The sequence below is a fragment of the Nipponia nippon genome, unplaced genomic scaffold, assembly GCF_047370975.1.
Source record: "Nipponia nippon isolate SJK-2023a ecotype South Korea unplaced genomic scaffold, ASM4737097v1 scaffold_5, whole genome shotgun sequence".
Lineage (NCBI taxonomy): Eukaryota > Metazoa > Chordata > Aves > Pelecaniformes > Threskiornithidae > Nipponia > Nipponia nippon.
Window position 1 is genome coordinate 66,171,148 of NW_028262369.1, and position 72,089 is coordinate 66,243,236.

Here is a 72,089-nt window from a genome sequence, read left to right on the forward strand (position 1 = left end):
GTCTTCAAGTCAAGACTTGAGAACCTTGAAGAGTTGCATTGCACGGGGAACAGGGAGGAAGGAGAGAGACAATTGATTCACATGCCGTGTCTGGACCTTTTTTACAGTACTTCTCGTGAAGGTTAGATGGTCAAAAGTATAGAGTACCCCCCCGTTTTGTTTGTATTAAGATTGTAAGAACAGGTTAGAATGAAAAGGCACGCAATAGCTGATGCGAGGTGAAGTTAACGTTTGCTGCTTTAGAAGTCCGTGTTACTGCTTGTAGTTCAGACTTGAGTTCAACAAAAAGATGGCAAGGCTCTATTTTTGCTGTATCTTGACAAAATTCCACAAAAGTCCAAGTATAGAGCTTTAAGCCAAAATCTGGTTTTATTCATACTGATCATATAAATTACAGATGTTACTAAACTATATACACAATTGCTCTTGTTGTTCTGGAAAATTTATACATGATGCTTTCTCAGAGAAAATGGCTTACTCTCTGCAGCTTGCTTTCAATCACCCAGATTAATGACCAGAGATGCGTTCATGCATTTAAAATCTACTCCCCTGTATCACAGAAGTATCTCATTACTCTCTTTCCATTCACTTGCTTTCAGCTAACATCAGTCGTATGGGAGAAAGGAGTGAGTAAAAAAAGAAGAAATGAAAGTGAAATCCAAGTCTTACTGATTCAAGGAGGTTATGTTTTCATCCCAGATGTCTAATTTGTACCTACTCAAGAAGAGTGTAAGGTGCAAATGCTCAAGTGTTCATATGTATTTTAAGAAGTTTGCGTGCTTTAACCATATATTCTGCAGACGAGAACTGAATGCTGAATGAGCCTGCATACATGAAATGCAATGGCCTTGGAATTGCCTGTTTATTATTCTATTAACAGAGTTTTTAGGGGTAATATTGGGGGGAAAAAAACAAGAACAAAACCAAACAACCCAAACCCAGCACTAAGCAGTGCCTGAAAGAAAAAAAAGGAATATTTTTAAAAGGTAATTTACCACTTATATAAAAGCTAGTTATTCGGCTTATTAAATGAGTCTTTGACAGGCATGTAATATTCTGTCATAGAGCACAAATTGCCCCGTGGTCAGCAAATGCTGCAGCTCTTCAGTAACTTTTTAAAAACTGCGCTTCTCAGGCTGTGTTTACCGGATGGTACCCGAACTCTGTCAGATGAGGGTTTTTTATTTGTAGACTTTCTGATAGTACTCGCTGTAGTATGTTGTGCTCCATGCACAAATGATTCACTTCTGCAACTATTTTGTGAGAGGGGTAAGTTTTACTAACCCTCTCTTCCAGTGGCAAAATGGAGACAGCCTTTTGGACACCACAAGTTTTGTGTCTGTTTCCTTTCTGGAACTCCCTTCTCTTCTCAGCCTTGACTGCCTGCCTGCCTTCCACAACTTGTGCTGTGGTGGCAGATGAACTACCTTCAGCACAGATTTTTATCTTTGGAAAACAAGCAAACCCTGGACACCTATGGCACATTTAAACTCAAGAGGGATGAGAATCTTTGCTTTAAAATAGAAGTTAAACCAATGGTATACAAGATGATGATTAAACAGAAACTTTTAAACATAATGAATCCTAATGTCCCGAAACACATTCATGTCTTCAGTTATCCTTATATGCCGTTCTCAGAAGCAAAACATTTTGTTATACTCTCGTATTTACAGCAATCCCATGGCTGTTAATTCTGCAAGTAAAATTTATCCCTGCTGGACCCCACGGACGTCAAGCCAGAAAGGATTTGGTCTTTTATCAGTGAGGACAGCAATTCTGACTTGCAGGAGGCTATATTTGTAATTCCTAGGGAGAAGATTCCTGGTTTACATGGTATTAATAACAGAAAGAGGCCCAAGAATAGCATCATAATATTTTCCAGGAAATGCTGATTTACAAAGGTGGTGAAAAAAAATTTACTGCATCTTTAAGCCATCTAGTGTTCACATGATTACTGATTTTTCCAGTATGTGAACTTCAGTCAGTTGAGTAAGGAGAACTCAGCTAGAAGAAAAGAAAAGAAGGAAAAGATTAGTCTCACGGCAGTTACTGCTGTTCATTCAGAAATAACTTCTCTGGGTCAAGGTAACTGCAGTGACATTTTGACAATGTAATATAAACTGGTAAGGATCTGAGGATCCTGTTTCTAGTTCTTTACAAAATATAGGAATGCTCATTAGAAAACACTATATTGGGGAACAGTTGCAATAAAAAAATGATACCTATTTTTGTATGAACTTTTGTGGATCTTGCAGCATATGGGTATGTATAGCAGGGTTCTTACTGGAGTCTTTGTTTTCCTGATGGGTAGGGGAATCTGGGGGGGTGTATGGAAATAGAAGGGACTTCCGCTAGATTGCAGAAAGTGTATCTTGCTAAGACTGAGTTACTGAGTTGTAGGATATTTTGTCCTGGTGCAGATCTCACTCTTGTTCTCTGCATCTCACGCGGTGCTTTTTATTGGCATCTCATGGAGGAAGTGTGTTGCTTTAATAATGCAGATTGTCTGCTTACTGTACTTAGCCAGCTCTTCCCCAGAGTAGATTATATTGTGTGAATTTGGGACGATAAAGAAAAAACCTCTGTATTTTCCTCATTCCCATTTAGCAAGATGAATAGAACGGAAAAAGGAAGGAAGGAATTATTTTAAAATCTTCCAGAACTGTTTTCGCCCCTAATTTCTAGCAGAACTTGAAAACATTTCTAGTAAGAGCCCCCAGAAATCCACCTATCATCTAGCAGCACTGAACCACTTCTCTACTACCCTTAAAAACTGCAGCATGATTGTATTTGACCCTCCGAACTCATCACCAAACACATTCTTTTTGTGTTGTTGCGACCCCAAAAGATGGTGACGGTCACAGCTGGTTTGAGAACTACTGTGCATGCTAAAATAAACCAAAAACATCTGGAGCCTGATAAATGAAAGTGAAGCCAACTGTTCTTTTCACTGATGAAACTTTGGGAAATGCAAATGCGTACGTAGTTCACAAATGCAGTTTTAGAAGGTCAGACTATTTTCATATGTATAAACCAAACAGCAAATGAGCGGGGGATGTGTCTCAGATTGGATGTGGTAGGTTTTAACGCAGAATTTTCATTCAGGCTAGTATTTCAGTTTTGGCTGAAGAACTAGTTTATCATGACTGCTATCAGAGAAAAAGGTAAAGAAGCAAAAAAAGATTTTTTGCTCTTGAACAAATCTTCAGCTTGGTGTATATTAAAGAACTGATCTATTTGTATATAACTGTGCTTCCAATCATTGACAGTCAGGATTCTGGTTTAGTTTTGTTCTGTCTGTGGGTGAGGAGGAGTGTTTACAGAGAGGCATTTGAAGGGGAGCTGACAGGCTTTTAAATACACAACCATTTTAAGATCATAAATCATTGAACATACAGAAAACTAAGAGCTAGTATTAAAAAGGAGATTTTCTTTTCAAGCTGTTAAAGCCAAACCACTGCTGGGTTTCCTGATAGAAGTTTGCTGGACAAATCGTCAGTGGGTGTACATCAGTACTCTAAGCCACGATGATTCAGAACACAATTTCTAGTCAGTAAGTAAAAGAGGAAAATATTTTTAATAGGACATTGGTACAGTATTTTCCCAATCTTTCTATAGGCTTAGTGAATATTAGTTTTATTTGCTAAAAATGTTTTAGTTGACTTGTAATTTCTCACTTTGATATCCCATGTAGAAACTTGCAGCACTGAAAAGCTGTGCAAGTTTGCTGAATCGGAAATTTTCATGTTCCTTGTGCGGCTTCCCTGAGCAAGTCAAGTTCTTTGTGCTATCTACAGAACTAGTGTAATTGTTACGTATTTGTCAGCGTAAAGGCTTTGTTTGTGCAAGAACTCTGGTATCTTTCAGTTATGACATTCATGGTTGACTGGCCACATAACACAGTGCTTTTGAGTATGCTTGCAGCATCTTGTCCCGTTTAGAATAACAAATGTCTGCACCATCATTTTGGAATGTAATACAGCAAGTGATGAAAGAGCTCTATTTTTTTCATAATTGTACAAGCAGCTTTTTTATAACCAGCCCGTTTGCTTAGTATTAACTTATGAATGGAAAAGTTTACAACATACAGCAGTTTCGATCACTGTGGGACTCAGGTGTTCTCTCAGCACAGCATAAACGCTTGGAGACATTGGAAGAAGATCTGATGGAGAATGTGGATCTGTAGAATCATTTAAGCTTAAAAAAAAACAAAACAAAAACAAAAAACACAAAAATAATCTTAACAGCAACCTAAATCCCTCTAACTTGGTGCATAGCAGTGGAGTATGGTGAGTGCTAATTAAGTTAGTTAAGCCTGTACTTGGGCTGGCTGGTGGCCCTGTAAGCCCATGCCAACAACCTGGTATATGTTTAAAAATGTAGGAGATAGGACCAAAGGAAAAGAGGATAAACCTCATTCTCTAATATCAGTTGCTGGAGAGAAAAAGGAGACAGTGAAAGATCAGTAGATCAGAGTATCATAAAGTCTGCATTCAATTTTTACAAATATTTTGCCACATGGATGGGAAAAGCACTGTAGAAGTGAAGTTCTTTACTTCCCTGTCTTGTCTTTAGCAGTCCTTGGCCAAATAAAAACACACGATGTGTTGCTATCCCAAACTATTTGAATGGGGGAAGGGAGGCAGGGAAAACTTCGAAACAGTATGTAAATTTAATAAAAATAACATTTGAAGGGTAATACATCTGTAAGGATACTTACATTTTGGAGACTGGGATAAATACAGAAGGAACATAACCTTTGCCTCCTCCATCTGAGGGCTTTGAGACTAAAAATAAATATTAAAGAAATCAAATATTGTCTAGTAATTTTATTCTTTATTTGAAATTGATTATCTGCTTTAAGTGCTTCAGACCATAATATATATTAAAAAAGAAATGGCCCTGTTTATGCCTAAATAAGCAGCCATAAAAACGAGGGGAATTCCCGAGATTATTCTTTGAGTTCTGGTCTTAGTCACATAATTGACTGTGCTCCCTTGATATGAACCGCCATCTCAGAATATAATACAGTAGCTGATGAAAGAGATCTCGTTAGGGCTTCAAAAGCAAATATACTGTAACTCTACAAGCTTGGTACTTCTCAGCCTCTAGATTTCAGTTCTGCAAATGCTTGCTTGGATTTCTGTCTGTACAGATACAGCTTCAGCAATGTCTTTTGCATGAAATTAAGCATATACATAAGCTTTTAGAGGATTGGAGCATTAGGCAAAGTCCACTGAATTAAAATGAAGAGGAAAAATATTTGTAGCCTCCAAATATTTTTGACTAGTGTAGGAATTTGAATTCAAATGGAATTGTAACCTTTTATACTGAAAGTCCAGAAGAATGTGTATTATCTATTAAAAAAAAAATCAAGGCTTTGAGGGCTTTTTTGAGAGAGAGCAAGTTTTATCTAAAAATGGCCTGACTTGTAACTTGGACAAGAAAGAGAATGGGCCTGAACGTATCTGGAGACATTCTCGTCTATTCTTTTTGTATTTTCCAGTGCAGTTGCCAGGGGTTGTACTGCTGGAATAAAGCAGGTCTTCCAATCTGTTTGGAAAATACAGAATTGCTTGAAATTAAAGAGACAGCATGCTACAGTGTTACACAATTATGAAGCTGATAAGCAGGATGACTTTTCAATTTCATCTCCTTTGAACACCCGAGCGCTGAATTTTGTAATGCATTGGTCAGGAAAAAAATCCTATTTTTTGACTCTTTTTACCCTAAGATCTATTTTGTAGCTGCTTTTAAATATTGTTGTTGCCGCCTCTAACGTGACCTCTAAGACCAGGGATATATTTGCAAAATGAAGCTGTCTAAATGACGGACACACATTAACACGGTTCTCTTAAAGATGCCAATTAAAGGAGCCATCTTAATTTGTTCCCTTCCTCCCGCCCCCCCCCCCCCCCCCCCTTTCCTCAAATTGTCTCTTGACCTTGCAGCTGCTTTGCAGAAAGAGTAAATACGGAAATGGAGCCCAACCTTCATTTGGCTGACAGCTGTAGTGTTTGCCAAAGGCCTTATCTTTGGGAATGTCTGGATACAGATACTTCAGAGGGTTTTCAGGAACGTTGTCTGCCATAATAACTTTGTAATCACGTAGTATGTCGGCAAAAGGCAGTGCAGATAAGCGACCTTTGTTATAGGGTTCCACTGAATGAAATGTTACGTCTCCTGTAAAAATACAAAGGCACTGTACCCGCTGATAACTGGTAGGTCAGTATCTGCAGTTGGAACGTATTTTTGCCGTTCTTTTGCAGTTTACACTGGCGTGGGTTTTACCTGTTCGTACTGATGTTAGTATCTTTCAGGTTATACTTTCTGCATACGTGGAAACAAATTTAAAGCCTACAGTAAGCAGGTACACCTCCTAATGAACTTATATAGTTAATATAAAGAACTGAGAGGTAAACTTTCAGAGTTTTGGTTTGTGTTTCAGTAAATACAATACTTGTATCTTGCCCAAAACCATACTAAGACATGATACACATGAATTTTACTTTCAAACCAAAGAAACCGTGGCTCCTGTGTTACAGGTGTATTGCAGAGTTTGAGGTTTATGTTATTTTTTTTTAAATTATACTTACCATTTTCTAACTGATCCACCCAAGTAAAGGTAATTCCACCCAGATTGCTTTCACTAAACCTTAATAAAAATGTTCCTGGTGTCTTGTCTTTGAGCAAAATTCGTTCCTTCTCTTTGCTTACAAATCCCATTATGTACCTGAAGTGTAACAGGAAATCATGGGTTTGCTTTCAGAAAAAAATACAGACTTCAATCTGTGCAATGCATCTAGCCAAACTTTATATAGGTGTTCAAAGCCTGGTTACAAAAGCTTTATAAGGTCTTGAAACGGTGACAAAAGCTTCACGTGATTTACATGTGGAATATGGCATTGAGTTCATAGTACTATGAAGCATGATGAAATTTATCCCAGTACTTGACTGTACACTGACAGAACTGATAAACAGATCTAAACCTGCATTTCTGAGAGATGCAATGGTGTTCCTTTTTGGCAAAAATTTCAAAAAGTTATAAATGGGAAGAGGGAGACAGAAGTATTAAACCTTTTGCAAATTCTCTTCTGCATAGCTAAAACTGAGATTAGTAAAGAAAAAAGGCAAAGCAGAGAGAGATCAATATACAGTTGTTTCCTTGTTGCTCACCCGTCAATCCAAAGAGGAAGAATGTGTTTTTTAATTAAGTCCAGGATGGCTTCAAGCCAAACCCAAAAGGTAAAAGACTTTCCAGGCAAATGTTCCTAATGGTTTAAAACAAACAAACAAACAAACAAACAAACCAAACACGAACAACACACACAAGAAGAGAGTTGTGAGATTGTTGTTACCCAACATCCACATGACATGGCTATGTCAGTTTCTTAAGAATAATTTAGTTTGTTCAAGCAAGAATGACAAATTTGAACAGCTATTTTGAGTAACATCTCTCTTTCAGCCTGACATAAAAACAATTGATTTTTAAGATATGCATTGGAAGCGCCTCATTTTTCAAGAAAAAAAAAAATCACATTTGTTGTTTCTTCCTGGTTATGAAATTACATTTTGAGAGAAATAATGATGAGAAAGTTGAACTTCCTTCCAAGGTTCTATACTTGTTTAAATAATGTAGTTAATATGAATAAAATGGGTTTACCCTTCTTTCTCAATAACTTTTCCATTCCTCATCAAAGTTACTGAATGTATCAACCAACTTGAAATAATTTAGGTCACAACTGAGCATATGAAAAAAATGACCGTATGCTTTATGAAACATGTATTGTATGCTTCGATAGCACATCTATTGATCATTTACAGAAATATAGAGGGCACACTATAATGACAGTTTCTGATCTCTGTAGCAATGCAACTAAGTAGATCTCTTAGCCCAAGCCTTAAACTTCTGGAAATATTATTCTCCTAGTTAAATTTTTACAATGAATGTGATTGTGCTGGGCTACAAGTCCCACATACGGCAAGTGGGAATCTTATCAGTAGCATCAGAGAGACAGAGTTAGGCACAAATATGGGCGCGAAGAGAAAGAAGAGTCTAGTTTTACTTTCAGAACTGTACCTTGCAGAACTTTGCCCAGGATAGTTGATAATCATTGTAACTGACTTGTTGCCCTGAGAGAAAAAAAAAAAAAAGGTGAGTCTATTTTTCTGAAGTTTTTAAATAGATATAACTTGATATCTGTATAGTAGGGGGCGGGGGGAGAAGCACAGTACATCCAGACTTGGAGAGGGATTAAGAGGGGCATGCTAAGGGACTGTAGGTCAGTTTTTCTGTGTCCTTTTGAAGCAGCTGATAATGGTAGTTTTGGGAATATTTGCCTAAAGTAGTCTGGGACTTTGTTTCTGCAACACTTTATGCTCAGTTTCAGTTTTTAGCCTAAGTGTTACTTCTCTTGGCCTTCACTCTATCTTGAGCTTCCATAGTTTAAGACAATTTATTTTTTCTTATGATTGTTGCTGATTTACAATGGCACTACTCAACTCCATGACCTCCACTAAGCAAGAAATCTCCAAGAAACCATCAGAAAAAGTGACTGTTACCCAGGGACACCAGTCTTCGCTTCCCAGCTTTGAAGCAATAGAAGTAAAGGTTCCCCCCCCGTCTTTGATAAATGCTTCTGTTCTTGCCTGACAGTAGGGGTATTGTTACACCCTCAGCTTGGAGTTTCTTACAATTCACAATATATTTTATAATTGTCTCTTCTCCAGAAACAGATAAAACTTTATTTTCTTCTGCCAGCTTTCCCTAAGGCTTCTCCCTTCTGGGGGACAGTCAGATCAGTGTTCAATGGTTCATCTTGCTGAAGTTACAGGGCGTCTTTGCTATGCTGTCACCAGTGGAGGATGGGTCTCAGAACTAAACAGACCCGCAACGATGGGTACTTAAAATGAAACAAAACCAAACCAAACCCCATAAGCAAGCAAAAAGACTTCCTTTTGATTTCAGATGCATGAGATAATTACTTGCTAAGGAAACAAAATAACATCACAGTTCAGTGTGACTCTGATGCCCTCTTTCTTCAGTTTAGCAGCCTGGAAGTTCAGAAGTTGAATCACTTTGTGGTAAGAATAAGCTGACGTGTGCTTTTCTTTAAAGAAAAAAATTTCATTGTGGTATTTTTGAAGTCAGCTCTGAAAGTGGAGGTTATGCTTAAAGTCATTACCCATAATTATCAAATATAAGAGCCCAGAAGCAAATAAAACCTGTATATTTCTACAATCTTACCCATCAGTTTCTCTGCCAGCATGTTGAGCTGCTCAGAGTTGAGTCCACGACCGACATACGATGAAAATTGCCAGCTCAGTACTTCTAGCAGCTGACTTAAAGTGGCAGCAGGGGGATTGTTGAAGAAAGACAAATTCTGCAACAGAATTAGCGCTTTGTTTAGACAGTTAGCAACCATGAAATACACTACAGGCTATAAAAGAAGGCTGCAAGTACTCAAGCAGAATGCAGAAGTTTTAAAAACAAGGTGTGCGGGGGGTAAATACGTGCTGGCCCTCCCACCTGCAGGCACGCAGCAAGGCCCACTTGGGTGCCTGAGCAGAGTTGTAGGGGGAGACTCCTAGAGAGAGAGAGAGTCCGTGTCTGCATCTTGGATGATAAAATACCTTGCTATGCTTCTGATAGTATCGTATGTTAAGACAGTAAAAATATGCTTAAATCCTGTCCAATAAATGCAGATACTCTCGCTATACTTCAATGTGTGTGGTGCATGGAAATCTTAAACAGTTACATACTCGTATAGAAATATGTTGTTGAATTGTTTGGCTCATCTTAGTTTTTCATCTGGTTTCTGGACTGTACATGTAATGAACATACTGAAGACTGTGCAAAAGCCCTTTGGGGTATCACCGAGTGATGATGAAGTCCAGGCTGCTGGTCCGCTGGCCTGCCATTGTTCTTAGGGGCACTCTGCGGTAACCTGTCTTACCCTTTCTCTCCTCCGAACATCTATGTGACCGCCACCAATCCCCGACTGAAAGCCTGAGAGCTGTTCTACAATCTGCAAACACAGTGACTGAATCTAAAATATGTGCTGGGCCAGCAGGAGCCTGAGGAAGTGATTCTGCTTTTGTGCACCGTTGGAGCCACTAGAAGGAGCTACCTGACACTTATGATCTTCTCCATAGAAAGCACTAGCTCCTATAAAATGCATGAGGGAAAGCAGCACTTAAGTACATTACAGACCCACCTATACACCTACTTTGACAGTTTTGAACTGTACTAGTAGAATTATTTTGTACCATGTGCAGTTTTGGTCAACCACATCCAAAAAAGACAAATTCAAACTAGAAAAGTTGTGGAGAAGTGCTACCACCTTTGCTTAGTTTAAGAACCACTACTTTAGCCTACAAAAAGGAAGGCTAAGCGTGCATATGGTTTTATATCTGGGCAGGGAACAAAAGGTAAAGTGAACAACATTGAAGTATCATGCTGATAGCAGTGTATGGGAAGAAAATAAGGGCAGTTTAAGAGGGAAACGCAGCCTTTTTGTAACAAATATATTTGGTAACCAAATAATAGAAATGTAAAAATGCAGAAAGTCAGTACTTGCATACTGAAGACCTACCTGAGGATCGTTGGTTGACAGATTGTACCAAATAATGGAAGCCCATGCATTGGGTAGTTGGCTGACATTGGAAATCATCACCACAGGCAAAGAGCTGGTCTGGTGGAAAGAATGAATGCGGTATGTAAATGCTGCCGAGGAAAGTGTTAGCGCTGTGTTATGCTTTGGTTTTTTTAGCCCCCTCTTCCTTCCCAAAGCATACGCTTCTGTCCAGAAGTTCTGGAAATCTTGCGTCTGCTTATGGTTACTGCTGAAGATGGCATCTAGGATAGACAGACCTGTGGTCTGGCCTAACACGGTTGTACTTCTATAAGCTGATGGAAAATGCCTTTTATCCTTGTCCCAGAAAATCTGGCTAGAATACTCACTTCCAGATTTATAGTCAATCCATACAGGCAGACCTGCGTTTCAAAGCTGATGGAGTGCAGTTCCTCGGTCACCATGTGAGGGCCCTGAGGGAGTAAGTAGGTTATAAAACTGTGAATGCACAGTTGGCATTTAACGCTGTTTTAGTGATCTGATTGCTGAGATTACACAACTTTGAAGGAAAACACATATAAATTATATAAGTAGAACAGGAAAAGAAGAAAGTGAAGGAAATCTGTTTGTTAAACTCTGACATTAAATTAGTCCAGAAGTCTGGCGTTTTTTTCTGATTAATCTAAAAAACCCCCCTGTGACATTGTTAAAGCAGTACTTTTAAACTTTTAACTTTTGCTTTTAACTTTTTCTAAAATGGTGCTTTTAAACACAGATTTGCACACAAAAAGTTAACAGATTATTTTTTGTGTCTGATAAAGATTGTCTCCAACTTTTCTTTTCCAAAAATTTCTTTACTGATTGACAACTCTAATTTAAACGAACATGTTAAACTTCACAGAGAAACAAACTAGAAACAAAACAAAAAGCCACAGCTTTAACGACAAGTAGGCCCTCATCTGGCAACACAGGTTTGTTGTAAGTATACTTAGATGGTACTAGCTGAAGGAGTAGAGGCCTAAATCATTAATCCAAAGTAAATCTGGTATTAAAAAAACAAGCTTTTCTTGGATGGAAAAAAAAAAAAAAGAAAATCTGTTTGTCATAGTTGATTAAAGTTTGTAGTACAACTGTTTTGTTTTGATTACAAACCAGCATAGCTCTGTAAAGATCCGAATCTCTGGCCCTTGGGAAACAGATCTTTCAAAATACATTTCCATCCTCAGAAGTCGAAGTATAAAAATCTATTTGTCCTTTTCCTCTTTTTGTTGCTGTTTTTGCCCTCCCCATCACATATTTGTTTTGTCAGATACTTAAAAAAAAGAAACAAAGTCAAAAATCCCAAATCAAAATGCTTCCATTTACTGAAGTACGCAGCTTTCAGTCAATGTAAAATAAAACTGTTCCTTGGGAAAGTGCCTCGGGGCCTTATCTTTCCCATGGAGCACCTCCTCCAGGATATGTACAGGCCACTGCAACAAAAGATACTGCATAAATGAGGGATTGAGACCACAGGAGATCCTCAGGCATCTGAATAATAAAGCTGCCTTGCAAAGGAAAAATCCAGCTTAGAGCTGAAGGCTTTTACATGAAATACTCATCCAGCAAATGAATTCAAATGTTTTAATACAGGTACAATCAATCCAGCTCAACCTGTATTTCTGACACAAAGTTGAAAAGGGTTGGTGTAACTCCCCTTCTCCCTCCTCCCTGTTATGATTTTGTAAAAATTTGAACTTTTCTCATGGAAAAATCATCTAGGCAAAAAAGGCATATCTACATGAAAGGACAAATCTCAAATACAGAGAGCTTCCACTTTTTTTTTACGTGGCAAGTCATACTTAACAACTACACTCTCAGCTTACTAAACATCCTATAACAAACCAAGTTTTTAAATTATTATAGTTGCTGGTAATAAAAAACCCCCACAAACTTGTTTATGCTAATAATGGCTTCACAGACTGTGATTTGACCAAGGAGAAGCTCTGTTTGAGGAAATCAGTTAGCAGTGAACCATGTCACAGCTCAGCTGTCCCAATTCTCCACAGCCCTATGTTCTATATAGTTATAAAGGCACAATGTGTGAAAGTGGGATTAAAATGCTACCAGAATTAGAGCGCCAACATTTTTACGCCTACATTTTTGCATTTGCTTGTCTTGATGCAAATGACTTTGTAAGTAGCAAAGTAATTGGGAGGTGAGCCTTGAGTTTCAGTCTTGCTAATCAGGTTGCAAGTTATTCCGTTCAGAAACACAGTGTAAAGTGTGCACGAGTATCTTCTGCTTTACGTTTTTGGTTAAAATTCTCCATGCTGATCACACATTTGCTTTGTACTTAAAGATTACCTGTAATAACTTTTGTGCTTGTATAACTACATCTATTTGGGCTGTGATGTGAGTGATTTTTTTTTTTTGAGACTTGCCAGTACAACTTTACCCTCAGCGCTTCATACAGTGCAAAAAAGTTACACTGGTGTAGAGATACCTTAAACCAGTATAGGCTCTTTCACTTCCTAGGTAAGTAGGTGGCATTCATAGAAGCATCTTATGACTTCAGTTACCTTGGGAGGCACTACTTGTTCTGGTAGCATTGGCAGAGGCGATACCGTTGGCTGCAAACTTCTGACTCTTGCTTCAGTCAGAGATTTATCTGCCGATTTTTGCTGTTAAACAGCAATGCTAAATTTACGGTGACGGTCCGTGGCCACCCTAGGGTTTGTGTGTCCGCGTGCCTTCCCCCTCCCTGCCTACTGCCTCCAGCTGCTGGATGAGGACATCCTGCCTTCTCCCCTGCCGGGGCGGTTCTCCCTTCCCCTCCTGCCAGTGACGCAGAAGGTGCGCGAATCAAGGCAGGAACTTTCTTGCCTGTGATTCTGATTTTGTCCGTGACACCCAGGGCACTCGGGGGAATCACGGTTTGTATGGAAGTCAGAGTTGAGAAGAAGGATGTAGGGTAGAGCTGTGCGGATGGTGAGGAGCTGGGCAGGGGAAGAAGCACGGGTGGTCTGGATGTGAGGGGTGCTGGAGGGTAACACAGGAATGCAAGAAGCGCCCTACGATACAGGTGAACGCAGGGGCACGGTGTTCTGGCTGTGAGTTAGTGCGGATATTAATACTTCTCATTTCTGTTCTCCACAAAGCGAGAATGTACATTTAAGCTCCTCTGCCTAGGAAGCAAGCACTTGCAATACCTTTTCACCTTACATGCCAAGGGGTATGTGCGTGTCTCTGAAAGCTGGGTACTGCAAAGTACCTGCGGGTTTGTTAGGGATAACAAGTCATAGTACAGTGTCACCACAAGAGGGGAACCTACGACCGGATTCGGTAAACTAAACGCACTTTTGGTCCGGGCTGAGGCAAGCAAACTTCTTTGATGCAAATATAATTACACCCCTACTTCAGCTGTAAACTTGGCCAACAGAATATATATGTAAAGAACCATTCCTATAGGAAAAAAATGTTTTCGCAAAAAAATCAAAAAGCTTATTTTTTTTCAAAATGTAAATGACCAAAAAGGTCGCCTTAAAGAGGAATGCATACATTCAGATTACTACTTCCTACCTTCTATTGTAACTTTTTTATACACAAATTTGAGGCATGTAATTAAAATTTCCGAGTACTTCTGAAAAGTTCTCATTATACTTATACTACCATGTGATAATTGGTCCTATACTTAATATAAGGATAATATATTTAAAAATGTAACAGCATATGGTTGCTCTTTGATTTAAATAAAATCTAATCTGAAATACTTGTGACAGTAATCAAAAATAACATGTAAAATAAATGCACAAACCTCATTTCCTTTGCTTCCAGCACTTGATTTCATTTCTTTGGGTTGCTGTGTAAAGCAAAACAGTATTTATGTGGCAAAGAAACTACAGATAGAAGTACATATAAAGCCCGTCACTTGTAACCATGATGTTCTTAGTATAATAAGGTTTTGTTTACAATATACAAATACGCTGTAATGAAGGCTCTGACACTATGCCTCGAAAAGTCTTTTCAGTGAATAGTCTTTTGATATTTTTTAAAGAAACTAAATTAATGTAACAAAGCGTTAATTAGAGTGCTTGCAAAGCGTATAATGCAAAAAAGCACTAAACACCGTCCCATCTCCTTTTGCAAAACTACACTGATGCACTGCATCTGTGGTTAAGCCAAAAAAAAAAAAAAAACCATAGGTGAGGGAGTCTAGTCAGAAAGCACGATTAACTGGGATATTAGAGAAGTTACAGAAGCATTAACCGTAGTCTCTCAAAAGACAGTTATCGCAGGCATTAATTTCAACCAGATCTAAAGCATTCAGTGATGTATTTCCCCTAGACTATGGTGGTGTGGTTTGGTTTTGGTTTTTTGTTTGGCTTGTTTTTTTTTTTTTTAACAAAGCTCAGTTTCTGAGAAGCTGTGTAATTCAGCATGATTAGTCTTTTCCTTTTCTGGCATTACTAGGATTCGCTTTGTCATTTCTGTGAAAATATATAGTCTTATTTTTTGGAATAGATAAAGTATGGAATGGGATAAAGAGGTTCTAGGATTAAACTTTCTGCATAAGGTAAAAGAAAATGAGTGTAGACTTGACAGTAATATAGTTCTTCCTGCATAGTTTTTAAAGACTCTCTTATTTCTTTACCAGAGGTGCACAACAGGAAAAAAGCAGTCAAACTTACCAAATGTCGAAATTCTACTGACAGGCTTCCATTTGCAGATTCATCCATGTTCATTGCTTTCACGTGTGTTCCACACAGAACGAATCTACGATTACTATGGAGGACATTACACTTACGTATTCAAATAATATCGTATTGGATAAATTAAGAAATCCAGTATTTTATTTTCTTACCTTACAGTTGAAACATTCCTAAAATAGAAGAGGGGCAGGGGGAGGAAACAGATTGTGGATCAGTACATGTGTAAGCCATGCTTGCACTGAGAAACTTGTCTTGAGGTGGTAGATTTTTGCCTTGTTAAAGTTAATTCGTATTACCAATACAACTGCAATTTTTAAAATAAAGAACTGAAATTTGTACTGTCCAGTTAGACTTTTGCATCTGGCCAGATGCAAGTAGTATATTTTATCTAGCTTTTTTTCTGCTATTGGAACGATATGTGGGTATCAAAGTACCAAACCCCTTAGAAAGAAGGAGTTTATGTAGCAGTCTTAATTTCAGGCAGGGGTAAAACTCTCTAAGCTCCGTAGTTACTAATTACAGCACGAGCTTTTCAAGCGCAAGCTTCATGTACTACTTGCAGCAACTGCATTGAAGGTACTGGGCCTATTAATGCGAGCAGAGGCAACTGCTATTTCAAAGCTAACTATCCCATAAATGCAATACACTTTGATTTAAAGTTTTTGTGTGATGCTACTATTTCAGACTGATGAATTTTATCTAAGTCTTGAAACAAATCTTAAATGGACTTCTTTCCTCCAATTTGAAAATATCAATTAGAAATAGCAGCTTTTTTTAAAAAAAGACAAAGAAGTCTTCCACGTTAAAAAAAAAAGAAAAGCATTACCCTGATGTTTTAACTGGGTTTTTTTGTTGTTGTTTTTGGCTTTTTTTTTCCCCTTTTTAGAGCAACTTCTAAATCAGATAGGGTAGTAATTGAAAAACCTGTGTTGTCTCTGTAAGGAGAGAGAGAATATCTTCACTTTAAAGTTTCTTACTTGTCAATAGTTGCTTTCACTCTGATCTGGTAGTTTAGCTCTGGCAATTTAATTAGCAACCTTCAAAACAGAAAAGGTAAAAGTGAACATTAGCAGAATAAATTTCTCACCAGAAAAATATTAGAGACCAGTAGCTCCACACCAAAGTATCTGAAATGATTATAATCTGAAAACAGATTAGGCATCTAGGATTATATCATGATTTACAGGGTTGTATACTCAGAAAGAGGGGCTAAGCTGTTCCCGTGGCAGCTGTTCTACCCTCCCTGCAAGTATGTGGAAAAGTTAGTATGCGTTTGAGGGAATGGCTAGAGAGGCAACAAAGAGGCAATAATTAAGAGATGGATATGTACAATCTGTGACTGCACCGTACATGTATGTGTACTTTCCTTCACGTACCCTTTCCATCCCCCAGCCCTCCATACATTCTTTTTGCTGCAAGGTGGAAGCGAGATGCGAGTTCCTCTCCCATCTTTGCTCTTTTCACAAAGTCAGGCAAGGAGCTAGTGGGAGAGAGATAGCTTGTCATTGATTCACCAGAGCCTGCCAAAATGCAGAAGTTTCTCTTTTCTACGTGCAAAAGTGGCTTGGAGTATTCTGATGTTGGCTGGTATGATGTGGATCACTATTTACTCACTTTGCAAAGTCATTAAAACAAGAATTCGGTGCATACAGAATCCTGAAGGTGCTGACTTTTGGCCACAATCTGCCTTTCCTCCTCACACTGATTTACTCTTTATTGCCACTTATTATGAGTGACAGATTCTGTGGCCTTTATATCCCCATTCCGGAAAACTCTCCCTGGAGTCAAAAGGATCTCTACCACAAGTTGGTCTGCTTTGGTTTCTACACTCTGGAACATTCTCCTAGGATAAAATGCAGTATGCAAATGAAGGAATTTATATCAGATTTCCTTTCCTTACCTTAATTTAACAGTGAACTGTATTAATGTTTTAAGAACCATTGGCCTCTGGGGATGTGTTGGCATGCAGGGCTGCCTTTCAACCACGAATGAACTGTGTGAAAAGAAGTGAAACAAATAGATTTTTAGTAATATGCATAAACAAACAGCTGTATTAGGGGCAAAAAAAGTGCTGTTATCTCTTAGAGATCTATTTCTCTACAGATGCTGAAGTGGGAGGTATGTATTCCAACACTCAGTTCTCAAAATGAGCCAGTGGTCTAACTTACAGTTGAATTGTTCCCAATAGAAATAGATATTTGGAATACATTAAAAATCAAAACAAAACAAATTCCACAGTCCTAAAATACTAGGCTGATAAAAGTCTGGAAGACCAAGACTTTTATCAGAACCGTAAAACAGAGTATGAAAATACACTGAGCCTAGCTCCAGCGAAATTAAACAATCATTTAATCTTTTTTCATTTTTTATAAAAAAACAATCGACCGTATTTTGCTTTCAGATAGTCACTTGTGGTATCTCTCTCGTGTAGCCAGTACAAAAGGCAAGAGGAATGATGATAATATTTTATATATTAATAGAATGTCTTGGTGGGGAAGAGGAAAGACAAAGAACAAATTAGTACCTGCCACTTTAAAACAAACAAACCAACCAACCAACCCCCAAACCCCCAACCTTTTCTCAGGAGTATGTACATGGCTCCTACCGAAATAAGTGCATTTTGTGTGTTCACCTAGAGTCAGAACTTGACCACAAACCCTTAACTACTACACATGAGAAGCTGCCTGGCACTTTCGGTTTCTAGGAATTTTGGTGACAGCTCTATGTACTTTTTATATTAGAAACTTGGTCTGTAAGATCCTCAGAGACTCGACTTTTTTTTTTTTTTTTCCTTCTTCTTAACAATATGGTCTCATCGTTGCCAATAAATTTGTGTCAGTTCAGGTAAAGTTATGTACATTCACAATGGCTTACGCACTTCCGGAAAAGATTGTAGAGCAGAAAGTTGACTTTTTCCAGCAGCTGAGGTCTTTGCACTGGGATAGGGTCCCCATCGTAAGTCAGTCTGGTCAACAGTTCGTCCAGTTTTTCTAGTTGCCTTCTAACTTGAAAAAGACTCTCTGCCAACAGCGTAAAACTACAGCACGACAAAAGATTAGGTTGCAATCTTTCATGTAAACAGCTGCTTAGAACATAATGGCTACTGAAGTTCTTGCTTAGGGAAATCAGAATCAGTACCGATAGGTGCTTTCTACCTTTATCCAAACTCATGTCCATTCATCTTTTGTTTACAGGAGTATATAAATACATCAGGCAAAATTTTGTACTTTATTTTCAAAGATAAATATTTTCGCAACAGGCCTCATCAACAGGAGCACAATACTGCCTGTGATAATTTAGAAGAAATATATACACAGTTCTGATGTTTTACATGCAGGACACTTGTGCCAATTTTCTCTCTTTCCTACAGCTTAGTGGTTTTGCAATACGTAGTCTTTAAAAGGATAATATTTACATAAAACGAAAAAGTTATGAAGACTGAGGAAGTGCATTTCTCAGAAATGTAAAAACAATAAGGAAAATCAAATCCAAACGCACTTGCTAACAGTTTAATAGGGTACGTGCATATAAAATCACATCTTTTAGCTATCTTTAACATCTTCATTGGAAAAAAAACACTTCAGTGGAAAAAAAAACACACAGAAAAAAATACTTTTTCTTCAAATCTAACAAGGTTCTTGGTTGTTTTCCTTCCTGTTTTCTTTTTACTTTTTACTTCACCTTCTCCAGAAGAGACGTTTGGTGGGAGAGAAATGACCAGGACATTGACATTCTTTGGCTGCATTATCTTTTTAAATATAATGCTTTCTTTTTTTATTTGCAATTACTTTTACAGTTGCCACCACAAGAGACTACTGCCATTCAATTTCTGTGTAGTTTGAAGTCTGGAGGAGTGATGTACCTAGTGAGTCAAAGCATAAAGTGGCTACCCAGCTCCTGCCTAGACAAAACTCCCACTGTCCTCAGTGACAAACTCGGTCAGCACAGTTCTTACTCAGGAAAAACTCCCGAGAGGGTATGTATCATGTCTCTGGAACAACGGTCAAACCTAAAAATGACTGACTGCCATGCTCAGGCCCAGCAGTTCACTGTAATGTTATTAATTCCGAATAGCAAACGTTGTCCACCAAAACAAATTGTGTTTTTGTTATTTACTTGCTTAGCTGCTAATGAATTTGCTGCTGTTGCAAGGTAACTGATCTAAAGAAAAGATCATTTCATGTGCAGCAGACTTCCTGTGGTTTTCAGTGGAAACACAAGCTCAAGGCAAGTTTACCAGTTCTGGAGCTGATCAAGCCCACCATGGAGAGGACCCCCAATGCAGGCAATCTGCTGCCGTCTCTTCCAGTCTAGTAGCTCTTCAGTCAGCATGTTGCTCATAAGCATATCGATTTCATGAATCACACGCCCTATTTTACTGAGCACTTCCTGTAAAATAGGAAAGGTGTCACAAACTGACCACAGGGAACAGCCACAAAATTCAGCAATTATCATAGAAGTGCTGATTACATTTCTTTCAATTACTTTGAAAGTAACCGTATTTAGCCCCTATGGCTTTAATCTCTCTAATTCAGAGGTGACTGGATTCATCACCCATTGTACTTGAAATTAATCCTGAATCTCTATGAACTCTTCCTCAGTAAAACTTCTCTTTTCGGGTGTGGGAAGGATTGTTGCATTCTTTGTGGGCATAACACCTCCAAGAATTTGACATTTACAAGTACTGTCAAGGTCAAAAAGTCCTCCTTTTGTTTTGTATCATATCCAGTGCACTGTTTTTTTTGCGTGCTTGCTTTTTTCTGTAAAAAGCACATGGACTCAAACAGATTGCCTAAATGTACTGTTTTCTCTGCCAGGAAAGAGGTGGTAGGGGAATATTTGTCATATTTGCGAGTCTCGGTTGCTGAACAGAGCAAGGTACCATTGCTTGTTTGGGATTCTTTGTTTGTTTTATTTTCTTTGCAATTATTAGATTACATTTATTTTGAATACTTTTTATTTACTTTAAAAGCTACAGATTACCAGCTAAGTTATCCATTTAGCACAGCACATAAGAGGTCCTGAGAAGTGATGCCCTCGCCTCACTTCTAAGATGTGCAGAACAATATCCTTGATTGAGCCATTACTTAATTGCCAGTTTCTTAACTGCTAGTCAAAATCACCTATGCCTACCCCAAGCCTTTTGTGAATTTTTAACTCCTGTGTTATTTGTCTGTTCTCCTGAGAGGAGAATTTAAAAAGGCACACGTATGCATTTGAGTATTTGGTGTGGGAATAAGGGGAGAAAGAAAATGAACCACGAATGACAAAATATGTCACTAACCTTTCTCTTGTAGTCTAAAGTATTGAGCATCGCCTGCAACGCCAACATTTCCTGTTTAATGAGGGCGCTGTTTTTGTCGCTCTGCTCTGCAGGGGATGAAAAAAATCCGTATAAATGCGTGTGGGTGCGTGTGCGTGTTTATAAGGGGAGGAGGGGAAAAAACCATGACCAGACTGCAGCATGAACTAGTGAAAAAATAAACTGCAGACACCAGCAGATTATGTAACAGTGCATTTCATTTGAATGGACTAGCTTTAGTACAAGTTTAAGATAAGGTTTTATGACTCTGCTCTTTAGATGTGTATGTGGAACAGGAAAAGGTAGAAAACATACAGATGATACCTAGAAATCTATAAATTTCTTATTCTTGTGCATACTCATGTGTATTATGTACATCTGGCTTGGATCAATGATAGATCTGTGCACTACTGAAATATTCGTGTGGTGTCAGCAGTTAGACTAAGGCTCTTTGGACTTGATGTGAATTACATGTCTGGCTGAGAGACTGGAGGTTAGGTATTTGAAACAGAGATAAAGTGTTCATCACCGTGGGGATTTCAGCAGCCAGGAGTACTGATCACTGGGTATTTCTCCCTCTCCGTAACTTTTTTCCTTCTCTGGATCATGCATTAGTTTCAGGCTTCACCAAGCTTGCCCCATGCTCTTTCATATGCAGCTCGTCCCCACCCTCACCTTCCCCCTCCTTTTGCTCTGCTTGCATCTTTCATGCTACCTTCAAAAAAGAAATTGGTGCCAACTGTGTCTCTGCTAAGCTCTGGATTGACATCTTCCCATTATGTTAGAGCAGATGTTTCAACAGAGGCAGACAAGTAGCTGATTGTCAGCTCAGCCACAGCAATTGCTCACACACATTGTAAGGTACTGCAAGCTGGCTGTGCTGGTGTGGAGTATTTGTTGACACAGTGAAATTTTAAGCCCTGAAAGTCATTTATGTAAGCATGTTTTATTTTGCAAGTGGGGCAGGCTTCAGTCATCTGTGTGGCCAATAATTATGATTAGCCTGGTGACTAACAACTCATTAAACCATGGCAACTCGATCTCTTCTGATTGCCTGGCCATATCCAGCCTTAAACATATAGGACTGACATGTTTAAGAACTCAGACATTTCAAGCCCAATGTCTTTGCATGTTCAAAGGGAGGTAATATGTACACATCTGAGCAGACACGAGTGGACCTCAGTTTCTTTTCTGAAAGAGATCATGCAAGGACTATTGCCATGTGCAGATCTCAACCATCATACGCTGGTCAAACATGCATTCAGAGTGCTTACCAGCTGGTTATCACCACTGTGGTCAAAAAAGAACAGAAAGCCAAGTTAGAGGCTAAAAAATCAGTTTTGCACAACTCTACTCTGGGAAATAAGAGGCTCTTCCACATCCTGCCAAGGAAGGGCCATGTCAAAGGCGAGGAAACTGAAAAATAGGTTCTTTAAATTAAGAAAATTACTACTTTTAATGCCATTATGCAGCTTATCTATAGAAAATAACTATACTTGCTCAATGAGATCCTGTTTACCCTCTTAACCCCAAAAGAGTCATTATGTTCCAAGACTATAACTTTCTAGAAACTAAAAATCCATTTCTATATTTACATGTATTATCTGCATAATGCACAAAAAACCCCCCCAAAAACCTGATACTGGGGTCTACCTGCGGAATCAGACACTTCCTAGAGAATCTAAAAATTATTACAAAAACTCTTACCTAAGCTTTGTATTGTTTTATACCTGAAGTCAAATTCCTCTTGCAAGTCTTCCAAGTATTTGACATCTTGGTCAGTCATCTTTCCCAGGGAAAAGAAAGTGAAATTATTTGGGTGTTCACAGTGACATAAAAAGGAATTTGGTTTGGAATGGACAAATGCATAATGTAGTATTTTCTTTTCCTACCATTCGAAAATCCTTCAGCAGTTCAGGGAACTCTGGTTTACTGTCTTGTAAACTTTACAAAAGACGATTGAATTATAAATGCACATTTATAACTACGGATTTATTTTACTTGTTCAGAAAGCCAACTATTGTCCTCCCTCCCACAGTCAAACTGTAGTTGATACAGCTTAACCACTTCTTGTTTACTAGTTCAGTGACGTAGTAGAAAGTAGGAATGATTACATTTAGCCTGAGCCAAATTGAAATTATTATGCCAATAATGTATTCTCTTCTTGGAACTTCAAAGCAGGGCAAGTGGATAATTTTGCATTGACTTCAATGGAAATTGGAATGGGGTATGCAAAGCCCAGAAAGGTGGAGCTAGAGACAGGAGCAGAGCTCAGAGACTTTATTTAGAGAATTACTTAAGAATTTGGGTAAAGAAATGAAACGTTTTTGCTGCTTTAGCTTTTTGCAAGGGTTTGTTTTTGTATGTACTGCAAAAAGTTTAGAAGGTGTTTTCTAGTAACCAAACAATGATAATTTAAAAAAAGACACATCAAAAGAATAAAAATAGAACTGTAGGAAATCATCTGTTTTACTTCGAAGGTCTGTTTCTGTGCTGTTCATAGGAAGGCTTGATTCTGCCAACACCTCACAAACAATCCTTTTTAGTTCCCTGAGATATGCATGTTAAGTGTCTGTGAAAATACAAAAACTCGTTTGCTAAATTAGGACACACAGAATTAGCCATTTTGGTTTCCTCTTTATTTTGGACGCTAAACTTTTAAATTATATGTTTAAGGTATGAAATTACATACACAAGGAGCTGGCTGATTTCTGTGTTCAACTTAATTACTTACTAAAAAAAAACCTTGTATCTAGAAATCATCCTCATTTTCACTGGTCTTTCAGGGAAGGCTGCGCTTCCCCACATGGGCAGAAGGAGCAGCCTGGCAGGCTGCTGGGTTGCAGCTTTGTCTGCTTTTGCTCTGCAACTCTTATCTTAGAACTTTATGCATAGATAGAGATCTAGTATCACATTCTTCTAAAGCCAGCTTTATCCTTTTAAGGGTTTCATCTCTAACCCTTCTTCCCCACGTAGGGAGACACTGATGAAAGAATGCTACTAGGACCTCTTTCTAGTATACCAAAAGTGTTGCTCTTGAACAGCATATGGATAGGTATTTCAAATATAACTTCTACATTGCAAAGCTGAAAAGTGCGGCTGGGATATCAAAAAGACCGTAGGCAATCCTGACTTGAACTGAATGGGCAGGTATTCTCTGACCGAGCTTTCAAGGTCTCTATGGGACATAGCTACAGGTCTGGCTCAGCCCAGGTCTGCACTGCAATGGCATGGGAAACTCCTGGAGAATTGTTACCATCAGCTCCCAATGTTCTTCTCCCCTCACATCTCCAAAACATGTAGTTATGTCATGTAGCCTTCAGCTTTACAAAGATCTTGGTACATGACTCAGAGGTCACGAAGGCTAGCTACTGCTGACCCAACTAAAAGAGGGGAAGTTGCAGAAATACATTTACTGAACCTCACATCTTTGAGACAGTAGGTATGTTCTTACTGCACTCAGTGGTCTGCTTGCAACTCGCATAGGGCTGAGTGTGATAGCTTTAAAATAGGTAGCTCTCACACTGAACCCAGAGCAGCCGTAAAAACCTGAGGATCCAGGTATGTCCTGTGTAGTTAGACTGGGCTGAGGTCCTCAGAACAATGGAAAATGGTTGGCGCAGCTTGTTAGCAAAAGTATTTGTGCTACCCAGCTTCAAGATAGTTCAGGTATGTCTGTATGCCGTTTATGCAGTCATGATTTTCAAACAGGACAAAAAAATACCTGAGCGCTGTTCTTGATGGCTGACACTTTGTGTTCTACATTTCGTTGTCGTTCCGAAACCACAGAGTTCTGCAAAGACTTTTCCAGCGGCCCCTGGAACACATTGAACAGATAATGGGTGGATGAGTAATAAAAACAAGTGATGGTAACTGTACTGCAAGTTCTAGCACAGAGAGGGAATTCAGAAGCTGGTCTTCAATCAGCTGGAGACTGGTGTAAACAGACAAATCTGTTTAGTTCCACAGATTTGAAAAATATGCTGCTTTAACTTTTGAAGTCCAAAAGGTGAAAGGGTGTGGGTATACTGCAAATATTAAATATCTAGTAAATTAAAGAAACTGAAACATAGATTATTAGACTTCTGAAAAAGACCCATGTCACAATACTCATATAAGAATATGTATTACATCCACAGGTGATTAAAAAGAACACATTTGACTTAAAAATTCTCTGGGTTTTAACCATGTAACAATTTCCCCAAAATAGGTTTTATATCTAATGTTAAAGTTTCTTTCTTCAAACAACATAAAAACTATCAATGCCTTTGCAACATATCAGATGGAATGTCCTTTGCATTGCATAATTAATATGAATTAATGCATTGCATAATTTAGAATATACACATCCATTTTGCAAAGAATAATCTCTTTAAAGCCTTTCCCACAGATTAAAGTCTTTGAAGATTAGCTGTGACATGGAAGTCACTTATAGCAATATTTGCAGCAGTAGAGACACTAATGAAGTACAAACATGAGTTTAAAGGGCAACATTTGGCAACCCTTAGTGCACACAAATCACTCTAGTGCAATGAGAGGACAGGATTTGGTCCTAAAAGCATGTGAGCAGATTAACATGGAGCAGATTAATGAAATGTAATTCATTACCTGTACAGGCATGCTAGCTGCGGCCAATATTCTTCTTTCTTCTCTTAAACAGTTTGAGATGATTACTGCTATATGCATGGGATTACCATGATATTTGCCCTGCAAGCACAAGTAAATACAACTTTTAAAAATTCAGAATTCAGGGTATCCCTCTGGAAATCAGAAACAATGTGCTTCAGTGTCTACATGCTACAGCTTGGTGCGGGTGGAAAAGACTCGCCTACTGTTCTCGACCTTTGTTAGTGCTGGTTCAGCCTTGCAGTGCAGCATTGCTTAGTGCCATTGTCATAAAATATTCTTAACAATGTTCTGCAGAGATTATAAAGATATAACTCCGACATGTACATCATTTGAAGATCAAATTGCTCCACTGCTAACACAGCTGTTTTGAAAGGGCTTTCCTGTCAGCCTATTCTGTGCACGATTTTATCGTGCCTTCCGTTTTCAGTAGGATGTTGCTGTTAGCATGTAGCATTTCTGCCAGCAAAAAATCGTAAGCATATCAATATGGTAACGATGGAAGTAGAAAAGCCTCCTCAGCATAAAGCAGAAGACTTACATTTTAATGTCTAGGAACAATTTTTCTCCTTCCACAAATAATGTGCCTAAGATGAAGGAAGAAGCAACTCTTGTCCCAAGCCAAAAAACCAAAAAATGTCTCTATTTTGACACCACCATAAATAAGGTGCAGAATTGCTGATGTGTGACTGAGGACTGGGCACAATTTGAACAAATACTGGCTTGTACTGTATTTATCAAATTGGAATGATTGAGTACTCTCAAGCAGCATCTTTCATGGTGATGCATTTGTTCAATGTTTCTCAATATCCTTCACGCCTTTTATTCAGTATTCATGTATCATTCATTCAGATGCCCTTTATTCAGTGCTCATACAGTTTTCAGCCATTCATTAGAATTAATTCAGTTCACTTCTTTTCCTGTACAGTTTCCACTTTTGGATTTGTTCTATTTTCCCTTCTTTCTGATTAGTTTTTATTCTCATCATATTTTGCTGCCAGTCAGAACTTCATTTATTCTCGCTTTCTCTGAATGTGGCAAAAGAAGTTAATGCAAACTTAAATTGGTGCTGTATTTTCCTTTGATATCTCATACCGATTGTTGTATTAGAAACAAGGGTGTGAACACATCTGATAGAAATGTGAACATACTGCTTCTGTATTCCAACTATTACTATGACAGTGAACATGTATTTCTAACACTTTTTACTCGACGGACAAAACCTGATCGCTTCCTGGGTGCTTTTGCATGAAATCTAAGTAATCTGAAAGATTTTTTCATAATATGTTTTGACTTCAATTACAAGGTAAAGAAATATTATATTAAAAATGGTAATTTTAATCGTTTGAGCTGCTTGGTATTAAATACCATGCTGTTGGTTATACTCTGGTTCCAGGTAGAGACTAAGGTGAAAGACATAGGACTCTCAAAACTAAATGATCGATGTACAAAACGTTCCCTTCTAGAGACGCTTTGACTGCCATGGTATTGCTGGCAATGAAGCTAAGCTTTCTAACGTTTCTAGGGTTTCTGAAGTCTTCTCAGGACAAATAAAGTACATGCCCCACAGTGCAACCAGTGCACACCCAAAGTAGGCCCAGTGCTGTGCCTCCTTTGATCTCTTTGAAAGTGGTTCAGGGTGGTGCTTTACTCCAGCCACCACCTGTATCAATTACCCTGAGGAATGGGAGTTATGGACTAGACTGTGGTTTTAGGAGTTTCTCCGGAAAAAAGAAGTGGTGAATTAATACTACCCCAGGACGCACTATGTCTCAGATGAAACACTACACACTTCCTCCCTGCCTGTTCCATGCTGGGCAGTGAAGGGGGATTTAACATTAAGGATATACTACCGGTTTCTGTGTCAAACGACAATGCCAAAGATCTGCCCTTACTCGTTTCTCCCTGCCAGCTTCTTGGCTATAAGGGTAGTAACTATGTTCTCGCTGCACACTTCTTTCAGCGCAATTGAACTTCAGGTCCAGGAATATATCCGTAGTCCCCTTTATTGAGCACACTCCCAAGCTGTCTCTGCATAGTGTCAGGACGTAATTTTGGGAAGGAATACAGGAACGTGGGAAATAGCTATGATATTCCTGCAAAAGATTAAGAGTGGAGCTTCATGTGGAAGTAAGGTGAAGGTAGGATCCAACAGCAACAGGCGGAGCAAATTAATTGCTGCAAAGGATGGTCGTGCCCCTGGCTGTGCAGTGCCAGCCCTTGTCTCGCGCCAGTCCAGTGCCTGGGTTACTCCTTAGTGAGCCAATCCAGATTGCTAACTGGGATGAAAACCACTCGCGCTTGTTTGCTGAAGGGGGTTTCTACTCCCCAGTGGACTAAACTGCTCAGCAAAGGATGAGTTTATTGTTAAGGACTAGCGCACGTGAAGTCAGGAGAGGTTGGCTGGGAGAGGGGAGAACAGGCCCGCCTTGTTTCAGCTGCAGGCAGTTGTATTGCTAAGCCTGTCTCATCTATCTGCACCTTGCTTAGAGGGAAAAAAAGTCCTGTTTTTAATAAGGCTTGGGATGAAATCTGTGGTAAGAGATCTGTGACTGGTGTAAATCCACTGATGTGCTTATTAGTTCCTCAGTTAATGTCTGTTGGTTTCTGCTTGTTGCTGTTATTTTTTTGCTGGTAAAACAGGGTCCCACCTTCCACATAGATGGCTAGTACATGAGGACCTATACCACACGTTGGTATCTGCAGGCCATCTGAAGCTACGAAGCCTGACGAGTGTTTAGTCCTGGCTTACCACTGCCCAACAGAATTCGAGCACTCTAAGGGTTGATGGTTGCCTTTTGTCTTTGCCCTGTGACAAAAAGGAGTCAAACAAAAGCTATTTAACGAAGTCAAGAAGAAATAAATTCCTTTCTTGGAGCTGGAAAATGCAGTTATCTAGAAGAAGCACTTAAAAAAAAAAAAATCTTCTGACAGTGGGATGTTTTAAAATCCCCCACAAAAAATGCCAGGTATTAGGGACTTTCCTAGCATTTCTAGATACCATGCATATGCAAAACTTAAAAAACTCTCTCTCTCTCTTTATATCTTTTTTTTTTGTTTCATTAAGAGAAAACCATCTGAATCAAGAGATAAAGTGGAAATTCACTTTTTTTTTTTTTTTTTCTTTCTTCTCTAACTCATAAAGGTCTAGTAATAAGCTGTGCCTGTAGTGATTCTCATACTTGTGCCTGTCTGGTGCTTGTTCGACTCCACTTGATTCAGTTTGAGCAGGCACCAAGAGGTGGACAGAGAACTGCCACCTGCCGTCCCGGAGCAGCAGCCCCTCAGACAAAAGACGGAATAACGGTGGATCTGCAGTACAAACGCTTACGATCAAAGGCTAGGAACAGGCCTTGCCTTTGCGACAGACCGATGCTCTGAACGCCGGACAGCTGGCACAGAGCTGAGCTGTGTGCCACAGCCTGAGAGGGCATCCCCTTCTGTCGGTCTCGAGCTCTCTCCCCTAGAACGGCTGTATTTGTACAATATACGCTGTATCGATAGCCTCCTTTGCAGAAATCTAGCAGATGGATTGCAACTCAACAATAATAAATTGATAAATAATAAGTTGTAACATTAAATATCTCAATAATTGTAACTTATTGAATAACAGTAATTACTAAAAGTTACAATAACCAATGTGTTTGACTGCGTCAAAATAACACTGAATTTTTTCTCCCCATGTTTTATACTTCTCAGAGGTAATTACACTTCAGTATTCCCTTATTATCCGTCTACTGCCAACTCTTGCTGTTCTGCACTTCCATTTTGTCGTTGGTTGAGGGCAGAACTTGCTCAAGATGACCTTGGCTTCTGAATGACTAATTGAAAATTATTTCCTATCGTTGAAAGAGTAGTTTAAGTTGGAAAATAAAGGACATTTAACCAAAAAAAGGCTTGAGATGGGGGAATCCTAACTTAGTGTGACATGAGCGTTGGCAGCCAGGAAAGGAGGAAGGGTGTGGATTCTGTAGTTATGCAAAATTGTATTATTAAGTTTAGATATTTATAGAGAAAACTTATCTTTTGATAAATACCAACAAAGAGAAAGCGAGGATTCACTTTTCATCTGAAGTTTCAAATGGAAACACGAGTCTTATCTGCTAATATTACTGTAATTCTGTTGTTCTTAGAAATTTTCTTTCCCCTCTCTTCCATTTCGATGAGGTCTTCCGTATCATGATTCACAACAAACAACAAATGATCTTATTTGAACTGGCTTCTTCTCAATAACCACCAGCGTGATGCTAAGTTTAAGCAAATGGGGGAAATTAAACTTTCATTCTGAACAGGTGAAAATTTTCTCTGAATGCTGATGACATTTCCTCAGGAGAAAACTGTCCTACCACTGCCCAGCATGCACTCTCTCTACTCCAGAGACATCTGTTGCGATAGTGTCTTACCAGATCATGAAGAAAAACAGAGAGGCATTTCTCCAAAAACAATTTATACGTTATAGCGTGCAGAGTTTAGACCCTTTAGCCAAACTTTAAAACACCTTGAACTATTTGGGATATGTTAAGATGCATGAAACAGTGGCTGGGGAAATGCCAGATTTGATTCTGTAAGTTGTGAGATCACGGAGAAACTTTAAAATACATATTATGATATTTTAAAAATACATGTGCTTTTAAAAAGAACACCAAACAACTGTCAACTTTAGTATCTGAAATTTACTGTTTTTTCTGAGATGAATGAAGAAATCTAGACCAGAGATTCATTCTCTTACTCTTCTTCCCATTTTTTAAATTCTCCTGAAATTTAGCTTATTTTCCTGTGGGCAGCTCCATCACAAAGTGGATCACTCCCAACCACAGTAATATTGGCCAGCTTTCTTTTCATGTGTCAAAGGTCTCTATATACTGCGCTCATCTATAAATGAATACTATATATGCACTACTTGAGCATCCTGAGCCTGTTTTCAGTGATTGAAGTAGAGGAGTAGGTATTAATGACTGTTGGTCTCTACTTGTAATGTAGAAGGATGTGCTGTGCAACCTTTAGAAAGTCAGTCAGGGGTTCACCTGGTTATCTCCTGGTTTTCAAGGTCACCTAAAAAGGCCTTGAGTAGGTTTTAGTGCTTTCTAATTCTGAAAAAGCACTTCAGAATTTGGTTGGGTTTTCCCTGCTTTTCCATTTGGTGTTTTGTTTTTTTTTTAAACTATCAAAAACATCAGCTGTATTTTTTTCTTGGTTCTGCTAGAAAACCCCTGCTTGAGCCTTTTAATTGTATACAATAAGAGCTTTACTGGAGGCATGGAACCGTTAACTAGTATGACTTGATATATTTGTTGAAGTTGAATGAATATTTAAAGAAGCTGATGGAAGGGAGGTGGGACATGGAGAGATAGGAAACAGGATTACAAAGTCAAGCAAAAATACATTTCTTTCCCTGTTGCTCACTTCTGATATGCTTGTTTTACTAAGTCTGATACCCAGCATCTTTCTAGATAAGCAGATATCTCATCTTTCATGTAATTAAAAAACAGGGAGAAAAAACCTTCTGTCTATCATTTTATTTTTGAAAGAAAAAACCTTTGGTATCTCAAAGAAATGTGTGGGTGGGAAGGCATAACCATACACACTTACTTCCCGTTTTCACCTTCAAATATGACAAACAACATTTTGCCTTGATTTGTTTTCTACCGTTGTTTATGCATCCCGGCAGAAAGTCTAATGAACACAGTACTAGAATACAAAGAAAGAGTTGCTCCTTGCGGTACCCTGATATAGGTAAAGTGCTTGGGAGTTTTTTGAAAGCCTGTATTTAAACAGACGGTATTCTGACTAAAAAATCTTTTTGTAATAGAAAGATATCTCTGTTTTATCTAGGTCTTTAAGAGGAAGTACCTGTGACACTATCTATTTACGCTGCTCTTGTTAGACTTTTATTTTTAGATTTCCCCTTCCCCCTCTCAAAATACATGAGAGAACTTAAAGGCAACCTCATTGTTTTAGACAACTCCTATGATGTGTGGGAAGTCATAATACATAAGCCTGCAATGTTGTAGTTCTGCTTTTCTCGTATTGTATAATGCATAACTTCCAAAAGATTGTACATTTTTTAGGGCATGTGCAACCAAATTGTAATAGGCAAAGCTATAAAAGGACAGTGAATAAGCTGTGAAGACAGAGATCTCTTCTTCCATCCCCCAGTTTGCCCCCAAATTCCACTGCTGAGTCCCTTCCAATAGACACTAAAACTAGTCAAGGTACGGTCTATAGAAGCAGCAGATTTCTAAGCAGGGTAGGGTGAGATACAGCTACAGAAAATATATGGCTGTAGATCTCATCATCAGGCAGTAGAGCTGTGCTGCTATGGGAGATGAATAATGTAGCAATGCTTCTTATTTAAATGAGATTTATTTCAGAATAAATAAAAGTACAGTGTTCCCTATGAAAAAAGGTAAACCAGCAGAGGAGAGAGAGGACTGATTTTTTTTTTTTTTTCTTTTTTTTCCCTCCATCTTCTGGGCACAAAGACCTGAGTTTTATTAACTAATCTCTCAGCCAGATGTTTGACTGCAACTGGGCCCATAATACTCTAGAATGAACAAAGCCCACAAGAGGTTGTTTAGTTTGTTTACTTGGTTTTTTACTTCTTTTTGTAAGCTGACTCTTTTATTCCTTACAAAACAAAACAAAACTGAAATGTTTATAAATTGTTAGTTGCATTCTTCAAATAATAACTAGGAACTCAAAAATATTTTACATCTAATAAGTAACCTTTATTCGGTCTTGTGTCAAGCATTTTTAAAAATCTTTATTAGCTGATGTGCAGTCACCAGCCAGTGATCACTAACAGCAGACAGCTAGCTGCTTTAGCATACAGACTTCTATGTGGGGTTCCCCATTTGTAAGCCAAATTTTTTTTGTAAACAGCCTTAATGGTTGAGCTGGAAAACTCACTGGGGGCAAGATGCTAATATGAGAAACCAATCTGACTTGTATTACACAGCAGGACACATTGGTTTGAAACACATTTCCTACTATAATTTGTTGCTTTGTTGATCTGGCAGGTTACATGAGCGCAAAATACATGTAAATAACATTTTAAAATGGATCGTCTGTGGTGTATTAGAAACTTTCTCTATTTTGTTCCATTCTCACCCTGTTGTAAGTTTTAACAGGAAACTGCAACTCGAACATCAATGGCTATGTTTCCATTCTTTGCAACTGTTTCTCAGCACAGTGCTTATTAGAAATATTTGTTAAGTACCAACTGGAATGTCCTATTTGAGATCTAATGCTATTTTCTCCATTTTCTTTCATGTGCTGAAATAAATAATCTTAGGATCCCTCATGCATGTATCTTTCTGGTGCAGTGACTCGCGTAAACAGTCACCTGAACTAAAATAAAAACCTTTATATGTTCACTTTATTTCTATTTGGAGAAGCACAAAGATGTTTGGTTCTCATTACAGATGGAAACAGGCTGTACAGTATAACTGAAAACCTGAAACAGAATCAGGAACACACTACTATGTTACCGTTGTAAGTAGCAGCATGTAAAGTAAGGTGCTACTTGTTGGCACTACTTACAAACAGAGTGAATTTTATATGGAATGAAGTGCCGTAACGTTAATGTATGTTGATTAGGCTGACAGAAGATACTTTCAGATGCTATTCCCGATCTTTCCATACAAAAGTAGGGCTGTGTAGGAGGAAGAAATATAAGTAAAGTATTATTTCCCAACTTCATAGCATAACCATAGTGCTTCCAAAAGCTTGTTTTGATGTAACTGGTTGGTGTGAATTGGCAAATCTGATGATTCTGCCTGGCCTCTCCCTTTGTAAGCACACCCCAAGATGTTCGTGGTGTGCACAAAGACCTGCTTGTTCAGGCAGAATCTCCACTGCCTGCCCTCCCCTCATCTTAGGCTCTAGCAGGGCTGGCGAGTGGGTAAAGTTCACCGATACCTGAGAATCTGCCCTGAGTATTAAAGGAATATCATGAATATACATCATTTACGGCAAAATGTTCCCCAGAGCACACAGTATACTCATTAACTCAGCCTTCAATGGTAAATGAGCAGAGTAGCCTTTCTTCCTATTCCTGAAATCTGTTATTTCACTTTTATAAAGGAAGATTTACGTAATCAGATTTTCCCCTGAATACTGTAAACAGTGATGTGACACAGATGCATGTTGCCATTAACAAGAAGGGATTGCTTTCAAAAGTTATCTTGAGACTAGAGCATAAGTGAGAGCTTCAATTATGAGTAGGATGATTATGGGAATTTCTGCTTTTTCCTGATATAGTTGTCATGCACCCATCGCAGCGTGCAGCACAGCCAGTGGCTCTTCAGCTCCTGGGAGCTCACCTGAGCCCATGCACGGGCCAGGCTGCATCCCACGGAGCTACACCTTGTCTAGCAAGTACCTGCCGAGTGCTCCGAATTTCCAGCTTGGAGTTGGGGGGAAGAACATCCCTGAGGTGAACATCACTGCATTACTCAGAGACCCACAGGCAATCGCCCGCCAGTACCATTCCTAAATGGAGCGGTGGGACACTGGGGTATGGTGGCCATCTCTGATTCCCAGGCTACTCTGAGACTCCCCTGCCTTGGCTTCCCTGGTGCACTGCAGCCTGGCTGCTCTCCCAAAGATTTTGGCGCGTTAGTCGGGAACACGGACAGTGCCTGTCTTACATGAGAGTCTCTATATTTCACCAGTCATCTTTGTGTACTAAATCTGCTCGTGTATTGCACAGGAGCTTACATCAGGGACAGGTACGCTGTCATTGAAAAGCATTCCTTCTGAAAACTAAGATGTAATTGTTCACGGGCTAAGGTCATGTCGACTGTTGCATCTGCAATTTGCTTCCTAGAAGTGCTAGGCAGCTCTTCTGAGCTTAACATCTGCCCTTTACGTTTTGTTGTCATGGCAACAGCACAAATCATCTCCTTGTGACTAATCTGCTTTGCTTTTCTCCATCTAGGTTTACGCAGGAGAAAGAACCATAGACGTGGTTTCCCTCCTCTTTCCCCCACTGCCTCCAAACATTTTCTCTCCTTGTCCCTTTCCAGAACCGCTGCTGGGGGGAGCAGGAGTTCTGTAGGAAGATGGACAGAGAATTTAACCTTAGCAAGTGACTGTGCTGTACTGTCTCCCACCGAAGAGCACAGCAACAAAGGGCTGCTCTGCTATAAAAGTGAATCCAATTTACTGACTAGAGAAGGTAATAATAACGTAAGAAGTAAACATGAAGGATTTTAACCTAAAATGCTGACCCTGATTTTCATGTAATATGTGCATTTATACCAGATTAGTGTCAAGAAGTGATGTTTCAATGAAAGCATGAAATAGAGAAGCAAATTGCTGAGAGCTAGCAGTAACCTCAGCTGCTTAGCTAAGTTTCTCAGCACATTTTCCAAGTGCTTATAATTCTGTCAAATTGCACATTTCCTGGTCAGTGTTTCTTTTTGCCTCAAGATAATTTTGGAAATGTCAGCAGTCTGAGCAGAAATGCCATGTTGCATAGTTATTTCTCTAACAGTGAGAGAATAGGGATGGTCCCTGTGGCCTAAAAGCAAGGGTGCCAGGCAGACCTGTCTTCCTGCTAAGACTTCTACTCTTTGCCTTTCACAATGCCTAAGATTGCCCAAAGATTTGTATTGCAAGTATGAGGCAGGCAAGTTCTCACTTCTTCCACTACTTCCATTGTTATTTTCACGGAGCAACTAAGACGTTTACGTAAAGATGTTTCAGGTGAAGCTCAGAACAGAACATTTTCTCCATTTTATAACAAAAATGAATCCCAGGGAGATCTTTCAGATGGGGTGTGCTTGGCTGTGGTGCTGGTAACTTGTAGGCATAATTCTCTCTAGATTCAGTAACAGCACCAGGAATCCTGATCCTAACGAGTCCTTTGGTGTCTAACAAACAGCTGTACAAGCCATTTTTAAAGTGTGGATTGCTTCCTCTTCTAAGGCTGCTCTTCATTAACAATCTAGTTGTATTTCTAATTAAACATTAGTTCCTCATTTTGCCTTTTGTCATTTACTACAGATTGCTTTTGAATGGCTTTTATGTCTTCTCTTATTTTAATTATTTTATCATTGCTATTGTCATAGTATTTAGGAACCTACGCCATAGCTCAATATACTACCCTGCATACTTAGTGATAAATGCTGATTTCCAGCATTGTCTATTTTGACAAGCATTACTTAATACTGTAACACAATTTGGCTCAAAACAATGAACAAACATTGCACTCGGATCACGTACTGAAGTTGAAAAGCTTTGTGTGTGTGTGCACACACCGTACATGTGTCTGTACGTCTGTGTGTGTGGTATAGAGGGGAAGGAAGAGGAGTGAACTGTGAAATTTCAAAGTACTTGTGCTAGAGAGCAAAGTAGAGATAAATGTGGGCTCACGGTAACTAACCTTCAGAGAAAATCAAACCAACACTGTTCGCAGAGTCACCAGAAATGAAAAGATGTTTACAAATGCAGCTTCCTCTCCTATTTAGGAACCCTTTCTTTCCTCCATCAAAGTTGGTGAAAAATCTCAAGTTTTACAATGTACCCTTCCAGTCTTCGTTTCTCTAGGTGGTATGTTGGGACAAAAGGGACCATGGCACTGTACTGTGTACATCAGCCACCTTTTTCTGGTTTCATGAAACTGTCACAAACTAGCTCAAATTGCAAGAGTTAGGTATCTGCAAGTGCATCCAGCTGTGGTTGGGGAGCCAAATGCCCAGTTCCAAACTTCTCATATATTCAGCAATAAAATACAATCAGTGATACATTAAAAAAATTAGACCTGTAATTACATAATTTGTATACTGAAATTTAAGGACGTTACAGCGGATACTGTTCAAAGTATGTGTCATGTACAGTTCAAAGTCCATTAATAATACTTGACAATTAATAACAAGGATAGGATGTCAACCGATTCCAACTACTATAGTGTTTTTTTCCTGATGTACTTACCTAACCAACAAAGAAATAATTTTAACAGCTGAAGCTCAGGAGACTGCCTGTGCAGCTCTATAGAACATGCAGCCCACACTTTGGCTGAAAATGTATTTATTGCCTATGTTCTAAAAATTAAAAGTTGTAACATAATATTTTACACAAAAATCCAAAATACCCATGTCACAGATTTCTTAAGACATAGTTTAAGTTATTTGCCTTATCCAAAATAATAAAAATAATTTTAAAAACCCTATTGCAAGAGTCTGGTCCTACTCCCGCCTATAGAAATTATTTTGGAAATCAGAATAGACTGTGGGTGATAGTGCTAAAGGTCATAAGAAATCAGACAAAGCTCTAATAGTGAAAGTGCCATTCAGTTTCTGGGTGGTTAGCATGTGTATTTTGAAACTGAATGAGTAGCTTTTTGTCTAAATACAGGTTATCTGCTGTCTTGATATAATGAAGAAAGGCCAACATTATTAGTGAGGGAGAGAACTGTTGTATTTTTTTGCTCAGCTGGAAACATTTCACTGTAAAGCTCAAGACCGAGATCCTTTTAATAAGCAATATAATTCCAGCATCACACATGTCCTCTCAAGAAGTCCATAATGCTTTAGACTGCAAACCTACAGACTTTTGCAACCCAAGGGAGAAGAGAGACCTTGCTGCTTGAGAAAGCTTGCTAAGTCAGGGCCTTACAGGGTGACAGAGAAAACAAGTTGGTGCATGTTGCAACTTGCGTGGCATTTCTTTTCAGAGCCGGCGATCAAGTGAAATGATGGGTTTGGCTACTCCACATGGACCTTTACTGTTGCTTTATCTAGAGAAGGAAAAGACCGGCTCTGGTGCTGGCTCTGCTGCTGCTGAAACTAGTATGGGGTGACTGTAACGTAGCTGTACATTTGTAATGGGAATGCCCGAGTGTTTTGGCTTGTTCTGGAATTGTGATTCAGATCCTTGCCACCTGAGAAACCACTTAATCAGAAATCAGTTGAAACTTCCCTTTTCTTGCTTTTCTGGAATGAGCCTCCTTTGCTTTGTGCTCTTCGGGAAGCACATTGTAATGTAATTTCCAAACACGCCAGGACTTAAAGAAAATGGTTTTCATTCTGGCCATTTTCACACTGGCTATTACGTAAACTGATGTGTGTGCACCCAAGGCCTGATTACTTGTCTTGGTATGCCAAATTTCACAGAGCATGCAGAGCTGCCACTTCAAGTTTTGCTAAAAGTTTTAGAATAAAATAAATGGTGTGAAGTGAAGAAGGAACAGTGAGAGGCTTTAATTTTGTAGAGCCTGTATGTAAATATACACCAGTCCCTCTGCATGTGCACATTGTGATGGTACAATCATAAATGCACAATCTTTTAAGCCAGGAATACACCAGTGCAACTGCTGGTTTCAGTGCCCTGAAATGCTCTTTCCACATGCACGCTACTGTGGGAGAATACCTTTACTAAGGTGATATAGCTCTGTCTCAGCCCTGCTGTGGTAAAGTGTGCCAGGCCATGACAGAAATAACCGGATTAACCTTTCTGCAATGAACTCCAAAAGCGGTTAAGTACATTTGGTGTTTGAGCAGTACTGAAATTATGGATAGTGCTGCTACACAAACCAGAAAAGAAGTAAAAAGCAACTTTAGTTTCAAGTTAACTGAGACTGCTTGCATAACACCGGAAGAAAAAGTGGTAGCAATGGAAATATTGTCACATTTTTAAGACGCCACCGTTAGGGATAAAGAATAGAAAGACACCCAGCCACAAAGAGAACAAAATAATTGGCAAGGTCATGCTAAGATTTTCCAGACCGGTGTATATATATATATATCTATATATGTATGTATGTGTATATATATGAAATAAAGAAAATCTTTTGCAAGCAATATAATTGCCATTTAAGTACTTATGGAAAACACCATCAAAGAAGAGAAAAAACCCCAAACTTTCATTAAACTCAGATGCATATCTGTTTTATGCAGAAGACAGATAGATGTCAGGAATTAAGTGACTAATGAAGTGGAACTCTGAGAATCCTTGCCTTAGATAAACAATTATTAGAGAAACATTCAATCAAAATACATATCGTTTTGCAGAAGCCTAACGGAAAATCCTTTAAGCCATTCGTAACAAATAATCCCAGCTAAGCATAAAATAGCAAACACACTAATGGTTTACAGGGGTTCCTTTTTCAGGGTGCTGCTTTAAGCCCCAAATATACATTTTTATTCCTGAGATAAACACAGCTAATCATAGTTAAATATCTGTATGTGTCTGAAAGGGGGTAATTACATTTGTAACGAACACGAACATCCATAAGCACTATACAGTCTTATTTTTAAGAGCTGAGTGAGACACAGATAGACACAGAGCTAAGAAGTCACAGCATTGCTGTATCTGAGCAGAGTGCATTAAATATGAATTATTGTTCCACAAAGTAACAGACAGTGGAATTAGTATTTTGAATTATCTTGTTGAAGGCTTGGTCTTCCCATAGCTGCTTGGAGTCTATAGCGATAAGGACAGCCCTGAGCTGTGCGCAGGAACAAACTGCGTTCAAAGAGGTTGGGCACTACCTTTAGAAACCAGTAAGAGCATGCAGTTTGTCACCTGAAGGAATGACCTACCTGCAGCAGCTTCCTGATTCTTTTCAGGTTGTGTATCAAGAGAAGATTCTTCTCCTGTGAAACCCGGTCCAGCTGCTCATCCACTTGTATTAGCAAATTCTGTAAAAGGATCGTTGCCATTGCTTCGTTGTTGGACGCAGCCTCCCTAAAGAATCAGTGAATGAGAACCACACGTTTAAAATGTTGTAAGAAGTGTCAGTCTGTCTGTACAGAAAATGATAAACCATTCACAAATTTAGGCAGCAAAAAAAGGCTTTGAATATATGGTGACTTGCATATGGTTAGATGTTTGTGAATAATTAATTTTATGATCCTTTTATTTATAATCATGCAGATATGCAGCTATAAAGGCAGGGTGAGGATGCTTTTAGCACAGGCTACGGAGTCAGCCAGAGGGGAGACAACCAGGGTTTTCTAGCCTCTGGTCCAGTGAATATTTAACTATTTTTAGCCCACTTCCCAGAGGGAACGAGGCTTATGCACACTGTCCCTCTCACTCTGTCAGTCACACAGATATAATTTCTGAATCTGCTGCCCAGTTTCATACAAAGTTGACAGTGGGCTTGAAGTCCAAAAGATAGTATGTTCTTACAAATTTCACAGAAAACTGGCAAGTTGGTAGAAGAGAGAAATCCAAATTAGCACCTCCACTGAGGAAAATGGCAGTAATAACCTGCTCCAGGAGGCAACAGCCAGATGGCCAGTCAGCAGATATATATCTTCACACCAGGCACCAGATGAGCCTTTGTCCGGCCAAACTATTTGGGGATACAGGAAGACTCTGAAGCTACTGGTGAAGGGTATGTAGGGGACAAAGGACACAAACACACACAAAACAGGCTTTACTGGTTCTGCTGTTTATGGAACAGCTTGGTACATGAAGGGCAATAACATTAGCGAGCAAAATAGAGGAAGACAGACTTTGGACTGTATGGTATCCTTGTCCTTGGGATATTCTCTTTCTTTGTTCCCCAAATGGCAGATGCCTGTTTGAGATATGCCTGCTAAATCTGGCAAAAAGGAGATTTTAATGTTTCCCATGTTCCTACAGCCCCATAAACACTGAGCTATAAACTGTAAGTAAAAATTATATTCCTTAGCAGATTTTTTTTTTTTTTTTTTTTTGCAATAGTCCTCCAATAGCCCTGTGGATTTAGCTTGAAAAATTGAGATATCTCTTTCTGGTACGACTAATATAAACCTTTTCTTGGCATTTAGTTCTGAATTTTCTTAAGATAACTATCCAGTGAATTCGATCCAAATTTGTGCATAAATTCACCTTCTAGAGAACAGTTCCTGCAAATAGCTGGCTTGTTCCCCAAAATTATATATCCATCTTTAAGTGCAGTTTTAGACAAGTGAATAATTTTATGCTGCAAGAGGTAAATGTATAACATATTTGAATATATGGTGACTTGTATATGGTTAGAGGTTTGTGAATAATTAATTTTATGATCCTTTTATTTATAATCATGTAGATATGCAGCTATAAAGGCAGGGTGAGGATGTTTTTAGCACAGGCTATGGAGTCAGCCAGAGGGGAGACAACCAGGGTTTTCTAGCCTCTGGTCCAGTGAATATTTAACTATTTTTAGCCCACAGTTCACAAATGACACCCCAAAATCTGCCAGATAAGTAAAAAAATTTTCATGACTGAAATCATGAGGGAGGGAATAAATTTAATCCTACCAATCTTGGCTTTCTATCCATTGTGCTAGTAGATGTCGGATTTCCATGGGGAAGTTATCATCATAGAACTGGTCTACCTGCTCCAAAAACTTTATTTCCAGTTGTTGAACTTGACTCCATTGGGACATACTGCAAAAGAAAAGAGTAAACACGTTTGCCATTGAAAGGTGAATACGAATTAATAATCCAAAGTGTATAAATCACTTATTTTCACTGTAGTTCTTATTATGTACTTAATGTTCCTGTTCATTCTGTCTTTCAAAACAGGCGGTACTTGACTAAAGTTAGTCAGTTAAAGGGAAGGGGGAGAAAAGTGAGGAAGACCGTTAAAAGAAGTTCTAGCTCTTACACCTGAATGGGCACCTCAGCCAATTTCCTTCCTTAAGGCAAATGTTCGGGAGCGCTGTATGATGCTTATAAAGCAGGAAGATTTACACAGCATCTCTTCCACGAGAAGTAGCTTAGGATTGTACTCTCCAACACCAGGTAGAACTATTCTTATGAAAGAGTGGTAGAAAGCAACAAATTTGCTCTCTTCTTAGTGAATTCATACCACTCAGTTTTTTCCTAAAGCCATAACGGTTATATGTTACTGTGCTGCTCCTGGAGCCCCACGTCTTCTGTTTGGAGAGTACTGTTTGTTTTACAAGCTAAATTGTTTATCTAGTACATCTTTTCCATTTTTAATTGCCACAGAATTCTGAGATTTGACATTACAGAAAGAAAATAAAACATTTGGGAAGCGTAAAGTCATATGAATGATGAGCAAGAGCAGCATCACCCCATGACAGGCTCTGAAATTCTTACTGAAATAACTTTCCCAAGTAAGTTTTGGCTGTTTACTGAGATACTGGAGTTAGAAGCTTGGTTGTTCCAGATTTTAGGTGGGCTGAATTAATACCTGCTACTCTCCATGGACTAAAGAGATTGTTTCGGGTGAGCAGGCTCTCCATGTAGACACCTCAGCCTGAGCGACTCTCCACTTGGGAGAACATGACCTTTCTGATACCTGCACTCGAGGCTTGCACCACATCATCATTACTCCCACTGGTGAAAACACCATTTTCATTGTGATTTTTTTTAGTGCAGGGAAGACTAAAGATAAAACATTGCCTCAGGGCAGGCTACACCAGGCTGCAATTCTAGATGTGGCACGTGGATAAAAAGTCAGCGGTCGGGTTGCAAACAGGCCATGGTGGACGAGCAGAGAAGAGGAAAGCCCTAGGGCCTCTGCCCTGGGATCTCGGTCCTGAGTGGGCTCTGCCCACACCCTGACCCCATACTAGAGGTCGTCTTCCCTTTCGTTAGGATGTTTGTTCGTGTTAACAAACTACACAAAACCCAGCCGTGGACTAAAGATTGTGCTGCAGTAGGTCAACATATTACATCTGTTTGAACATTTTTGATAGAATTTTTTCCTGAAAAAAAGATGAGATTTCATCAAAATTGACATTTTTATGGAAATCTGACCTTTTTATAAACAGCTTTTTTATTTCCAATTCTGAATCATAGTTTCACAATATCAACAGTTTGAAGTAGAGAATACATCATATTTTTAATGCTGTGGTCTTTCATTTTGCGTTTTCTTAAGTCGGGGGGGGGGGGGAAGATGTTACACCTTGAGATACTTCAGAGTCCTGAGCGCTTACTCATGCAAAAGTAAAAGTGACAGGTTTTAGTTTCTCCGTAACAAAGGCTGGATGGGATGATTCTGTGTGTGGTATGAAGGACACCGTATAACGTCAGTGGAAACGTGCCCAGTGACATTTCCCTTCTCTTTAGTACTTCTATTCAGCAGAGGAAAAAATATTGCCCGAAAGTTTACCTTGTTTCTTTAAATTGCCCAGAAGGAGTAATGTATAGTATGTTTCACTGTCTTTGGTGCTCTACTGATAGTTAGAGAGAATCACAGACCTTATTTCTTGAGATACATAGAAGGAACCAAATAATGACACATTAACAACTCACATTCAGGAAAAAAAAAATAATTAAGATTTGTAAGCCTGTTTGCTTTCAGCGGGACTTTTAATTGCAATTTCTGGTGAATTCTGACGATTATGATATCCTAAAAAGATTAGTAAGAAAACTTAACATTATTATCTAAAGAAAAAAAAAAAAAAAAAAGAGGCAAGATTTTGCCCGGGCTGCGAGCCCCTTAGGCCTCCTACGTCGCGCGGAGACGCTGACGCGCAGAAGGGCTCGCGAGGCACATGGGTAGGGTTGGTCACTGGGATTTTTGTAACGCGTCCTGGCACCCGTTTTCCCTTCGCGCAAAAGGAGCCGCAGAACAAGTTAAAACCTCGGGTGGCTGTAGCTTGTTCTGGATGGCCCCCGACGGCAGCTGGCAGAAGCGGGCGACGCGTAAGAGCCAGCATTAAGATGCAGTCGATTGCAATACTGGTAGCGCAGCTGCTTCGCCTCCCGCCTTCTGCGTGGCCAAGCGCTCGCGTAAAGGCGGCCGCTTTGGCCCGCCAGCCTCTCTCTCCCCAGCGGTACCGGCTGCGCCACCCGTGACGGGAATTCCCTCCCGTCCCTCCGGCGCAGAACCGCTTCGCCTTTCTCAGCGCCCCTCCTCGGCCGGCCGCTCCCGCCCGGTCCGGCCCCGGCCCCCCGCGGCTCCCCACTTGCCTGCGCCCGCGGGTCCCGGCCGAGCCCTGCTGCCGGCGGCGGCGGCTCCCTCCTGCCCGCCCGTTCCCGGGCCGCGCCGCGCTTTATGCCGCGCCCGCCCCCGGCCCCGCCGGCAGCGGCCTTCCTGTGCGTCAGCCGGGGCCTGGGCCTCGCCGCCCGCCTGCGGGCCCGGCGGGGGGCGCCGGCCTGGCACCGGGCGCTGAAAGTGCCACCCGCAAGGACCGGCCGCCGCCCGCTGCCTCGGTGCGGGTGTGCTGCAGGTGGAGCGTGCGGGGCGCTATCGGAGAGACAGAGGTCGTGGCGATGACCTAGGACAGGTTCAGAGGAGGGAGGAGGTTGGTTGTCTTCAGGAGACTTAAAAAACATTAAAGTCTTTCCAGTTCCTGCTGCGGGGCCAAGCCTGGGCAGGGGGCTGGGGCCCGCCGGGCTGGGGGCCATGGCGCCTCTGGGGAGCCAGGCTGCTGCTGCTCCCCTGAGAGGCGCGGAGCCGCCATCCGACCTCTGCCGTGATGCTCGCCAGCGAAAAGGCGAAGGGCAGGCCTTCGGGGAGTTGGGCAGTGGAGCGTGGAAGCGACACGTGCTGTGGCTTCCTACCCCATTCCTCGTTGCGGGTGGCACCTGGGATGCAGGAGCTTCTCTCCAAGATAAAAGATTTGGTCCCCGTCCTAAGGAGTTAACGATCCAACATCGTATCTGTAAATAATATCCTTATAGCAAGTGTTATGACAACAGAGACATGCGCAAGTACTTTTTTCCCTAAAGAAGTATATTATGGGAAAGAGGAGTTCTATAATAGCAGGTGTAACGCTGCTAAAACCAAAGTGAGTGGAAAATGCTGAATTCTGACCGTTTCACATCCATCTTACCTCAGCACAGAGCTTGAGCCGTGCGGTTGTGGCTCTGGTGTGATGCGAAACAGCTGCAGTCTGCCCTGAAGAGGATCCTTTTGAGTGACTATTGTTTTATTTGTTGTATTTTGTCTTACCAGAAACCCCAGCCACGAGCAAGGCTTTTCTGTGCCAGGCTGTGCAAACCTGGGGTAAGAGGCATGCTCGCAGAACCTGCCAGGGAGCCGACCGAGTGGCATTACACTCTCTGTGCGCTGGGAGGAACATGAAACCTTGTTCAAGTGAAAAAGCCAGGTGCTGGAGATCCCGTTAAGAGGAAGTTGCATGTCCCTGTTGATGTGTAATTATATTTTCCAGGTAGAGCAGAGGGAGAATTGAAAGTGAGGTGAGAAACTTTGATACATAGGCAACTTCTAGAAGATCATATACAGGTGTCAGTGGCTGACCCATGTCTGAATACCAGCTGGGTAGACATCATATTTGCTGTACATGTGCTTGAAATGAGATTTGGCATTATCTTTAATAGCATTTAGTAATTTTTCAGGTGCATTTTTATACAGAGAGCCAGGATCATAACAGAAGTCTGCAAAATTCTGATTTATAGAATTGTGTGGTCCAGTGCATATTTCAGTAGATTCTCTATTTATTTCTGTTACTCTTCTATGTTGTATCATTGTATATTTGTTTATTACCTTTTTCAAGTGAGATAAGGATATAATGTACTAGAGGATTTTCTTCAGCGTCTTATTTTTTTGCTAAATTACCAGAGTGCAAAATCATGTTAGCTTTACAACCCAGAAATGAAAGCTAGGCCTATAAGGCCAGAGGAATGCTTTTGTTGCTGTTCACGACCAGACACACATCTAGTCCCAAATTGCATTTTGACTTTCTGTAAGTGGCTGGTTTTGGTTCTGATTTAACTCAGCTGCCACTGGCTCAAAAGAGCTGGCGCTAGAGCAGAATGACAATATTTTCACTGCCTTTTGTTGGGAACCGGGGACCAGACTGAATATCAGACTTGCTCTTTGTCTAAAGAGGTCCGTCCCCAAATACAGCCAGCATTGGGCAAGTCTCTGCTCAGACCTGCCATCTGTCCTTTAGATTTCAGCAAGCATAGGAAGCTGTACAGCTGCACTTTACTTACGTTTCTGTTTTTGTTGATGGATATCCTGGTATTTCATTCAGAATACATACACTCACACACATTGTATAATCTTTCCACAGGACTGCATACTGTCCTTTTGTATATGTGATAAATAGCCTTAGGGATCAACCGGAGTTTTGTCAAATTTTGTTCTCTGCCATTTGGTGACTCTTCATTGTTTTCTAAGGCAGCCAATTTTTACATGGTTTACTGTGCACCAGTAAGCTTATGTAGGTACCACATTGGGACGTTGAATTAGTAATTTGAGGACCACCCAGGAAATAACATCGATTAGTAATTTGATTTCGTGCTGTCAGTAGGGGGAACTATTGCACTATACTTTTTTCTTTAGCCTTTAAATAAATTTTGGTAACTATTTATTTTTCTTTTTAGATTAAGTACTCATTCTCTGAGCATCCTTATGTAACTGCTGTCCATAAAGATAAGAAGACAGGTAGTTCATACCATCCCAATAAAATGAGACAGTAACAGGTTTCCAATCCCCTTTTTGCTTGCTGCTTCTGTGCTTAACCTAGAAAAGAAGCTATATGGTGGAGTGGTTGCTATTAAGACGCTTCCTGTTGTCTGATGCAAATATCTATTCAGGCTGGCTTCAAGTGGCCATGAGAAAAAAGTTCAGTTAGGTGTCATTCCCAAAACCTAGGGTACTCAGAGGTCGTTCTTCAGCTGAGGTTCAGAGACCGATTTCTGGGAAGATGGTTCCTATTCCCCTCTTCCCTCCTTCCTCCCCCAACTTTCTGGCAGGTATGGCAGTGAAGGCAGGTCAATTGCTGGGATGGAGAGCAGGTGTGGAACCAGCTGTTGGGGTGCAGGAGGCTGGATACAAGCCATGGCTGTGGAGGCAGGAGAACAGGGGTGTAATCCTCACAGCAAGGGGTGCAGGAAAATGAGTGGAGTCGCTTGTGACATTACAGTGAGTCAGGGGGAACCCTGGGGCTTTACAGAAGCTCACTGGAGACTGTGGAAGGGAAGTGCGCTTTATTTGGAGGAGGGGAATAAAGAGGCTTGTGGTCCTATGGCGTTAGAGTTGGATGGTCAAAGGGGTTGAGGTATGGCTGAGCCTGAAAAGGCCTGAGATGTGCATGGGAAGATAAGGCAGCCTGAGTGTGTGGGAGCTGTTTGAGGAGCACAGGTGGGAGAGAGGAGGGTGTCGAGCAGCAAAGCATGCTGTCAGGGTGGTGAGGGCTAAGAGGTTCCCTTCTGAGGCTGAGGGATGGCTCAGCTCCATGCTCTTGGAAGAAGGGTCAGTGGAGTGTGTTAGCACACCATGAAGGATGGGATGATGCTTGGAGATGTGAGGGAAACTGCTGTGGAGCAGGACTGAGATGAGAAGAAAGAGATGGTTTAGGTCAGTTCAAGGAAGCTCTGGAGGAGAGCTGTATGGATAGGATCCTGGAGGAGATGGCGCGAGGCATGCAGTGATTACTGCTGAGCTAACACATGAGGAGGGTGTGAAGGAGGCAGCTGCGTGGGCTGAAAGGAGAAGTTCAGGGGCAAGGAGCTGTGGCTCACGCTCAGTGGAGGAGTTCAGGGAGGCACACTGGCAAGGCAGGATAGGCTGAAACGATGCTTGCAAAGTGGGGGCAAGGAAGTAAAGAGCCTAGGGCAGCCCATGGAGGGGAAGGAGTTTCTTCAGCTGCACTGAGCCACAGTAGTACAGTGAGTGTGCAGGTTGCAGCCCTGGAGAGTACGGATAGGCACAGGCCAGGAAAGGTTCAAGCCACTGCTGAGTTTGGCAGGTCAAGGTTAATCTTCACTGTGTAACATTTGATTCCACTTCACCGGCGTTTCAGCACCAGTCAAAGCAGGAGAATAAGGAGCGAGTGTCTAAATTGTGTGGGCTATTTAAAGGGAAGAAAAAGTCTCAAGTGATGAAGAAGGAATTCAGAACGTGGTAATCTTCTCATCAAAAGTTCACAAAGTTGTTTCTAGGAACGCTGAGCCAATTTATTATTTCGATCTGTCTGACCAACCTGTAATCAAGATTATAATCTCTTATGTTTGGCCTCTAGTCATTATACTCCTTGACTAACCTTTAATTAGAGTACGGGTCATCTAGCTTTTACATAAAGGAGACACATAGCTTGTACATGCTATACATGCATTATGTCTTGTATCTGAACCGTTCATAGCTTTTCTTCTTACATTCAGAACGTGGACTTCTGGTCTCAGTGAGACTAGTAAACACTGTAATCATGAGAAACTGTCTTGCTGACACTGTAGTTCCTTCTAGTCAGCACAGCATAAATGAGCAGTTGTGTGTGCAAGTCACATCCCTTACTGTCCTCTATTTGGAGAAAAAGACAGGAACAGCAATGTTGTCCTGAAGTTACATGTTGTAACAAGCTGTTTATGAATCCTGGAAAGAACTCTTAGCTCTGTGTTTGTGTGTAGCTAAAAGAATGATTGTTATGCTTAGAAAAGATGGGGATTTTTGGCTGTTTGGTTGTTCTCAGTTGCTGAAAAACTTACTGTTTTCCCCCTTCCAGTAATGAGTGAACTGTATGTGCAGCTGTATAAATTCATATGAAGTAAAGATACATATCTCACCCAAATTCACGATGATATTGGCTAGGAAAAAGTAATTAACTTGCCATGTAGAGAATAACGAGAAATCAGGAATTATAGAAAATGAAGCTTTCTCCCACTGAGTTGGGCTCAGGTCTCTGCTTTCGTGGCAGTATGGCCTTTCGATACTGCAGTCTCTAGCTTTGCTTTTTTGGCAGGTGCAGGTAGAGCGACCGCTCAGCAATGCAGGAGCAGGTCAGAACGAGTGCCCTGCAGGCAGAGGACCTCCCTCCTGAGGATTTTTCCTGCACCTTGTGCCTGTGCCCAGACCTCTTCGGCCCTAATGGAGGGTCCGTGCCCGTCCCTACTGCTGAGGAGAGGATCTTCTGCACCGGTTCACAGCAAGATGGAAGTGGGAAGTTCTTCTGTCAAGCTGGGACATCAGGAATTCTCTTCTTTTATTGTTATCTTTGAACAACAGGTATATTGCTTTGATGCATGCCTTATTTATCGTTTTACCTCTTGGTGTCTTATTTGCAATTTTGCACTGGGTTGTTTAATGTGTATCCTGGGAAAACTCAGAAGTATTGGCTCTCAAGAGGAAAGATTTGGATATTCTGGTGATTTTTTTCTGGGAAGGAGATACTTCTCTAAGGAGAAAGAAGCCTGTGCGTATCTCTTGTAGAAATTAAGGTCAATGCCACTTGGGGTCCTACAGTCACCATGCAAACTTATACAGTGACAAAATTAAGGTAGGAAGAAATTATCTGAAAAGCCTCAATTCCACCTAAATGCCAGTCTGTCATTGTTTATGGAAAGGGCATGGGTGGAGAAATGGAGGAAGCATGGAAAGAAGTGAGGGCAAAGAAAGTAGTTTAGAAGAGCAAGGAGAAGGAAAAGAACTCTGGGGGCCTTGTATTAATTACCTTGTAGCGTAAATGAAACTTCCTGTTGATAATGAAAAATTGCATATGTGGAATATCATGGTAAATATGCTTTGCCTTGTATCCCTCCTCTGGTAACTATTTTTTCAGCAATTTTCATCACTTGTTATATATGATTGCTTTAACCCTTCCACTTCCTAAATGATATCATGCAAATTTAAGTTTCACTTTTCCTGAATAGAGTCAGGTTTCCTTTTTTGTTTGTAGTTATGCAGATTGTTAGGAAAGCTAGTAGTGCTATTTTAATAGGCTTTTTCACTCAGAGTAGTCTGTCGGTGCTCAAGAAGCTTTTTTCTTATTTTATACAACAGCTTCCCTGACAATTGATAATGATCACTTTTTGTTTGCACAGAAGCTGAAGACTTTGCGATTAGTGGTTTCCAAAGGAGAGTGTGAGAAAGGACTACAAAGTCAGTGTGATTTGGGGAATGCTGTGGTTTCATATATATGTTCCTGCGAGGTACAGCTCGGAGGGCAAAATGGAGACCCTTGGTGATGCAGCTCGATTAGTATGTAAGTCAATGTTGGCTGGACAAGAGAAAAGAGAATTTTTTCATAGTAAGCTCACCTGGGATTTGTGCTGTCAATAGTTACTTAAGTTCTTACTGCCTTGCTTGCCTGGGATCAAGATGACTATGCATAATGGTAATTTCTGAGCATACTTAGGAATATTTTCATTTTGCAGTCTCTTAGGTCCTTAGAGGAGTCCTTGAGTTTTATTAAGCTTGCTAGTATATGCTAATTGCAAAAAACAGTTTGATGCTGAACAATGACTTCCAAATGAAAAGATCAATAATTTTAGAATTAGTAATGGATCGTGCTCTGAGAAGATAACTTGGTTAATTAATTTAATAAAGTCTTTTCACAAAGGGAGCAATTAACCCAAAGTCTGATTATCTCTGCTTGATAATACTTGAAATATTCTGTATTAAAGTTACAGGTTTTAACTCTGATGGTACCAAAAGAACCTCTTGATTTATGTTACTCTCTGAAACTCCTTATCTTTTTATATTAGTCGTATAACAAAGCACACATCTTCAGAAATAATGTCAGCTTTTTCCTTGGCTAGGCAGTAAGATATCAACAAATCTGAAGCAGTTGTGCAGTTGTACAGTTGACTGTAATTGTATTGTTGGATATCACAAGGAGGATGGCAATCCCATGCCCGTTATAGACTCATTGTCTTCCTTCTAGGATGTACGAAAGTGGTATTTGCCTGGATCCTTCTATTCCTCTCCAGCCTCCTACAACAAATCCTAGTCAGATGGGATTTTATTTTTCCTCTGTAAACCTGCTTTGTCCTGGATCTCAGCCCCTCAGCATGCTGTAGGTAAGGGTCCTTGTGATGGGAAGTTTAGCTGCAAACTGGCACGTCCCTCAGTCAGTGCAATTCTCATGGCAGCAGGGAAGGAGGAGCAGTATAGATTAGTATAATGATCCTATATTTATTTTGAAAATCATAGTTTCTGAATTTTCCAAGTGGCTTTTTATAGTATGTTTCAAAATTTTCAGTATGAATCAATTTTTAGTATGATCAGTTCATACCAGAAATTAAAACGAGCTTGTTTTCACTGGGAGACAATTGGAGTGTCTGTGGGTGTTGGATGACACAAAGAACTAAGACGGTATGTGAAAATTTAGTATTGGAAGTTGTTCTAATGGTGTGAACAAAACTCGTGTTGTTTTCTTGTCTTCACAAGGAGAAGAAAATGATTTCTAGAGCTAGCTAACATGAGGTGAAATGCCAGTAGGGAAGAAAGCAGCTTGTGGCCACAAAAGGGCATAGGTAAAACCAAAGCTCAATTCTTTTGTCAGTCTGTGATCATTCAAGCTCACATCTTACACTGTCCCTGAAACTGCTCTGGTCATGAGGCTTCTGTAGGGTGGGAATGGGTGTTCTCCTATTTCTGCTGGAGAAAGAGATTTGAGATACAAGGAGAGAGCTTGGTGATTCACTGTAGCCTGGTCATTCAGGCAGTCCAGCACCAGAGTCCAAGGACTTTGTGCTTCGTATGAAGAAGTTATGATGTCTGCCGTACATGCAGCGGGAATCAAAGCCCAGCCTTCTTCCCAGTAAGAGCCGAGGGCCTTTGTGGTTGGGCATAATGATGCTTTCATTCCTGGTCTGGATGAAGCGGCACAGCTTCAGCTGTGGGAGAAAGTACTCCTCATCCTCTCTCTGTAATACTTTGAAGCAACCTGCAGTTTCAGGATGGCAGGAGTCTGCTGGGAGAGGAAAAGAGAGAGTACATCTGGGTTCCCTCAGTCTGGTAAGGAAATTACACCGGGTCTTTGAGTCCTGGTGAATGCTTTAAATACTGACTGACTTGATTTATTTGCAAAACAGTGCATGGATTTGAAGGGGAGGGCGATGTTTGCAGCAGGAATTCCTCCCTGAGACTGGTGCGTGTCGTGTGTTGTTTGAGCTTGTGCTCTGGGTTGGAGCGTGCTGAGGCTCTTGCCAAATTGTAGTCTCCTGAATCAGAACAGGGTTAGGGCTGAAGTGGGCAGCAAGCTGTTGAACAAACCTGGGTACGGGCGGCACAACTTCAATGGCATCACTCAGACACCCATAAATTCTAGGTGTGTAAAAGACTGGGCAGCAATTCTGAGGATTGTGTTCCTCAGCTCGGCTCCTAAATGCCACCCGGATTTCATTTTAAGTGCATTTAGGATCTTGTCTTTAATTAAAAATGAGGCTAAAGTTTGCTTTGATATGCTGCCTTGTGTTAGACAACAAACTGCTGTGTTGGTGCTGTTCTGTGCACGTGGCCAAGTTGGGTGGACGGGTCACAGTAAAGAACTACTTGGGTATTTCTGCATCTGTCCTCGTCAGGTCTTTGTGTGCTGGGGGACCATCCCAGCGAGCAGTCTTGTGTTAGACTCATGCTGGTTAACAGGAATTAAACGAGGGCTTTTTCTCTTCTGTCCTAAGTGTCTAGTAATGTAAATGTTGCCAAAATATGAAAATGGTAGGTACTATGAAGGTACTTTTAAAAAATATAAGCCATAAATAACTTTTTTCCCAATGTTCTTTGACTCATTTATTGTTTCTAATATTTAATGATATGTATTTTTCACATTTCTCAATACTTTGAACACAGAATAGAGAGTTCCTCTTTGTAGAGTTTGTATCATTGATCCTAAAACCAACATGAGTGGAAATCTATGATCTCGATTTTCCTCTTCTTTCCTCTAGTTCAGGATCCCCAGCATCTGCCTGGTGAGAATCCGCAACTCTTAGGTTTTTCAGACAGGGAACCCTGATGGTGAGGCCATCTAAACCAGTGTTTTTCAAGTTTTTGTTAATTCATACGGCCTCCTAAACTTACTGGAAAAAATCTGAGAATTGCCTAACTTCTTTGTGGGGAAAAAAAGAATCACAAATGCATTGTGGAGCGCTGCCACAGTAGTTATCATTTGCAATCAAAAAATGAGGCAAAGCTTTTGCATTATTATCATTTTTTCAGTGCTGATTTTGTTTAGTTCTTTCCACACCTAGGAATGTATGCATATCTTTCAAAAAAATCTTACTTTGTGTATAGTTGTTTTGCAAACTGCTGCATGAAGGTTTATGACCTACTTGTGACCCAGAGACTGAGAAGTGCTGCTCCATTAGCTATGGTGGTGCAGATAACCCACACCACTAACATTATCTTTTGTCAAAAAAGAAACCACTGAGTTCTCTGAACTCCTGAGAACTGAGCAAGAGGTTCTCAGTTAAACTGATTTTAATATCTCTTGTGGTTTGTTTTTTTTTTTAACTTTGTTTTACAAGCGATGTGTTGTTGTTTTTTAAAGTGCTTTTACTGGGAAGGAAAAAACATAACACTGTATTTGAACACACAGAGTGGCCACAGCACTGGGAGGTGCAGGGCACTGAGCGACGCCAAAGCGTGTGATATTACTGAAGGTTGTAGTATTTTGTAGAATATGGCCCAGTTTGTAACTGCTTTCCTTGAAGCCCTAGAAAGAAAACGGACAGCTGAGGGGTTTTGCCCAACCTGCTTGTCATGCCTCCCTTTGCTGGGAGAGGCGGCTGTGCTTGATGACTGGGACAGGCCTGGGGGGCTGAGCCCCGGGGGCAGCTCGGAAGGGACCTGCACAAACCCTTGAGGGAAGGAGGTACAGCTGGAGTCTGCATGCTGTATAGTTTGATGACTACGTCTTGTAAAGTGCCGTTCCCTTGTACACAAACTTCTTTTTTTTTCCTTGAGATTGTTGGAGCCAGGAGCGTAAGTGCACATCTGGAAGGAGAGGACTGCCCTGTCTGTGGAAGCAAGTGATCTCCGCCCCGTGGTGGCTCCTATGTCATCAGCTACAACTGCAAGCCATACATACGAAAATATAAAAATACATTTCTTAGTATTAAAAGAATATTTAGCAGTAGGAATTAGCTATATATGCAAACTTAAATGGCCATACTCAGCTGATGAGAAGAACGATCTTGATGCATGGTGTTAAAATTTTGCATACTTCTGCAGCTAGATTTAAATCTGTCTTGAGCTCACTACCAGTGTTGTGTAAACCATACCATATGTTAGGCATCTTCAAAAGAGAACTGAGCAAACCACACAGTAATTAAAGTGGCTTTTTTGAAAAATCAGACTTTTTTGCTTACTTGAAGATTTATTGTTTTGCAGTTCTGCTGAGAACAAGTATCTTTACATTGCTTTGTGAACTGCATATTTTTTTCTCAAACAGAGGATCCTAATTCTGAATAAATGAGGGAATCTATGGTCTTTGTGCCATGTCCATTAGTATTAAGAGGGGAAACAACTATGACAGGAATTCCCAAATTCAGCAGATTATAGCTAGGGGACAGCAAAGCCTACCGCTGTCTCAAAACAAGTGAGATACAAGTGTTGATAGGTTTAATGAGGTTCTCGAATGACAGGAGGTTGTGTGCTGATGTGGGAGTTGTGTGGTGACTCAGAGGTGGCCACATTTGAGTTGCATGAATGCATTTCTTTTCAAGCAATGTGGTTATATTGCCTGAGTTCACCAAGGTAAAGACTGTGTTTTCCATGTGCCTTTCTTTACCAAAAGCTAATGTTGTGCTAGGTAGCAAGTAATTAGCAAGAAGGTGGCTATAAAGAGATATCCTGATGAAGTCACCAAAATTAAGAGTAAAAGGACTGCATTGCCATTCAAAAAGATCCTGTTGAGAAAGACAGTACGTAACATTAGTCTCGACCTCATGTTACAGAAAGATAATACTGGTAGGATATAGAATCATGGAATGGTTTGGGTTGGAAGGGACCTTAAAGATCATCTGGTTCCAACCCCCCTGCCATGGGCAGGGACACCTTCCACTAGACCAGGTTGCTCAAAGCCCCTTCCAACCTGGCCTTGAACATTTCCAGGGAGGGGGCATCCACAGCTTCTCTGAGCAACCTGTTCCAGTGCCTCACCACCCTCACAGTAAAGAATTTCTTCCTAATATCTAATCTAAATCTACTCTCTTTCAGTTTAAAACTGTTACCCTTCATCCTATCGCTACACTCCCTGATAGAGAGTCCCTCCCCATCTTTCTTGTAGGCCCCCTTCAGGTACTGGAAGGCTCTATAAGGTCTCCATGGAGCCTTCTCTTTCTCAGGCTAAACAACCCCAACTCTCTCAGCCTGTCCTCATAGGGGAGATGCTCCAGCCCGCTGATCATCTTCGTGGCCCTCCTCTGGACCTGCTCAATATAGCTTGTTTCCAAACCAGATCTTGCTCCCATAGCTACCTTTACTGGCCTGAACATTGGCTTGACTTCATAGTCTGCCAGTTGGGTGGCATGTCGAGAACTTCTTGAAACTATGCCAAAGTAATGGGTGTTATGAGGTGTGTTTAATTCCAGTATATTGGAAAACAAGTCCAGATTCAGACTATCCAAGGAGCTGTTATCCATTAAAACATGAGATCAGTATTTTCTTCCATGAGTTGTAAATATTCTTTCTGAATATGGAAAATAGGCTAAAGAGAGTGCTGGTTGGAAAAGGCACTTCAGGCAGTCCAGGAGCAAAGTTCAGATTCCAATGGTAGAAGCCCATTTCATCTTCCATCAACATTCAAGTTTGTGTATGTCGCGGTATCTGCCAGATCACAGCAGTAAGCATTTCTTCACTGTAATAAAATGTTTCATTTGTTCTAGTATCTGCTTTACTTTTTTTGGTATTGTCTTCAAAGAGTTTTTTCTAATTATGGTTCCTTTTTTGTGCTTTCTTTTTTAGTGTTTATATCTTAATCTCTAATAGATGTGCTTGTTTGACCTGGAGGAAAAAAGCATGATGATGACCACACAGCTGCTTCAGAGTGGTGAGGTTGTGCATCGTTTATGTAAAAGAGAAGTATCAGATTAATATGTAATGAGCTTTATTACAATGAAAATTCCCTCTTGCAATCATTCCTTCCCATCCAGCCTATAGCCAGGCTTAGGACTGTTACCACTCTGATTGTGTGTGTAGTGATGGTGTTTAGAGGCCCTGACTCAATTTTGCTAAACATTGTATGCATTTCTCACCCAAAGTGCTTATTATTTAAAGGTAAATGGGTGTGCAGTTGAATGAGCACTAGAAATGTAGAAGGGGGAATAAAAGGTGACAGCGGAGTCATGATCAGCATTCAATGCGGTAATCACATTGCTCAGCTGCCTCTCTGACTCAAACTTTGAGGCAAAGCCCCTTAGGGTAACATCTTTGGCTTTCAGTGCCTCCGATTCCCCATCTGTAAAATGCAAATAGCTATATCCATCTGGCAAGTGTGTTGTCCTGCTTGTAAAGTTCTTCTTGTTTTTGCATGAGAATGCTATTGTGATGGCACAGGAATTATTTTTATTAATAGGGGCTTGTGGTATAATTAGAACTGCCTTATCTAACTTTTTTCAAGTAAATGGTGTTATTAAAATCATCATGATACAGATAAATAAGGATATTCAAGTGCAGAATAGGTCACTTTAAAGACCATCTCAGTCATTATCTGTCAACTTTTGTTCTTTCCTTCTTGATTTTTTTTGTTTGTTTCCCTGTTACTCTTTTTTGGGGGGGCTGTGCAACTAGGTATGAGAGTCCCCTGACACATGGATCCCAAACAGCCAGTGTTTCTGTTGAAATTCACACGTAGGGATGTGATATGTAACAAACTAAGAAAATACTGGTGAGATCGCATCAAGAAGTGACTATTAGGTGTAATTTGGCAGGTTTAGTACTAGAAATGTTTACAGGCATCTTGTTAACTAGGGGAAGACTCTCCAGCTTATTTACTATTGTTTTAGTGTTTGCACTGTAGTTTCTACGCTGTGGTTCTGTCTTATGGATTCCAAGATTTCAAGCCTTAAAAAACTAAAACATACAAAAAATATGGACTTGAATCCTGCTAAGTTTAGCATTGAAACAATCTCTTTTCTTGTACATAACTTTCTTAATCTTTTTGTGAAATTTTAACAGTTCAGTTTTTCCTGCTTCCTCCCCATTGACCTTGACTATATGGAAAGTATCTTTGGAACATATACTTAAAATAGGAGTTGAGAGTCATGAGCAGACACCCACATACGCTCATCACCTGGTATTAAGTACTTTCATGACAAAACAGGGTGTAGCATAAATCTGTTTGGATATATCATTTTAATTGAGGAAGAGTTGCTTGTAGAAACACTGGTCAAGTTGTGTTGTTTTTTTTAATAAGGGAAAAGATGATGCAAGTGCAAATTGTAATGCTGAAATACTGTAGGTGTAGTTTCAGTGGAAGAATAATAGAGTCAGGACTACTGTCTCTGATATCTCATCCTGGTATTTATTTGCATGTAGTAAAATACCGTTTCAGTGTACATGCTAAAACTTGCCACTATATTGTTTAAGTGTAACTACTATCATATGAATATTTGATTTAAAGGACATATGAAAAAAACCAAAGGCTTATTTTTCAGAGCTTCATCAAACTATGCTCACCTACAAATAGTGCCTGAGTTCCCTTCAAATTCTGTTGAAGTTAAATAAGAGAAAGCTTGTCAGGATTTTGAGGCTTGCTATGTATTTGGACAGTTCAGCTCCTAACTCTCTGGCTTTGAGACATCCTGAAGTCCATTACCTATCTTTGTGTTGTTCCTCAGCAAGAATTGGTCTAGCCTGATACACTGGCAAAGCAAAACTTTAATTGTCTTTCAGTACTGCATTTGAATGTACATGCCTTTTTATGAGAAGGTAGTCTTATTTGCAGTAAAATCACTTCTTATAAAGCTGTGCAGTGCAATGATGATAATGTCACAAATCTGCAAGTATGTCTAAATGGCTTGTTTCCTGTATAATATTGAACTTAGCAGTAGGGACTTCCAAATTGGGAAAACCAACATGTACAGTACTGTATTTATAAATCTAGGTGATGTCAAACTTTCTGTTGCAGAAGGGGAAGTGCTGGATTTACTAAACCATGTTATTTCTGTGAAGCCTGCTGATTTCTTTTTCTTGTTTCTTTTCTTTCATCACAACGCTAAATGCCCAGAGCTATCTGTATAATGATTTCAGGCAGCAATCCATGTTGTTAGTTTATTTCCCCTGGGTATATTTGGTGTATTTTTCAAAGCCAATTTAAAAATTGCATGGATCCATTTGAAAGGAATATAGCCGTTTCCGTTCAGTTTTGCCTTATGAGTGCCTCTAGCAGGCTGAATTACCAGAGGCACGCAATTTCTTGGAAACCTAGTGTGGAAGGGTAGAGCACAGCTCAACAGGAAAGGTGGTGTTAACACATCATGGCTCTGGTATGCGATGCTCTGGGTGAAGACTTGCGAGACTGGGAAGAGAAAATTGCGTGTAAGTAATATCTGCACTTAGTCACCAAGTCCATATAGGCAGATACCACTGCTTCCACTTAATGCATTTGCAGGTAGTTGAGCAAGGCAATGAACGCAGCTAGCTTTAGTCAAATATTTTCAGTTGCACCTTGAACTTTGAAGAGCTGAACTCACTGAAAACTTAGTTGAGAAAGAACCTCTGATTTTCCTTGCCATTCAATAAAACTACCTGGAGATTAACAAGCTGGGTAAAAGCAAATTTACTGATTTTTTATTTTCTAAACCAGAGCTGATTAAAATGTTCAGCTCAAATCTGCAAGGATCAAGGCTGCTCAAGACACTGAGCTCTGCAAATGGCAACTAAATGGCAGTGGGAACTGGCGAGCACCCTCCCAGACCTAGCCGTCCCTCTGCAGCATGACCACTCTTTCTGCTGAGCAGTCAGCCTGACTTCTAGCCACAAAGAAGATCTTGTACATTGCATCTGAACTGGTATGCTGTGCCCAGTGGCTTGTGTCATGGCAGCACGGCTCTTTGGTCACATCTCACCCAAAGGCCTGGAGAGCAATTTGCTCAATGCTGTGAGTACTTATGTTCAGCCTTGCTGACTCTTACAGCTACTGAGCTCAGTGATGGCTGAGCTGCTTCCCTCCCACCCACCTTTCTTCCTTCCCCAGCTAAGCAGCTGCGAGCTTTGAATCCAAAAACGTGGCAACGTTAGAGATGGTCCTGCCAGAGTTACTGTCCCTTGAAGCTGTGCCATCTGTAAGGACAAGTCCTGCGCTGCTCAGGATTCAGAGAGAGAAGTCCTCTGAAAAGCTGGCCTCAGCTAACCCATTCCCAAACATTCCTCCCAGCATTAACCGCTTAACCGAAAGCACCCCCCCCAGGTGCTGTTGTATGAACTTCCATTTCAAATGGCTGTTCCCCGGTGCTTGGTGCTTATGTCTCACATCGCACCTTGCTAGGGAACGTGTGCTGGTTTCTTTCTTGCCTCTCAGATCCACAGGTGCTTGTGCCTAAAGGCCACCACGGTGGTACCGTTCAGGTGCTCTCTTCTGCCTTAAATGTCACTACAGCTTGTGGATGATCTGCATTTCCGTATCTGGATTTCTAAAGGTTTTTGCGTGTCTGTTTTGACATGGCCTTGGTTTGGGTCTTACTCCATACTAAAACCAGAAGGACTTTTTGTCATCTTCTACCAGGGAAAAGTGATTGAATATCAGGCTTTCCATTTGTTAATAACTTTCCTTGTGATAGCTGTGGAAATGCTGTTATGACTGTGCAGAAAAAGTAGATAAATAGGTTTGCAGTCCGGAGATGTGTGCTCTGGTGTTCTGCTGTTATTTTTAGAAGGCTTGTTCTTATTTTAATTAAGCTCCTTGTTCAATTTTAGAAGAAAATATTTTACTGTGTTCTGTGATATCATTGTTAAAATAAGAAATTGCCTCACTCGATAAGCAAGAGGAAGAATTCAGGTGCTCAGTCCACCATGTGCATTGTAATATGATAAACGCAAGAAATTGTCCTCTTTACTGGGTTTATGTTTCCTGCAGAGACTTAAAGTACAAAGCAGCTCACCAGTTTATGAAATCAAGGGTAAAACTGAAGTATCACTGGCCTTGCCTAAGGAAAGAGATAATAATAATGATGAGACTGTACTTTAAAAAAAGGAGGTGATCAGTTCATCTCATAAAAGTATATAAACAAGCCTCCTGCTGGCCACGTGTGAAGAACCCTATAGAAATACTGGATTTGTTCATGTGTGGGTGTAGAAGGTGTTTCTGCTAAAATTGACCTCCAGCTTTCTGCTAAGTTCTCGCACAGCTCTGGAAAAAGCTGCACATACAGAGCAGAGCTAATGGATTTTACAGTTAAACACTTTTGCTGACTTACACAGCTCTAACTCTTGATCAAGACACATGACATCTCAGTTAATGCCATACAGCTTGCTGATTGACAGTTGGATAAACACAGACTTCATAACGATTATTTCTTGGTTTTCATAGTGTCTTGTGTGTTTGACAGGCGTGCAATCTATGGACCTTAGGATGCTTTTGAAATTTGCCTCTTTAGTGGCCTGGGTTGATTTTGAGCTTCACAGAAAGAAGGTTTCCTTTGTGTTCAGGTGGTGTAAAGATTTCACTGTTTGGTCCGCTTGCAGGCTCCTATGTTTAGTGAAAAATGTAAGTTCTTCAATTTTACGAGGATATCTATTTTTAAGCCATTTCACAGAATCAAGAAAAATTTTGAGGGAAATTTAGTTTAATTGCAGTGGCCATGTTGAGGATGGACTGACTCATGAGTGATAAAATTCTGGATGTGTTTGATGAAGCGTAATTCAGATAGAGTTGTAATCCTGTTGGGACAGAGGTGATGTGATTTCTCCTAGTAAACAAGACATCTAAATGGAATCCCTTTTTAAAGGTATACATAGCACCAGAGGATACTGCAGGTGTGAAGCGCACATTCTTGCAGCTCATGCCAAGTAATGCTTCTTAAATGATACACTGGGGCACTATTTTATGTAACTTGCCATCAGATGACATAAATTCTCTGACAACTCTTAACTACACTGAAGCAAGCATTCTTGGAATAGGTTGTAGTACTGGAGCCAAGCGGTTAATCAGGTGTAACATGAGGCTTTGACATGATTTACTGCCTGCTGGTAGCTTGTACTGGGACTGTATTGTCCTTCTGTATGTACTGTGTAATAGTTTTAAGCTGTCCTTGGACAGGGCCCTATTGTAAACAAGCTGTCTGGCTTAACTGGGATATCCTGTAAAAATATGTTAATAAAAACTGAAGTCATTGTAAAGGATCCTACTCCTACTATTTCTGCTTCCCAAACTATTCCCACCAGTGAAGTACAGCACGTGCTCTTAACTCTCGCTGGGCTGATGCTTTGCTGATGCCTGCTAGTGTTGTAATACTTGTTTCAGAACTGATAGTTGTCGCGCGCCATCTCGGCTGGCTGCTGGCGTGCGTGAATTCTCTCCTGCCTTGGCTTACACAATGCAGAAATTACCACCAAAATAAAGCTTATTCTCAGGGGGGTCACATAATTTCATTAGCACTTATTTTATTTCATGTCCCTTCGTGTCTCACCTTAGTCAGGTCTGTGGAGTGAGTCTATGGAGGTAGTACTTTATTTAAGTTAAAGGAGTTTTTAAAATGCGGTAATTTGTGTTTGGTATTAGAATATTTTGTCAGGTCCTTGTAGCGTGGAGCTAGTAGGTCAAGATTGAACAGTAAAGCCTTATGCAGGGTGTAATTTTCACAGGGAGATTCTGAAAGACCTCATCAGACATCATTCACTGAGGGCAACCTCTACTAGACTTTCTGGCTAGGGACAGATGCTGAAAATGTGCGTTCTTGCAAAATGAGGTGTCGTTCCTTTAAACGGAGAGGTGTGCTCCCGTGTGTTTAGACATGCAGAATTTCTTGAGGAAACAGATGCTGAAAAGTGCACGCTGAGAGTCATCTCACAGAAATCACAGCATTTTATAGGCTGGGTGAGACGTTTAGGAGACCCTCAGAGGAGACAGTGACCTGCATGAAGGGCCCGTGTTTTACTAACCTGCCTATGGTTCCTGGAGGAACGATGCCTCTGTTAGAGGGACTGGCCTCAGTCTGCAAAGAGTAGCATTAAGCAGTAAGCAGAGAGTGATGCTTTGGAGACGTTTCTGGTTCCTCCCTGTATTCTGCTGAGTACTCTGCAGAGTACAAATCCCCTGGAATATGGGCACCAGCATTTTAGCAGGACCTCAAAGGGACCCACTGGTGGCTCTAGAGAAATGCATCAATCCCAGCTTGAAATAGCCCCCACCCACCCCACTCATTTTTTGTTAAAGACAAACTTACGATACACTTCCTTTTGTAAATTAATGTGTAATTTTGAATGTAAAGCAGGCATCAGATCTTTTTAGTAAGGATTTGGATCATCCCCATAGATGCAAACAACACTTGTGGGTTGTGTGGTGGTTTGAGGAGGGAAGGGTTGTGTGTGTGCAGCTGTTAAAGGCCATTAAAAAGTGACCTGAGCCCCCCTGAGAGCAAGCCCGGGATTAACTGTAAATTGATATCACAGATCTCCACAGTTTTCATCTCAAACACTAATTTCAGATTTCTACATGGCAGAGTTTTGCTAAATGTTCTTATTCCAGGTATTCTGGTTACACTAATATTTTGTGTACCTTTAAAAATAGACTGTACAGCAAGTCATTGGCTGTGGATGCAATTCAATAATTGAAGAGTTAATCTTTCAAGTCTGAATGAGAAGAATTAATCCCTCTCAATGTATTTCCAGCATAGCAGTCAATTTAAAACTTGTCCTAAAAAATAAGAAAGAAAAAAAGAAAAATGTGACAGTTTTGATTTTATATTACAAAAGAACACCTGAAAAATTATTTTTCTTGCTTGGTTTTTAAATTTATAGATGTATGTTGTCTTTGTTCTGGAAAACATTTGTCCCTGAATGCTACAGGACTTGCTGTCATGATTGTGCTGCTTTAGAGGTCCAGTAGAGCTTGGAAAAACTTTTGGCAGTGTTGGAGAGAACAAGATGGTGAGTGCTAATTTAGATTTGAAAGAAGCTTGCAAGCAAACCTCCTGTGGCGCAAACGCTGCTTCCTCAGGTGCGATGTCTTTTTTTTTTTTTTTCCTTTTTTTTCCTTTGATCTGATTCATGTAAAATTACTGTGGTGAACTTTAAAAGATGGACATACCGGTTGTTTTCTAGGTGTCAGTAACAAACGTGAAATTACTTGATCAAGACAGCAGCATTGGACATCTGAGGCAACGTGTTTGCCAGAGAAGCAAGGAGTGTTTTCTGGCGGAGTAGTTACCTGCAGGGAGATACTTCCCCATAAAACCCCGCAGCTAACTGAATCCAGTTATTGTACTTCAGGATCACAGTGGAGAGAGAGCAGAGGTATTTACCTCAGCTAACAGCTTGAGACAGAAATGGTGCTTGCGTGGGGCTGAGGGGCCATCGGCAGAGACCTAGCACAGGTGCTGGCCTCAAGTGTTTCTGCAAGGCGAAAACCTGGCATGACCCCTCTCTGCAGGGGTTTGACGAAATAGCAGCCGCGTGAGTTGTCTCGCTGTGGAATGGTTTGATGATGGTGGTGAAGACAGAGTTGCAGAAAGGACAGGGTGCCTAGCCAGGCTGGTTAACTCTTTGTAGGTGGCAGCGTGGCCCAGCCCCGGTGAGCCCAGAGCAGCTGCTCCAGCTACATCAGTTCAGCAGCTTTCCTACACACTCGTGTTGGTGGACAGCTGTTCCCTTAGTAGTTCCTGGGTATTTTGGAGACCTCTGGGTAAGCCCACAAAGCACTTCATCAGGTAAGAGTGAATAATTTTGAGGTGGCAGAGAGCTAGAAGCAACTAAACATTTCAAACAGCCTGAAAATGTTGGCAGTTGGCTACCAGTTGGGGCTGGCTCTATAGCTTACCTGTATTTGCAGTTGCTGGATTGCTGCTACTTGAAAGGAGGCAGCCACAAAGATGTAGGAGGTGGAAAAGCATATCCTTAAGTTCACAGAAGTGTTTCATTTTTAAAAGGCTGCATTTTATTATTTCTCTTGATTCCTGTGAGTAGAACCAGTTCCAACAGCTCTGGAAGCAGCTATGCAGGACAGCGATCGCCGCTTTTCAGTGGGAATACAGAGCTGGTGAGTTAGTGTGTCCCTTTGTTGTCTGCTTCTGTGATCTTTTTTTTTTTTTCTTTTTGCCTTGTTAACTGCTAGCTTAATGAAAACACAAGGAATGGAACCTAATTTTTACAATATGACTGTCTTCAGAGCAACAACAAAAGCAATCACGTAACATTGCATGTAAATGAGCATCAATGACTGTTGGGGATGAAATACAAATTGCTCGTTTTTAATAAAAGAAACTGTTGCCCTCCCCTAACATACTTCTTTTTATTTTTGTTCCTCAGCTCCTGTCTGCACCAGTTTGTATGGGGGTTGCACAACCTATTTTCAGGAAGGTAAAGCTGAATGCTTTCCCATTCATATAAAAAGGTGATGAACCATGGCCTTCAGAATATCATTTATTCACTCAGATGTGATAGTCATGATAGTCATGTCTTGCAAAACATTTTGCCCTAACTTGTCTCTAAATTTTTCATTGACGTAGTTCAAATTCATCATTTGTTTCCCTGCCTAAGCCAATGAGACTCAGGAGGGAGTTATGGCAGAAGGTTAAAGCCTATGTATAATTCGATATTTAAGCTGCATGCCTTTTGCATACAGTAAAAGCATCAGGGATTAATGAAAGCATTTTAATGGATTTCCATATTCATGAATCATAGCAGAAGCATGAGATCACTAGAGGTAGCCTGACTACCAGATTTTCAGACTGGGTAGTGGTACTCTATATTGTCAAGTATAGTTTTTCTATGCATGTGAAAAATTACCAGGTGAATGAATGATGGTTTTATTTTCCCCATTGTATTTTTATACTGTATAAGATGCATGATAAGGCTAATCAAAATAATTTTGACAAATAGAGAACTGGTATCTTAAATTTGATCACAAGACCAATCCTTTGCCTTCCAGACTAATGTGTCCTTTTTCTGAAAAACTGAAGCCACTCTAGAATGTCATTTTACAATGCATATAAGATACTTGCTGGATTCATATTCATTCCCAACTAGTGATAAAATAAGTGATATTTTCCTATAAATGCATTCAACAAAAAGCATCACAGTAAAATAATCATCTGTTTATTCAAAGTTAAGGTAAGAAGACAAGTTTGATCTGCCTGTGACATGTAGGATATCTCTTAGCATGTGGAACAATTTCTCTGTGTAATGCCTAAAAACCAGACTGCTCAGTACACTGAAACAGTGACGTAAAAAATGGCTGGAAGTGTACAGCAGAGGACGGCCTTGCACATGAGCAGTTTTTGATGCCTCCGAGTTCTGAGACTAGCAAAGCAGAGCTCAGTCTGCAGCCACTGGAAGTGTTTCAGTAAAGCAATTTAGAATATCCTGGATCTGAAATAAGTTAATACTTCTATTCATTCTTTTAACAACCTTAACATATTGACCTGATTTATGATCCCCCTCAGACTTCTCTAAGGAGTGGCTGTAGGAAGCTGCTTCTACCATTGATCTTAAGGAGTGCAGGAACCATGTTGTAGGCTGGATGAAGAGCATTTCTTTTATCCTGTATCTTGTATGCTGTAGCTGTATCTTATCCACATGGACTTGCGTAGAGTGATTGTAAAAATGCTGTGGTCTGAAATACCCTCTTTCTGCCACCAAATTACCAATGCCTCAGCCTTGGAAGTCAGCGATTCTTGTAACTTCCCTGCCACAAGTCCACTATAGCATTTTGAGGACAACAGTATGCGCCAATTGGGAACACATGACTAGAAAGCTATTACTTAATATTGCTAACAAATACAGACTTCGTAGATGAAATGTCACCATATGGATCATTGCTATCCATGAAGAAAATAGAGTCAGTGTGTATGGATTGTAGCTCACTTTTTTTTTTTCTTTAAATGCTAGGGAGCCTAACTTCTCCATTTCTAATGAGACCCCTTTACTTCATTCTGGCATTGTCAATGGACTTTAGTCAGGCTGAGTTTCATACTATTCGTTGAAGGTCCTCTATACTGCTGGAGGGAGTCATAAGGAGTATTTAATACAGATGGAAATCAGATACAGTGCTCTATCCAGGAGACAATAGCCCTGTTCATAGCTCTGTTTATAAAGTCATTAAAAATGAGAAGAGTGACTTCAAAATAGCAGAATGAACAGACACGTCCAAACTCCATTAGAAACTGAACAAGCTGGACAGAAACTCACGTTTTCTTATAAAGTGATAATTGTTTCCTATAGAGACCATATGGAGCTTGACAAGAATAGCTGAGATGACTCTAAGGGTTTTAGACATGAGCTTTCCTTAACCAATCATTAAATTGGTTAATGGCTTTTTTCCCTGCCACAATCAAGATAAAGCAGCTACAGTGAACCACATATAGTGGATAATGCTATGAACACTTTCCATGTAGATATAAGTTTGCCCATCTGAGCAATGACATCAAAATGTCTAACTGTTCTAGAGAAAATGGCAATACATGCATTTAGGCAGACCTTGGTTGACGGCTTACAATTCTTTGTAAAAGCTTTCCATGTTTGCAAAAGATGCATGGCTTGCAAAAATTAAGACCTATAGAATACAAGATTTAATACATAGCACTAGTCCAAATTGACTGTTTTAAGGCATGGGGGAGAATTCTCATCTAATTGCTACTATGCATATTTTTTTCAAGTTTCCTGATTTAGTTTCAAAGCACAGAAATACCATTTTCCTCCTCTCCTGATTGCTCAAGACATTTTGATTATTAAAATACATTTTGTATAATTTCTTCACTTAGCCTTGCAGTGCCCCCTTTGAGCATCTGTTTTAATTATACTGAAGCAAGCTATGATTTTGCTGGCTTAAAATTTCCAAGACTGGGTGCCAGCAGCAATGTGTTTGGCTACTGCCTTACTCTAGTCCTGCCAAAGCAGAAACTCCCCAGGCTATTCACTTCTGATTTTTTTTTTCTTTTTTTTGGGGGGGGGTGTGTGTGTGTCAAACCTTAAAACAAGAGATGCATGATCCAGTATTAGTTTTGATTGTCTTTCAGACTCATTTATCAACACATGTCCCTTCCTCTCTGCAAAAATAGCACATAGGAGTTCCCTAATAATGGAAAAAAAAAATCTGCTTGCTTTAGCAATGAGAAGAGAAGGGATAGGAATAACAGCATGAAAATGTTATGGTGGTGAATATTAAGCCTTGCAGCTAGTGTTTACAGCTGTAGAGAATGTTTTTTTGTAATCTTATTCTTGTCTTTATAGTTATTATACTGGGTAACTTATTCTGTTTGCTCAGGAGATGTCTATGTTTGGCATCCTGTGGAGCTGGAATATGTAATACTTTCTTCTTTTTTAGGACGGCTACACTGAATAAAGAAAATAAGACAATATCCAACACGTCCCTTGTGCAAATAAAATGAGTTACCATAGACTACTGTTATGTTTGAAATCAGCTATAGCTAATTGGTTCACAAGGAAGGGGAGGGGAAGCATATGGTGCTCAAGATTTCTTAACACAGGTAAAGGACACAAGCAGATGTGTCTTTTTTTAAAAAAGGATTTCCTCTTTTAAAAAAACAAAACAAACTTATTTTTTGTTTACTTTTTAAGTGCCAACTGAAAAAAATGTGACATCTAAGATCAGATTAGCCTTACATTTTTTTTTTTTTTTTTAAGAGAAGACTATAGGTATGTATGGTCTCCCTAGTTAAAATTACATACTGCTTAATATTAAATTAAATGAGTGATTATGCCTCAAAACATCAACTCTAAGGGAATGCCTGTAGTGAAGACTGAAGCGCGACTTCAGCTCATGCAAGCAGTCCTTGTTACACTCCATTCTGCCATGGCTACACCCTTGGCCATATCAAAGGTGGTTCACAGGCAGGCTGGGGGCTCCCATCCATGGGTTCCGGCTGCTGTAGCTGGTAGGTATTCTCCTAAATTTAAAAGGCCAGCTGGCATCTGGGGGCAGACTTTTTCTCTTTTCCTTTCTCTTATTCAGCTTACATTTCTGTGGATCCTTTAGGAAAATGTAAGTTGAGGGGTGCAGCTGTGTTGTAGTCTTCTGCTAATGAGGACAGGCAAGCTGTGTGTCCTAAAGGAAAAATTTGCTTTTAAAGTGATAATTGGATGTTCTCGTGTTAGATATCAGTGTGGTGGTGAATTTAACCCTGTGTGAAGCAGTGGCACAATCCTACTTTGTGCTCGGGCTCCAAGAAGTTTGTCTTGCTATGTGCTTTTTCTTAAGCACAGACATAAAATTATTCTAAACAAAATTCCCTGTTTTGAAATACCCATGTAATGTGGACAAGGGACGATTATGTTGACAATGACATTTCCATCACATCTTTATGTAAATACCCTTGAATCTGAGCTTCATGATGTGTTGTATTTGGAGTGGTGGCAGAGAAGAGCTTTGGAACAAAACCAGACTTTCCTGAGGAAGTGATAATGCAGCTGCAGGATCAAGCTAAAAAGTGGAATCCTTCACCACCTGATACCTGCAAAGCTCCAGTCTTAGATCATGATTTTCAGAAAGCAGTTTATTTGCTGAATATGAATTTCACTATATTTCCTAAAAGTTTGGTTGCAGTCAGGGCTGAAAAAGAAAGAAGGATAAGAGGCTGCAGAAGTAGCTGCAACCCTTCTTCCACTCCAGTTGAAAAGGATGTAGAGGACTATATGAGTATCACTGGCAAGTAAGAGTGCACTTGCCCCTTCATTAGTTGAATCTTGCTTCCAGAGGATAAAGCTTTGTTTCTGCAGGTGGCTGAACCTATTAATTAGTATTTCATACCCTTTTCTATGCACATCTTTCTGTTGCAACTTTTTTCTTCAAAAACTTCCAATATAAAACTGCAGTATTACTGAAAAAGTCAGTAATACAGATGCTGAGTGAGCCAGAGCAATAAGAAGGGAGTCTACCCTGAGGGAAGGAGTGGGAAGCCCCAGTGTAACATACTGAATGTTTCAACAGTGATATGTCTGTGATTAATAAATTCATGAGAAGCTGTTGTGCAACAGTACACAGCACAGATCAGTGAGTAAGCATTTGAAAAGTCTTATTCTAGTAGATTAATAATTATGCAGGGCTATTCTAATTTCACAGGAGATATTTTCGTGTATGTTCTGAACCACTACATGTTAAAAGTGTAAGTTCAAAAGGCTTCATAAAAATCGAATATTAGTAGAAACGGTTTCATGATTAAAAAAATCGCACAAAAGCCTTTTTATTTTTAATTTAACACCTGTACGGTTTTTGCACCGATATTGTAGATGACTGGCATAATCAAAAAACAATAAAAAAATGATCAAAGGACAAAATGAACCTATATAAATTCACCTCATAAATGAGGTGAAGAGACTAGTTTTCTGAAGGGTTTGTTTTTAAAACTGATGTAGTATTTAGTTTCTGGCTTTCAGTATGGCTTTTAATTTGGAATCCTCTTCACCTAACAAGCACAAGGAATAGCAAAACCATAGCTAACATTAGTACATCCCGTTGTGTTTGTATTGCTACCTTTGCAACAAAGATTCAGCATCTCTTTTTAGCTTTTAGATACAGAAGCACAAAGTAAAAGCCTTTCAGGGTGAGAATGTGCCTTTCTGTTTTCCCGTAAGGCTCCAGGGCAGTTTCCTTTAGTCTCTGGGTTTACAAGGACAGCCCAAAACTCGGCATAGGTGGCTGAGGCAAAATTGCATCAAATGCTGAATGTTTTGCTATCTAAAGTCCAGACTTGAAGTCCAGCCACCACCACTCAGGATAAGCTCTTTCCTTTCGGCCTGACCAATGCTTAGCAAATAAAATCTGGCTGTTCAAAAAACTGAGGACATGATAAACTCAGATGCTTGCCCATATCGCAGTCTGGATGTTTAAACAAGACCGAGTTGTTCATTAACATGGATAGCCTTTAAAAGAAATCCTTGCGTCTGAGCTTGCTTAAGGCTTCACGCCTCTGAAACTGCACTGTCAGGAGGTGAGCAACTGCACACTAATCAGGGTTGATATCCTAGTTTCTGCTCGGAAAAAAAACGCAACCCAATGAATTTTCCTCACAAGCTTTGAAATCTCAAAGTTGACAACAAGTGTTTGTATGAAATGTGCAGTGGTCTCTGCAGTGCTCGTTCATTCCTCTGAGCCCTCCAGTATTCTGCTGGAATTTCTCACATGGAGAAAGTTATCTATTCTTTAAACAAGAAAATGTAAAGTAATGTCTTTGATAGGAAACATGCTAAATAAGGATCTCCTACAGACTTAGTTCTGTATGTAGGCAGAGACAGTTTCTGGACTCAAGCCATTAATTTTTCTCCCTACAGTCAAAAACATTCATTATAGCCTACGTAGTTTTACTTGAAGTCTACCAGCTTTGTTGGTAATAAAGAATCCAGTCTTTTGGAGACTTTTCTATCTTTTCTGGTGTGCTATCTTGATAAAGTTACCAGCCCTAATTCTTGCACCACAGCAAATGCGTTTTATCTGTCCTTTCATTGGATCACAGAAACTCCCTTGCCATGAGTGTTCTTTTCAAGGGCTTGAATAGCATACGTATCCTCAGCATCTGCTTCTGTCTTGCCTTTTTACATTGCTTGTTGTCTGGTGTTTCAACAGCCTGCTCAGTTCTGTGGCCTTGCTGACACATCGTTGACTTTGGCAGCACACTTGGTACGATGTTAAACCATTACACAGAATGGTTCGCTGTAAAGTACGGTGCCGTAACCCTCATCATGCATCCTATAGTGAAAGTTTTTCTGGCATTGTCCCTGCTGCGGTAACTGCTAAACAGAAGAGGCAGTACAGCGAGTAACTTTGACCAATCTGGACTCTTCTCATTCTTTTTATATAGGCATAAGAAGTAAATGAGATGGAGAAGAGGGGCAGACACCCTTTTACCTCATCTGTTTCCCGGTATTTATAAGATGTATGGCAGGAACAATCCTTGTGCTCTGCTAAGTATAACTCTCACTGTCTCCTGGGATGGGTGATAAGCTGGAGGAAAGGTTCCTTTTTTATCTCTTTCTCTCAGGACCTGCTTTCTCATTAATTTTTTAAGGCAAAAAGAGTAATTCGTCCCTTAAGCAGGTGCTTCAGAGCTCATGTCAGACAAGTTATACAGATGAAACAGCAGCTTTCTAGCTATTTTCTCTTTCTCAGTTGTGCTTTCCTAAAGAGAATAATCATAGAAACCATAGGGTCATGTGTGAGCCCTTTTTAGTTGCGTGTTATATTAAAACAGTAAATCACTTTCTTTCATGAATGTGCTTGTTCTGTGTGGAAGCTGTTGCGTAATTTAGTCCAAAGTCAACTGAACATCTTTAGTTACTTCAGAGATAACGTGTCCTACAAATGGTTTCAATTAGTATTTGTTCAGGGCTGTCTAAAGCAAGTAGCCAGTCTGCTTGTTTAGTAAGTGTCAGTTAGAAATATCTCTCTTCATGCACGTGAAAAATGACTTTCAGACTTGTTATGGTCTGCTGGCTAGCACCCCCAAAATGGCTTGGCACAGGGTTTTAATTTATGTCCTTCTCTCTTTACCTTTTTTTACCCGATGTTGGAAGTGGACACAATACCCAGGGCTTGTGGGACCGTCAGCCCCAAGCCTCTGCATCTGTTTGAGGAACAAAAACAGTAATCTTTGTTAAGCAGTTATTGTGGATTTTACAGAGTGTATTTTCAATGTTCAAAGCTTGGTCCAGCCCAGCTCTTCTGCTTCAAATAAGCACACATTTAGAAGTAGTACTTAAACATGAACGTGGTTTATGCACTTCACTGTCTGCAGTCCTTCAGAAAATAGCAGGGCCTTTTTAGTTAAACCAGTATTGGAGATAAGGATGGTTTATTACTCGCACAATCAGAGTGTTTCTTAATGAGTGAATATGAAATAACAAAGTGGATGTTTTGAAGAAAAGACAGACTGTGACCATCTATTGATGAGATCTATGAAAGCAAATGGTTTGTAATACATATTATAGGACAATACATGCATGGGACCAAACACCATAAATGTATAGAATTTGATTATAGTGTGTACATTTTGTTTGTGTAAAAATGAGAATCTATATATTACACAGAATAATAATCACAGAGAACAGCTAAATCATACACAATCAGTGAATGCTGGAAGCGTTTGTGTAAGTTGCATTTTGACAGACTAGTGATTAATCTGGTGACATTTAAGAAAGTATATTCTTGGGTTCAAACAGGTAGTGGAATAGCTTGAGTAACTGCATTGATGAGGAGTTAATAGAGGGAAGTTGCATTGATGTGTTTGCTCTGTTTCTGTTTGGACAGAGTAAAAAGTTCGGCTGAGGCATCAGTTACATCGCTGTTGCCTTGCTTCTTCGCGTGGAATTGCAGTTGGTTCATGCTGGTGTAGCTGGGGCTGGATTCAAGATCCTTGCTTCAAGAAGGTTGCAAATACCGTCTCTTACAAGCATTACCTATGATGGAAGCAGAAACACACCGTATACATGTGTTATTAATTTGCTTCTTGTTGGCAAAAATTTGCGCTGCTAAAGAGTTCACTATGTTGAAATAAAGCTGGAGGACAAAGAAATTGCTATTTCCCTGCATATAAGACATGCACAATCTCCAGTGAGTAGTTAACGTTTGAGGAACATAGGAAGAACTCTGGTGCTGGCAACCAGAACTCTGTCTGGCATGTGCAGTCACATCCATCCCAGTTGGGTTACCCTCCACAGGCTTTGCTTGCAATTAAATTGGAAGAAAAAATTGTCCTTATGTGCCCTAGATAAGTTGATCTCTTTTCTTTAGCTAGCAGGGGAAGTGGAAGGCTCTCAGGCTTAGAAAATTATTAAGATGGAACTTCCAGAAATATCTTATTTGTGAGTTCTTTAGCCATTGATTTTTCCATGCTGCACTTCTCTTTATTATTTATACTGCTTTCATTGTTGCTACCATTCATAGACTGGTGGATAGCCAGCACAGTTTGGCTGAATTGTCCATCTGTCTGCACTTTTGCTTGGAGTCAAAAACGTTTTGATGCCACAGCCTAAAACTTGCATAGTCAGTTCCCACTTAAACTCTTCTTTAAGGAAATCACAAAGGTGAGAGAATCATACATAATTAAAGGAAACATATGCAAAACAACTTCTTCATATGTAACTACCTGCACGCTGTTCAGTATTACTATTTGTGATGAGACCTTTTATAAGGTCTTTGTTAATATT

The 72,089-nt window shown here is 40.1% G+C and overlaps 1 protein-coding gene across 3 annotated transcripts; it reads right to left on the reverse strand.

Moving 5' to 3' along the window:
* Positions 1-344: 344 nt before the first annotated feature.
* Positions 345-43,161, reverse strand: STAT4 (signal transducer and activator of transcription 4). Of its 3 annotated transcripts, none has more exons than XM_087732039.1 (24): positions 43,058-43,161; positions 40,430-40,558; positions 38,741-38,885; positions 25,176-25,274; positions 24,292-24,384; positions 22,275-22,353; positions 20,550-20,635; positions 19,503-19,654; positions 18,144-18,302; positions 17,166-17,258; positions 16,243-16,302; positions 15,418-15,435; positions 15,245-15,338; positions 14,371-14,415; positions 10,964-11,047; positions 10,596-10,694; positions 9,248-9,383; positions 8,081-8,133; positions 7,177-7,271; positions 6,597-6,733; positions 5,992-6,183; positions 4,721-4,787; positions 4,089-4,162; positions 345-2,004 (listed from the first exon to the last, which is right to left on the reverse strand). In XM_087732039.1, exons 2-24 carry the CDS (start codon positions 40,555-40,557, stop codon positions 1,982-1,984), a joined length of 2,211 nt encoding a protein of 736 aa, XP_087588165.1. In that variant the 5' UTR covers position 40,558; positions 43,058-43,161; the 3' UTR covers positions 345-1,981. The 3 variants fall into 3 exon arrangements, with proteins under 3 accessions (XP_087588165.1, XP_087588164.1, XP_087588166.1); XM_087732038.1 differs by having other exon boundaries at positions 4,089-4,197; XM_087732040.1 differs by lacking the exons at positions 19,503-19,654; positions 20,550-20,635 and adding an exon at positions 21,842-21,857 and having other exon boundaries at positions 4,089-4,197.
* Between the last annotated feature and the right edge of the window lie 28,928 nt (positions 43,162-72,089).

Bases quoted from the DNA above. Each gene is read 5' to 3' on its own strand.
- STAT4 (XM_087732038.1), bottom strand. From the start codon at position 40,557: ATGTCCCAATGGAGTCAAGTTCAACAACTGGAAATAAAGTTTTTGGAG. The intron at 25,275-38,740 runs GTAGGTCATTCC...TTGTGCTTGCAG, and splicing joins GAATCAGGAAGCTGCTGCAG to GGCAAATATCATGGTAATCC. The intron at 17,259-18,143 runs GTGCGTAAGCCA...CTTTTCACACAG, and splicing joins CTCTACAATCTTTTCCGGAA to TTCATTCGTGGTTGAAAGGC.